General features: G+C 42.4%; 1 protein-coding gene and 1 pseudogene across 1 annotated transcript; one reads left to right on the top strand and one right to left on the bottom strand.

Annotated features, from left to right (window-relative positions):
- Positions 1–38508: 38508 nt before the first annotated feature.
- LOC139826329 (endogenous retrovirus group V member 2 Env polyprotein-like) lies at positions 38509–48066 on the bottom strand (annotated as a pseudogene).
- Positions 48067–48320: 254 nt separating this feature from the next.
- Positions 48321–67369, top strand: LOC136115712 (3-hydroxy-3-methylglutaryl-coenzyme A reductase-like). The gene is made up of 6 exons (XM_071801628.1): positions 48321–48384; positions 64324–64432; positions 65207–65318; positions 65805–65956; positions 66808–67052; positions 67194–67369. Exons 1-6 carry the CDS (start codon positions 48321–48323, stop codon positions 67367–67369), a joined length of 858 nt encoding a protein of 285 aa, XP_071657729.1.
- Positions 67370–72089: the final 4720 nt, after the last annotated feature.

The following is a 72089-nucleotide window of genomic DNA, read 5'->3' as shown; positions in this document are numbered from 1 at the left end:
CATAACTTCGCATTTCATTGCTATGTTTATCAAAACATGTATCTGGTTTTCCAGGAAAATGCAGCTAATATGAAGGCTTTAGCTGACAGGCAAATTCACTAAAAGAGAAACTTGTTTTTTAACAAAACCAGGACACAGCTACATGACATAAATCAACAGATTTCAGATTATTCATTATAATAACAGTAATAATAACAAAATAATAACAAAAGTGATGTACAATGCAATTGCTCACCACCTACCGACCGATATCTAGCCAGTTCCCAAGCAGCAGTGTACCCTTGTCTAACTTTTCCCTAGTTTATATACTGAGCATGATGTCATGAGCAGCAAAATCTCACCATAAAGAGGCAGTCCAGATGGGATTACACTGCCAGTTGGTCTGCTTCCATTGCTGCAACCACCCATGCAGGGCATTTGCCACCATCCATGAAGCAGTATAAAGTACTGGCCATTTCTCTTGTTCAGCATTATCTAAAGTCAGATGAATGACTTTCACCTCTGCAAACTGATTCTATTCACCTTGTCCTTCAGCAGCTTCTGCGAGTTGTCGCATCTGACTCCATACAACAGTCTTCTGCTTCCCAATACTTTCCTACAATGAGACAAGACCTGTCAGTGTACAGGGCATATTGTTTCCTGTTTTCTTGTAGTTTATTATACAGTGGACCTCTTCAGCACACATCACCTCCTCCTCTGGTGATATTCAAAAATCTTTGCTTTCTGGTCAGTCTATAATCACTTCCAAGATTCCTGGGTAACTGGGGTTTCCTATTCGAGCCCATTCTATGATTAGTGTGACCCACTTACTCCATTGGACTTCATCTGAATCTTTGGATAACTGCTTGTTGTTCAGGTCACCATAAATCACCTCCACCATGGCTAATTCCCTCAGGTACTGGATATCTCTCTCCATAGTGGTCCACTTGCCTAGCTGACATACAGCACCTTCCTTGAAGAGGTACCTTTCCTTCACACCTCACAGGAGTCACCTCCAGAGGCTGAGGGTTTCTGCCCCTTTTCCAATTGCTTTGTCAATGCCCCCTTCCCTATAAAGGGATCACAGCTGCTTGGCTTCCCTACCCTCTAATTCCAGGCTACTGGCCCTGTTAACCCAGTATTGGAGCAGCCAGGTGACAATGTGTTTGCCTGGACAACAGCTGAAATCTTCTCGGGTATCTCACAGCTCACTCAGGGATAGGGATTGGGTGGTTATCGCCTCGTTTATGAGTTCTGCCTCTTCCTCCTCCTGTTCTCATGATGGCCCTGCTTCAGAGTAGTCTGCCTCGGCCACTTCTTCCCTTAGCTGACTTTAGCTTCCAAGATTTCTTCTTGTGTATAGGGGCAACTGATACCGTGGCGTCATTACCACTTAAAAGAATGAATCCTGTCTGCAATTGCTAACCTAAAGATATGTAAATCCTTTCAGTTTTAGGTCAGTACACTTATCTAACAAAGATAAGAGTGACTTGCAAAACACCTAATCAGAGAGACTGACCTTGCAGACATTTTGAAGCCTGTGTAATTGGTTGAGTCTTGCTTTAACACAGATCTCGAGACTGTTGGATAAAATGTCCTTTAGCTGAATGTTGCTCATTATATGCTAAAATGAATATGTAACCAATATGAAAATGTGTAACCAATTGGCTCTTTAGGGTGTGAATGTATTGATAAGATTTTGTATATAATGGCTGTTACTTTTCTTTCTGGTATGCTGTCTTTATTCCAGCATCCAGGCTTGTGCAACTCTGTAATAAACAATATCTCATCTCTGTGTGCTACAATTTGGTTTTTTTTTGCGCACCGAGTAACAGTACATTGTTTTTGGGACAACAGTTGTGGCACCCCAGATGGGACCAGCCTTGCTTGGTCCAGCTTACTGAAAACAGTGGGGAGCAGGACTGACTGGACTCCAGTGTGCACTGACCTGTTGATCAGGGATTCCACTGGTTCCTCTCCCTGGCTGAGTGATAAGCGGCTCAGAAGTGCAATGCTAAAATCGAGATATTGCCTAGAATAAGCGTAATTGTGATTGGTTTGCATATTTGAACTTGGTATTTGGCCATATTTGAACTCAGTATTTGGTTTGCATATCTGAGCTCAGTATTTGGTTTGCATATTTGAACTTGTTTGCATGCTTGAACTTGGTATTTGGAATAAATCTCCATGTAAGTTGGCTCCCTTGAGGATGGCATTAGGAGTGACCTACTACATGTAGATGCAAAGGAGTTGACGATCTCCAGCTGAGTGTATGCAGGCTTGGTATTTGTTTGCATATTTGTATTTGGTAGCAAAAGAAATTCATTTGGGGAGATAATTATAAAATGGGAACTGGTTCTTCTACTGAAATACCACCTTGCTCCCCCTTAGGATGCATCCTTACACATTAAATTTGGGGGGATCCTCCTCTGATAAAAGAAAGTTTGAAACTATATCATATTCAATTGTGGCCTCTGTATAAATTAGATAATGAGGAAAAAAGGCCTGAATATGGGATTCTAAGTTATAGTACTATATTGCAATTAATGTTGTTCTGCAGAAGTTTGGAAAAATGGGGTGAAGTACAGTACTCTATGTTAATTTGTTCTTATTGTTATGTAATAATTTTGAGATCAGAAAATAATGTAAATTGTTAAACTCTGATTCGCATGGAATTTATGCAGTAAATGCTGTGATGGATGTGAAATTGGGAGAAGTTGTATTAAAAAGCTGATAGAACATGGACTGATTTGGATCCAGAAAATGAAAATAAGAGAATGATGATTAATATGTTGTTTATTGACATCCATAAGAAATTGCAGAAAGTAGATGGGGCTGAAGGAATGACTATGGGCGTATGCTGGCTTGAACACCCCAAGGATATTCCAAATTCTCAAGAGCTATTCTAACTAACCTGAAGGAGAAGGGGAAAGTGAAGGAGTGGGGGAAAGTGCCCCCATCCCCATTTCCCACACAGATTAGTTCTTTGAGAAAAGGTAAAGAATGTAATTATTAATAGTTTCCAGTAGATGGCTCCCAAAGTATGGACATGACGGCAATGCCAAGGACAAATACCAGATTAGTCTCACAACCAATAATTTTATTATATCAAAAGCCAGTGTTACACAGTACAACAAAACCGTAACCTTGATCCATCTCTCAGAGCACCTGGCCTGCTGGAGACAAATGGGATGCACCTGTCTTAAAGGGAGAAAAGGATCCTTGAACAGGAGTTAGAAGAGATTACTGAAAGAGCTTTAAACTAGATTTGAAGGGGGAAGGAGAGAAAAGCAGACACAGCAGAGACAAACCCAAGGGTGGCATGCCATCATTTGAGTGATTGGATGCTAGCGAGACCCTTTGGTTTGCTGTCTCAGTGGAGGTAGGGGATAAAGAGCCGTGAGGTAGCAAAGACACAAGAGTTATATGTTAGAAACCATGGAAACAACTGAGAAAGGTCACAAAGGAACTAGGGCTTCTCACTGCAAAAAGGTGGCAGGATCAATAGCCCAGCTGAAGTGCATCTGGATGACATTGTGCAGCAGAAAAACTATGATACAGTTGCCATCACAGAAACATGGTAGGATGACTCCCACAACTGTAGTGCTCCATTGGATGGCTATAAAACCTTCAGAAGGGATAGGCAAGGAAGGAAAGGAGGTAGGGTAGCCCTGTATGTTAGGGAGTGTTTTGATTGTCTAGAACATGATGAGAGTGATGATAGGGTTGAATGTTTATGGGTAAGAATCAAGGGGAAGGCCAACAAGGAGGATATCCTGGTGGGAGTCTGTCACAGACCACCCAACCAGGATGAAGAGGCAGATGAAATATTCTGCAGGCAACTGGAAGAAGTCTCATGATTGCCAGCCCTTGTTCTAATGGGGGAATTCAACTTACCAGATGTCTGCTGGAAATACAATACAGCAGAGAGGAAACAGTCTAGGAGACTCCTGGAGTGTATGGAAGACAACTTCCTGACACAGCTGGTCAGTGAGCCAACTAGGGAAGGTGCCCCACTAGACCTGTCGTTTGTGAACAGAGAAGGGCTCATGGGTAATGTCTCAATTGGAGGTTGCCTTGGGCGTAGCAATTATGAAATGATTGTGTTTTCTATTCTTGGAGAAATAAGGCTGGTGGTCAGCAGAACTGCTACCTTGGAATTCTGGAAGTCAGACTTTGACCTGTTTAGGAGGCTGCTTGTCAGAGTCCCTTGGGAGGCAGTCCTGAAGGACAAAGGTGTCCAGGAAGGCTGGTTGCTCTTCAGGAAGGAAATCTTAGAGGCCCAGAAGCAGACTGTCCCCGTGTGCCGAAAGATGAGCTGTCGGGGAAGAAGACTGGCCTGGCCGAACAGAGAGCTTCATCTGGAACTCAGGAATAAAAGGAGAATTTATAACCTTTGGAAGAAGGGGCAGACCACTCAAGAGGAATACAAGGATGCTGTGAAGTTAAGCAGGGAGGAAATTAGAAGGGTCAAACCCCAACTAGAGTTGGACCTGGTTACTGCTGTAAAAGTCAACAAGAAATGCTTCTATAAATACATTAGCAACAAAAGGAGGGCTAAGGAGAATCTCCACCCTTTGGTGGATGTGGGGGGAAACATAGTGACAGAGGATGAGGAAAAGGCTGATGTACTAAATGCCTTCTTTGCCTCAGTCTTTAATAGTAAGACCAGTTCTCCAGGTACACAGCCCCCTGAGCTGGAAGGCAGGGATGGGGAGCAGAATAAAGCCCCAATAATCCAAGGGGTAATGGTTAGTGACCTGCTACACCACTTAGACATGCACAAGTCTATGGGGCCAGATGGCATCCATCCAAGGGTACTGAGGGAGCTGGTGGAGGTGCTCACAAAGCCACTTTCAATAATTTATCAGCAGTCTTGGTGTCATGGTTTAACCCGAGTTAGCAATATAACCACAATAGCCACTTGTTCACTCCTTCCTCCCCAAATAAGGGAGAGAATCGAAAGGGAAAGGAGAAACACAGTTTAATAAAATAACAAAATCCTAATACACTACTAGTAAATATATATAATAGAAAAAGAATAAAAAATAAAAGATACTCTGTGTAATTCCTCACAAACTCTATATGCACTGAGCAGTCAGTCCCAGGAAGCATGTCAAGGTTTAAGGCAAGGCGGCAATAAACCGTGGCAGACACTCCCTGTTATCCCCTTTATCTCCCACCACCCCTTCCTTTAAATCAGAAAGATGATAAGAAAGATAAGGGGAAAGGAAGAGAGACTTCAAGTTGGAGAGTTTTAAAGGGTTTTATTAATGCTGCTAATAAATAGAGAATATATACAAAATCTACAAAACCAATCTTGAGTCCTTGATGTGGAGTTGGCGTCACTCCAGCAGCGGGAGCTGGGTGTGTGGAGCTGGCGGTTCTAGCAGGTGCAGCTCAGGCCCCCAGAAGTCATGGGCAGGACTTCACAGCAAACCGGAAACTGGTGACAGGGATGCAGGGCCTGAGGCCTATAGATCACAGGCAGACAGACAGGGTCCTCTCTAGATGCCGATCATGGTCGAAGAGAGTTTGACCCTCGTGATCACCCTCTTATATAGGGAGTATGACGATTATGGGATGGAATACTTCTGTTGGTCAGTTCTAGTCACCTGTTCCATCCACCCCTCCTTAAACACGCCCCACTCACAACGGGACGTGGGAAAACTTATCAGTCTTTCTTAGGTACCATAGCAATAAATCTAAACACGAGCTTCTTCAGCAATCCGTTGGTCTTCTTATCAGCACCAAGTACAGCATCCTAGGAAAAATATGCAGGCTAAAACTCAGAAAAGTACAGCCACCTAGAAGAACTTAGCTGAAAGAAAAATCACTAAAAGAGAACTGGTCTTGTTTTTAACAAAACCAGGACAAAGCACTACTCTGGTCCTGAACAGCTGTTCCCAGAGAGAGAAAAGAGAAAAAAAGGCAGAAAGGCCCAGAGGCCTCTGCAAAACAGCAGGATGGCAAAAAGCCGAACTAAAGAAAGTCCCAAACAGAACTCCCCTGAACACGTCTCTGTCCTGGCTCTGACAAAGAGAAAAAGAAAAAAAACTCAGAAGATCCCGACTCACCTTAAATATGAGGTATGACTCTAATGGGATGGAATACTCTTATTGATCAGTCTGGATGTCAATCAAGATCTGTCCCATCTATACCCCCCCTTACTAGCTGCCTCACACCTGTGGGCACCCAGAACATCCTCGGCTCTCAGACCAAAGCAAGTAAAAACATTAGCTCTGTCCTGGGGCGTTCTCTCTTGTTCTCAAACTAAATTCAAACAATGACTGTGCTAGCTACGAAAAAGAAAAGTTTCTAACTGCATGAAGAAAATTAACTCATTTTCAGTCAAACCAGCACACCTGGCTAACCAGGGAGGTCCTAGTTGACTGGAAGTTGGCAAATGTGATGCCCAACTACAGGAAGGGTCAGAAGGAGGATCTGGGGAATTACAGGCCTGTCGGTCTCAGGGAAGGTCATGGAACAACCAAGTGATCAGGCCCAGTCAGCATGGGTTTATGAAAGGCAGGTCCTGCTTGACCAACCTGATCTCCTATGACAAGGTGACCTGCTTAGTGGATGAGGGAAAGGCTGTGGATGTTGTCTACCTAGACTTCAGCAAAGCCTTTGACACTGTTTTTCCCACAGCATTCTCCTGAATAAACTGGCTGCTCATGGCTTGGACTGGCATACTCTTCGTTGGGTAAAGAACTGGCTGGATGGTCAAGCCCAAAGAGTTGTGGTGAATGGAGTCAAATTCAGTTGGCAACTGGTCACAAGTGATGTTCTCCAGGGCTCAGTATTGGGACCAGTTCTGTTTAATCTCTTTATCAATGATCTGGATGAGGGGATCGAGCGCACCCCTGGTACGTTTGCAGATGACACCAAGTTGGGTGAGAGTGTTGATCTGCTGGAGGGTGGAAAGGCTCTACAGAGAGATCGGCTGGATCGATGGGTTGAGGTCAATTGAACAGGGTTCAACCAGGCCAAGTCCCGGGTCCTACACTTGGGTCCCGACAATGCCATGCAATGCTACAGGTTTGGGGAAGAGTGGCTGGAAAGCTGCCTGGAGGAAAAGGACCTGAGGGTGTTGATCAACAGCCAGCTGAACATGAGCCAGTAGTATGCTCAGGTGGCCAAAAGTGCCAACAGCATCCTGGAGTGCATCTAGAATGGTGTGGCCAGTAGGACTAGGGAAGTGATCATCCCCCTGTATTGGCACTGGTGAGGCCCCACCTCAAATACTGTGTTTAGTTTTGGACCCCTCACTACAGAAAAGACATTGAGGTGCTGGAGAGAGTTCAGAGAAGGGCAACGAGGCTGGTGAGGGGTCTGGAGAACAAGTCTTATGAGGAGTGGCTGAGAGAAGGAGGCTGAGGGGAGACCTTATCGCTCTCTACAACTGCCTGAAAGGAGGTTATAACATGGAGAGTGTTGGTCTCTTTTCCCAAGTAACAAGTGATAGGACAAGAGGAAATGGCCTCAAGTTGCACCAGAGTAGGTTCACATTGGATATTAGGAAAAACTTCTTCACGGAAAGGGTTGTGAAGCACTGGAACAGACTGCCCAGGGAAGTGGTTGAGTCGCCATCCCTGGAGGTGTTTAAAAGATGCGTATATTAGGTTCTTAGGGACATGGTTTAGTGCTAGAGTTAGGTTATGGTTGGACTTGATGATCTTGAGGGTCTCTTCCAAGGTAAATGATTCTATGATTCTAAATCAGCCAAGCAGTTCAGGAGGGATTAAACCAGAGACATACACAGAACAAGGTGCAGTTTTATGTTACACTTATCCCAATTTAGCTTCAAGAGGACCTATTTACTGTCACTTCTACCTTGTCTTCCCTACTGCTTTCCTCGTGTCTGACCTCGTGCAAAACAAGTGATGCTTGCTGATCCAAAATGAAACTTTTTGTCAGGCTGTTTTTCAGTGAATTGTCAAACTAAGATGACTCTAGGACTCCACTGCTAGGTCTGATGCAAAATGGAAGTAAACCAACCTCTATGGGCAGTGCAACTCTTTCTGCAAAAATCATGCTAAAAAAACTAACAGCTTGTTTTTTGAGTGAAAACTAGTAGTCAATTTGAAATAGCTGAACAGTTAGTCATACAACTTTAAATCTCATAAAAATGGTGCTTCCACTGGGAATAATGAAAATCCTGCAAGAGAGAAGGGTTGTTGATTGGTGGTAGAATTATTCATATTTTATAAGATCTATAATGTAGCTGTTACAGTTCAAATACTTCCAGACTTTTAAGACCCCAGTCTTAAACGTGCTGGAGTGAACACATAAGTGAGGAAATTCTGTATTCTACACACATTTTTTCTGTGAGTCAAAGAATTTCTCTGCATGCATCTTCAAAGGATAAAAAATAGCTATCTTTCTTTCTGACAAAGTATGTTGCAAGGAAAAATACTTCAAAGAGTGCTCTGTGACTGTGGTAGTGAAGGACCTATAATCCTATATTTAAAACAGTCAGGATAACAACAGTGGGCATTTAAAATAAACTGCTTTGTATAATTTGGTTCTTGGGGATGGCATTGCTTTCAGAATGATGTTGCACACAGAATACTAGATTACAGAATCAGGATCTACATTTTCACTCTGCATGAAAACATTTTTCTTCTTCTTTTCAGAATACACCATAAATTTTTCATATATAGCACTGTGATAAAAATTGCATCCTGAAAAAAATTTCATGATTCTTAATCACTTTATGCAAACAAGTCAACTGTTAGGTGGTTAATATGTAGATTTAAACAAATAAGGGAATTAATAATTTTAATTATTAAAATGAATGTTTACACCATCTTTTTAAAATAAATCCATGACACAATATATTGGAAAGTTTATTAATATTTTAGTCAGTATAGTTGTTCAAACGAAAAAATAATACATATGATAAACATCAGAGAATATCTTACTCTTTTTTGATTCTTTTGCTCCTCCTTTTCCGCTCAACTTTTCTATCCTCATTAAGAGTTATTTCTTGGCATATGTTGGTTTCTAGATCCTGCTTGTCTTTAGAAGCAGATTTCTGAATTTTTCTGACAAGAGATTTGCTTAGAATCAAGAAAAATATTCTCTTCTCTATATAAATCAGTGTTTATAGTAGAGCTAAGAATGTGAATATATTTGATTTTAAAAGGAAGTTTGTAATAGCATTCAAGTATATACACTAACTTAAGTAGTACTGAATAAAGAGTAAAACAGGAGAGAAAATGACTTCCAGATCTTTAAATAAAAGGTAAAACCTTTACCTTTTTGATCATTTAAAATCATTAACATGAAGAATAAGTAATCTGTATGCATCATATTTATTACATTAATTTAAAAAATTAAGAACATTATGCATTTGGTAACAGATCCATTTCAGTTTCCTATGGACATGAGCTGCTGTCCTAAAAAATAAAGTGATGTTTAAGATTATGTCCTAAGCTAGCCTATATTATTCCACTCTTGCATAAGTCTAGAAATGTGCACAAGATCAGAAACCATGTTTCACCTGAGGTTCAGTAACTCCTAGCTGAGAAGTTATTTCTCAAGACATGCCATCCCTGAGCTACAGCCACCATAGATGATATTCAGTTACCTTTAGCCTTCTAAAAGCCAGGAATCTAGATGATGCTAGGCATCCTGGTTCCCCCTACCATTGGTGAAAAGGAAGAGTAAAGGAGAGAAATCCATTCCTAAGGATATGTTATCTCATGGCAGTTAATTTGAGTTAGTCGAGTTTATTCTCTGTTTTAGTAGATTGTGACATGCTGCTGACTATCACTCAAGTTGCTGAAACACCCTGGGTACTCGTTAGCTTATTACACACGAGCAATGCTGAAAGTTCTTAGGGCACACCCTCAGCGCACATGCATATGAATTATTTCACAGCGATGTGAGAGAATTTGTTAGTCCTTTCTTGGGACACAGATGGAAATGGAGAATTAAGTGATTTCTTTTTTTTTAACTGACATATTCAACAGAGAGGCTACTGAAAAATTACACTCCTAGAAATGCTCCCTCCCATTCAAGAGATGATACATGTAAATGAGCTGGCAGGGGAGAAGACTTGTGCAGCAATGAGGAACGACACACACAGGGACACAGACAGACGTAGACAGAGACGCAGACACAGAGTTCTTGTTAGCAGCGAGAGCAGAGCCAGGCTGAGCAGAGCAGAGCTGAGCCAGGCTGAGACCCTCTTTATTAACCATTCACAATTTATAGGTTTACAGATACGATCCTGGACTAAGAGGTTAGACAGGATGTTTTTTCAATAATTGTTATTCCAAACACACAACACTCATGTTGTGACTGTTTTCAGTCACATTCCTACTCATTCACAGCCCAGGACCAACATTCACGTCACATATTTGGGGGCAGTTTTCCGGCCTGAGATACCATTCTCAAGAGCCTGGGCTATCACTCCTTACAACTATGAAAAACATACTTCTGTACAAACTGTCCAAGGCCCTTTACATTTTGACTAATTGCTGTGATTTAATTGTGTTAGTATTCTTTTTTCTTTGACCATCCGGATGGTCGTGTTAGTATTGATCTTCCTTTATTATCAGTGTGGCTGGAGCCGTATGTCCTGCCATTCCCACATCTTCCCCTTTTTTGTTTTTGAACACTGGGTTCACAGTAAGCACAGCAAGGACTCTGGCTTTATTGTTTACATTCTGCATCATTCTCCAGATGATTTGGATGATTGCAAGAAAAAATATTACACAAGCACATCCAATTCCCACAAAAACCCATATATGCAGATTGAGGCCTGAAAACCATGGTTTTGGGTTCAATCACTTTATACTATTAGAAATGTCATCCATTATGTGTTTGTGTGTTAATTCTTGTAAATCATGCAATTGTTTTTGCAGGGCACTGGCTAAATCCTGAACCAGCCCTTGCACATTAGCTGAAAATGTTCCCTGGAGATGTTGTTTCACTTGATTCCACTCATAAACACTATCATTCCATTTTAATGGTGTTACACATAAATCCTTTTCAGTATGTTCCCAATCACAATGCAGTTTTATCCTGGCAGCGAAAGTGTTCTGTCCATCTCCTATCCACTACAGGGCTGCTTCACATATATTTATTGAAGAGATGTGAAGAGTTGTCAAGTTTTATTCTTCCCCTTAGATGACTGCTCTCCAGTCCCAGCAGAAGTTGTCTTTATAGAAAGAAGTTTGACTCCTCCTTTATCTGACTGGTCTGTTCAGTGCCATTCTCTTGTCTCTCTGGAGTTTTCTTCTGGCACATTCTGTACAGAACCACCAGCGAGAAGACAGCGAGGGTAATGACTATCAAGGTGATGACAATTAGCATAAACAGGGTTAATTAAATTTACCACATCGATATAATTTTCCATTGATACCTTTACAGCAGCAGCAGCTGCCAGCACATAAAAGTGTGAAATACAAATCATAACTGTATCATTATGCCAGTGAGTGACCTGTAATGTGTATTGATTTTGGCTTTTTCCATAATTTTCATGAGCCACATGCCTCATAAAAAAAGGCAAGCATAAATGCCTGGTTTTCAAATGAAATGGACTAAGGCTATCATTTACTTGCACCTGCAAAACCAGTCCTTCTCGTTGCTTACGTGTGATAAATTAACAGGCTTAGACAAATTTGAAATCAAATGTCTTCTGTGTCCCCAGTTCCAATAATATAAATCTGTACCATTCTGACATGCTGGTGCCTCTAATTTACAGGGGGCCCAGTAAAAACTCAAAATAGCTCCTGTGGTTATTTTAGATACCTTGCATGTTGGAATGTCAGCAGGGGGTTCAAAGTAGAATTCTGACTTACATCTCGGTGTTCAAGATCCAGAATGGAAATAAATGTTAAATTGCCTTGAACTATCCCTCCATTCTCTCATTGTTGATAAAACAAGTGAAGCTTCTCTGACATCATTAGACAATTGTTAATTGGTTTGTTAGAAACACATGCAGGAGGACTCTCAACAAAATACTGTTGCATTTGATTAAACTTAATCCAATCCTTGTTTTCCAGCAACTGAGCTGGTGGTGGTATCCACGCACCACCTACCCAGTGCGTCTCATTGTTGGAGAGAGGAACTTCAGGATCCCACCATGTTATAGGTCTATGCTCTCCCTCTACAGTTGGAATCATGCCAAAACTGATCATCACAAAACAAAACCTTACTGCACTGTTGCAGGAGATGATAGCCAAATAGGCTAAGGTGTTAATTGGAGCGAGGGGGTGCCTGCAGCTGCCATAATAGTACTTGCATTTTTTTGTAACTTCTTCAGCTGCCCCCAGGTAATATCACTGGCCTCTTCCTTCAGTCTCCCGTTTCCTCATCACCCTCGGCTGCAGGGACAGATGCTGCATCTCTGGCATTGGGTTCTGCGCTGTGTTTCTCCAACTCATAGTAAGGTTTAATGTATTTCACAAGAATCCACCTCGGTCCTGTTGGAAGAAGAACACACGCATATCCCCTTCCCCAGGTGATTAACTCTACAGATCCTTGCCATTGACTGTTGTGCAGGAGATCCTGATAAAAACCTTTGGTCTCTGAGACAGTGAATCTGGAACACAGAAGTGTTTTTCCACTGCTGTAATAGAGGAAGGGAGTCATAGTACAATTCAAAAAGTTTAAAGTATATGTTGCATGGTCTAATTGCTCCTGGGGCATCATATTCCCCCTTTTTTGCTTTAATAACATTTGTTTCAGTGTGGAATGCACCCATTCAATAGTAGCCTGTCCAGTAGGAGAATGTGGAATACTCGTGGCATGCGAAACACCTCATTACTAAAAAAATATTGCGCAGATCTGGCAGTGTAGCCAGGACTGTTGTCAGTTTTAATCTGTTGTGGAACACCCAGCATAGCAAAACAGTGGGTCCAGTGGCAATGAACATCCTTGCTTTTCTCACTAGTATAAGTAGATGCACAAAGTATACCTGAAAAAAGTATCTATAGAAACATGTACATATTTCAAATGACCAAAATATGAGACATATGTAACATCAGTCTGCTAAATGGCATTAGCTGTGAGCCCGTGAGGGTTAACTCCAATGGAGGGTGAAATTGTAATAAGGCCTTGACATTCCAGGCAAGAGCAAACTATGTCTTTTGCTTGTTAGTGTGAGATCAAACATCTTTTTTAAAGCAGCAGCATTCTGATGGAAGAAAACATGTGATGCCCTGGCAGGCTGGAAACAGACTGTAGCTACAGTATAAGAGTCCACAACTACATTTCCTTCTGTTATGGGACCTGGTAAAGTCATATGAGAGTGTATATGAGTAATAAACAGTGGGTGTCTGCAACACTGTAATGCGGTTTGCAATGATACAATCATTTCAAAGAACTGCTGTTGCAAGATTTCATTTAAGCAAGGTGGAGGGGATGTGCTATAGGACCCTGACTACATACACAAAATCACAAATCAAATTTAGAGGTTCCTCCTTAAAAATCTCTAAGGAATGTAAAGCTGCACCAAGTTCTACTAATTGGGTTGAGCCATCAATAATTTTAACAGAATGATGCCAATTATTATCTTCATGCAAGACCATTAAAGCTTCATGAGATTTCCCTGATCTATCAACAAAAACTGTGTGAGCATGTGGGATCAGACCAAATAAAAGTATGGTCTGTGGCCTGATGTCAAAGACTTGCAGATTCTGCAGCAATTTACATTTAGGCATGCCAAAATCTATACTGTTAAGAAAATCAGCTAGTGCAATTTGCAAGGACATCAATTGTAAACAAAAAACAATCAAAATCAGAAATGGTACATATATGACAGATGGGTCATGGCCTATTAAGACCCAAATCCGCTCCCTGCCTTGATCAGCGTAACAAGCAATTCTAGAGGCTGAAAGAGTTGGGCAAAAAAATCCATTCCAAGTATATCTGTCTCTTTGCTTTCTCATCATATTGTCCTGCAATAGCCACAGGTTGTTTCTGTTGTTGTAGCTATAAATAGACAAATCTGCAAGTGTAATAGAATGCAGTCAGCCTGTAAGGTTGTCATAAACTTGTTCATCAGAGTCTCTAACCTCATTTTGGCTTTCATGTTCATTGGACATTGTTTTTCCTTACAGGATCGAAGTCCTGTTTCAGTTCTGTCTCAGTGTAGTGTTGACTTTACCAGATACTTCAGCTGCCAACACTAGTGGAAATACAGCATCCAAAATTTCCTTGGAGATTTCTCACTTGCAGCAAGCAGATCTGCACCTTCCAAACATCTTCTTTGGCATTCCACTGGTTTCAAAAAATGACCTTTCTTTCTTTCTTTCTTTCTTTCTTTCTTTCTTTCTTTCTTTCTTTCTTTCTTTCTTTCTCATGACCTCAAGAACTAGCATGGTCAATGTACTAAGAAGTCTCTTACAACTAGTTACCGCAGAATAACTCTATTAAAATTTTTTTTATTTAATGTGGGGGACTACAGTGGGTCCATGGATTCCCTGACGGAGGGCATGAGAACAGAGATTGGCCTTCAAGATATTAAGGTGTACCCGTGAGAAAGAAGGGAGTAAAAGAGTGACACTGATGATAGCAAAATTAACCAATGATATGTTACTATTGCAGCCTGTAACCAATAGCAAAAATGCACTTGAGCTGGTAAAGACTATATAAAAAAGCATTTGAGGCAATAAATGGAGACTGCTGTTTGTACATAAGAAGAACTTTGTCTGTGTGGTGTGTCCGTCTCAACCGTGACAATTTAATTTCCCATCTTCATTGGAACTATGAATCTACTGGGGATGCCTTTAAATTTCATCCTCAGACTTCTTCATGCATTATTAGAGTTCTCCAGCAGCAGTATTGCTGTGGTGGGGGGAGGGAGAAAGTCCCCCTTTTGCCACTTTAGCAGCAGGCAGCCAGGTTTTTTCGATTGTTTGTTTGTTTTTCCTTTATCATCTTCTTCCTGCCATTCCCACAGACTGGCCTGGCTGAACAGAGAGCTTTGGCTGGAACTCAGACAAAAAATAGTTTTTGACTTCTGGAAGAAGGGACAGGCAACTCAGGAGGACTACAGGGATGTCACGAGGTTATGCAGGAAGAAAATTAGAAGGGCCAAAACTCAACGAGAAATTAATCTGGCTACTGCTGTAAAAGGCAACAAAAATGTTTCTATAAATCCATGAGCTACAAAAGGGGGGCTAAGGAGAATATCTATCCTTTACTGGATGTGGGGGGAAACATAGTGAAAAAGGATGAGGAAAAGGCTGAGGTAATTAATGCCTTCTTTGCCTCAGTTGTTCTCAGGGTACCCATTCCCCTGAGCTGGAAGACATGGATGGGGAGCAGAATGAAGCCCTCAGAAGCGAAGGGGAAGTGGTTAGCGACCTGCTACACCACTTAGACACACACAAGTCTATGGGATCAGATGAGATACACCCAAGTGAACTGGCAGAAGTACTCATGAAGACACTTTCCATCATTTATCAGCAGTCAGTCACAGAATCGCAGAATGGTTAGGGTTGGAAGGGACCTCAGGAGATCATCTGGTCCAATCCACCTGCTAAAGCAGGTACACCTAGAGTAGATTGCACAGGAATGTATCCAGGTGGGTTTTGAATGTCTCCAGAGAAGGAGACTCCAAAACCTCTCTGGGTAGCCTTTTCCAGTGCTCTGTCACCTTCAAAGTAAAGAAGCTTTTCCTCATATTCAGATGGAATCTCCTATGCTTCAGTCTGTGCCCGTTGCCCCTCATCCTATCATTGGGCACCACTGAAAAGAGTCTGATCCCATCCTCTTGACATCCACCCTTGAGATATTTATAAACATTTATAAGATCCCCTCTCAGCCTTCTCTTTTCCAGGCTGAACAGACCCAGCTCTCTCAGTCTCTCCTCATAAGAAAGATGCACTAAGTCCCTAATCATCTTCGTAGCCCACCACTGGACTCCCTCCAGTAATTCCTTGTCCTTCTTAAACTGGGGAGCCCAGAACTAGATGCAGTACTCCAGATGCGGCCTCACCAGGGCAGAGTAGAGGGGGAGGATAACCTCCCTCGACCTGCTGGTCACACTTTTCCTAATGCACCACAGGATACCATTGGCCTTCTTGGCCACAAGGGCACATTGTTGTCCACCAGGACTCCCAAGTCCTCCTCTGCAGCATTGCTTTCCAGCAGGTCCGCCCCTAACCTGTACTGATGCCTGGGGTTATTCCTCCACAGGTGCAGGACCCTACACTTGCCCTTGTTGAACGTCATTAGATTCTTCTCTGACCAGTGCTCCAGCCTGTCCAGGTCTCACTGAATGGCAGCACAGCCTTCTGGTGCGTCAACCCTTCCTCCCAGTTTGGTATCATCAGCAAACTTGCTGAGGGTGTACTCAGTCTCTCCATCCAGGTCATTGATGAACAGGTCGAACAGGACTGGACCTAATACTGACCCCTGGGAAACACCACTAACTACAGGCCTCCAACCAGACTCTGCAACCAGGGGTGTCCCAGTTGGCTGGAAGTTAGCAAAAGTGATGCCCATCTACAAGAAGTGACAGAAGGAGGATCTGGGAAACTACAGGTCTATCAGTCTGACCTCAGTTCCAGGGAACATTATGAAGCAGATCATCATCATAGAACCAAAGAATCATAAAATGTTTTGAGTTGGAAGAGACCTGCAAGGAACATCGAGTCCAACTTCTGTCCCTGCATAGGACAACCCCAAGGTTCACACCATGCATCTGAGGGCATTGTCCAAATGTTTCTTGAATAACTGTCAGGTTTGGGGCCATGACCTGGAGAGTGTGTTCCAGTGCTCCACCACCCTCTGGATGAAGAACCTTTCCCTAATGTCCAACCTAAACCTCTCCTGGCACATCTTTCTGCCATTCCCTTGGGTCCTATCATTGGTCACCATAGAGATCATCACCTGCCCCTCCTCCTCCCCTTGTGAGGAAGCTGTAGACAGCGGTGAGGTCTCCCCTCAGTCTCCTCTTCTCCAGGCTGAATAAACCAAGTGACGTTAGCTGCTCCTCATATGGCTTTCCCTTAAACCCTTCATCAGCTTCATAGCTCTCCTCTGGACACTCTCCAGTAGCTTTATATCCTTTTTGTACTGTGGCACCCAGAACTGTACACAGTACTCAAGGTGAGGCCGCACCAGTGCAGAGTAGAGTGGGACAATCACCTCCCTCAACTGGTTGGCAATGCTGTGCTTGAGGCATCCCAGGGTACAGTTGGCCCTCTTGGCTGCCAGGACACACTGTTGGCTCACGCTCAACTTCCTGTTGACCAGAACCCCCAGATCCCTCTCTGCAGAGCTGTTCTCCAGACTCTCATTCCCCAGTCTTTATGTACAGCCAAGGTTGCCATGTCCCAGGTTTAAATTCAGCACTTGTCCTTGTTAAACTTCATGAGGTTAGTGATTGCCCAGTTCTTCAATTTGTCCAGATCCCTCTGCAGGGCCTCTCTGCCCTTGATAGTGTCAACAGCTCCTCCCAGTTTTGTGTCATTGGCAAACTTAGTATTCCATCAAATCCTGCATCTTAGTCATTTATGAAGATATTAAAGAGTATTTGCCCTAAGATGGATCCCTCTGGGACCCTGCTAGTGACTTGTCTCCAGCCTGACATAACCCCATTTACTATAACTGTTTGATCCCGAATCATCAGCCAATTCCTCACCCCCTGCATTATGTGTTTATCCAGCTGTATGCTGGACATCTTGTCCAGGAGGATACTGTGAGAGACAGTATCAAAGGCTTTACTGAAGTCCAAAAAGATCACATCGACAGGCTTCCCTTGGTCAACTAGGTGGCTAACCTTGTTGTAGAAAGAAATTAAGTTGGTAAAGCAGGAATTTTCCCCTCATGAACCCGTGCTGGCTGGGACAAATGACTGTGTTGTCATTCAGCTGTTTTTCAATAATTCCCAGAATAATCTTCTCCATAATTTTGCCAGGCACAGAAGTCAGATTGACAGGCCTGTAGTTGGCAGGACCATCCCTGTTGCCCTTCTTGTAGATTGGGACAATGTTTGCCAGCTTCCAGTCAATTGGGGCCTCTCCAGATTCCCAGGAGTGTTGAAAAATCATGGAGAGAGGTCTCACTATGATATCAGCCGGCTCTTTAAGTACCCTCGTATGAATCCCATCAGGTTCCACTGACTTATAGGGATCTAGCTGGAACAGCACATCTCACACAAGTTTGGGGTTGTTTGGGAGTTTATCATTCTCATAGTCATGGTTCTCTAGTCCAGGGCCCTCTGAGTCCCAGAATCCATCATTGGTGTTGAAGATCAAGGCGAAGAAAGCATTAAACGTCTCTGCTTTGTCTGTGTCCCTGTTTTTGAGGTGACCATGCTCATCAAGTAACAGGTCAAAGTTGTTTCTGGCTTGCCTTTTGCTATTAACGTATTTTATAAAGCCTTTTAAATTGTCTCTCACAGTACTGGCCAGCTTCAGTTCTAATTGAGCTTTCACTGCACGAATTTCCTCCCTACAGTGGTGAGCAGCATCTCTGTAGTTCTCCCATCTCTGTAGTCCTCTCATGATGCCTGACCTTGCTTCCACTGACCATATACTTTCTTTTTTCACCATAGTTCAAGAAAAAGATCCCTGGTCAGCCAAGTCAGCCTTTTGCCTCACCTACTTGACTTGCGACATTTTGGTATAGCCTGCTTCTGTGCTTTTAGGAGGTGGCACTTAAAAAATGACCAGTATTGATGGACCCCAGCACCTTCAAAAGCTATTTGCCAGGAGACCTTACTAAGTAGTTCCTTGAGTGCCACCACACAGCACATATAGGACAACAAAGTGATCAGGCCCAGTCAGCATGGGTTTATGAAAGGCAGGTCCTGCTTCACTAACATGATCTCCTTCTATGATAAGGTGACCCACTTAGTGGACAAGGGAAAGGCTGTGGATGTTGTTTATTTAGACTTCAGTAAAGCCTTTGACACAGTATCCCACAGCATTCTCCTGAAGAAACTGGCTGCTCATGGCTTGGATGGGCATACTCTTTGCTGGGTAAAAAACTGGCTGGATGGCCAGGTCCGAAGTGCTGTGGTGAATGGAGTCAAATCCAGTTGGCAGGCGGTCACAAGTGGTGTTCCCCAGGGCTCAGTATTTGGGCCAGTTCTCTTTAATATCTTTATCAATGATCCGGATTGGGAAATCAAGTGCACCCTCAGTAAGTTTGCAGATGACACCAAGTTGGGTGAGAGTGTTGATCTGCTGGAGGGTAGGAAGGCTCTACAGAGGGATCTGGATGCACTGGATCAATGGGTTGAGGCCAGTTGTACAAGATTAAACAAGGCCAAGAGCCGGGTCCTTCATTTGGGTCACAACAAACCCATGCAATGCTACAGGCTTGGGGAAGAGTGGCTGGAAATCTGCTTGCTGTAACAGGACCTGGGGATGTTGGTCAACAGCTGTCTGAATATGAGCAAGCAGTGTGCCCAGATGGCCAGGAAGGTCAAGAGCATCCTGTCTTGTATCAGAAATAATGTAGCCAGCAGGACTAGGGAAGTGATCGTCCCCTCGTATTTTGCACTGGTGAAGCCACACTGCGGCGATTAGGAACGATGCATACCAGGATGCAGACAGAAATTCATGCAGAGGCAGAGATCTTGTTCAGGAAGGAGTGCAGAGCCTGGCCAAGCAGAGAGCTGACCTAGGCCTAGGCTGCCTTCTTTATTCACCATTGACAATTTATAGGATTTACAGGTACAGGCCCGGACTAAGATGTTTACAAAAAGGTGCTTTTCCACCAATTGTTATTAAGAACACACTAAACTCATGTGATGTTTGTCTCCCTTGTTTTTCCACTCATTCACAGATCAGGCCCAAGGACATTCACACATCCCATGCACTTGGGGGCGGTTATCCGGCCCGAGATACCATTCTCACGAGTCTGGGCTATAACTTTTTACAATTATGAGAAACGTACTTCAAAGTAATCTGTCCAAGGCTCTTTATATATTATTATGTTAGTATTATGTCTTTGACTGTCCAGATGGTCACGTTAGTATTGATCTTCCTTTATCATCCAGGTGGCTGGAACCACACATCTTGCTTTCCCACATTTTATTTTCCAACACCGCACCTCGAATACTGTGTTTAGTTTTGGGCCCCTCACTACAGGAGATACTGAGGTGCTAGAGCATGTCTAAAGAAGAACAATATACTGGCAAAGAGTCTAGAGTAGGGGTGGCAAACTCATTCAAATGCTGTTCTCCTGCTCCTGCAGCACAACGCATGTTACACGTGCTGCACACGTGTCTAGCGTGCTGGCAGGAGACTGGGGACAAGGAGCTTGGAAACAAAGTGCCAGGCTGGATAAAACAAGGCCAGATTTGGCCACAATTTGACACCTGTGGTCCAGCGAACAAGACTCACGAGGAGCAGCTGAGGGAACTGAGGTTGTTTAGCCTGGAGGAAAGAAGACTGAGGGGAGACCTTATCGCTGTCTACAACTGCCTGAAAGGAGGTTGTAGCAAGGTGGGTGTTGGTCTCTTTTCCCAAATAGCAAGTGATAGGACAAGAGGAAATGACCTGAAGTTGCACCAGGGGAGGATTAGACTGGATATTAGGGAAACTTTCTTTACTGAAAGTGTTGTCAGGCATTGGAACAGGCTGCCCAGGGAAGTGGTTGAATCACCATCCCTGAAGGTATTTAAAAGACATGTAGATGTAGCACTTCAGGACATGGTTTAGTGGTGGAGTTGGCATTGCTAAGTTAATGGTTGGACTCTATGATCTTAAGGGTCTTTTCCACCTTAAACGATTCTATGATTCTGTGGCAGTAGGGGGAAACCAAATATTTCAGTTTACAAAACTGTCAGTGCAGTACTTTTCATGGCATTACATCTGCTATAAGAAAGAGAAGAAAAAATTTCAAAAAGGAAAAAATTTCAAAAAGGAAAAAAAGCCACTTGCTTTGTAAGGCATCATATATTAAAATTAATGGGCTACCTAGCATCCTGTTTATGTCAAAAGGACAGACTCTCCTCTTTTCGGTAATTTTTTTACAACAACAAGAAACAAGGATGAGAAAACATCAAGGTGAACAACATACTGTTAGAACATGACAGTTACTAAAAAATTAACCACGATTTTTTCCTCATTAAATTGCCTCCTTTCTGCCTTCAAGAACAGCAGATGGAGGTACACAGCACCTTGAAATTAGTTACCTTTGCAGAGTATTTTATTACATATTCAGTTATTGCTACTAGCAAAAGATGTGAAATCTGGGAAGTCTCATAAAGCTGTAGTGGTCTGGCGTGAAGATAACAATTTGCATCATTCTGTAAAAATTATTGAAGGTTCAACCCAATTGGCAGAACTTGGCGCAGCTTTACATTACTTAGAGTTTTTTAAGGAGGAACCTCTAAATTTGATCTGTGATTCTGAGTACGTAGTTAAGGTCCAACGCACGTATCTGATTCTGAACTGTTTTTTGTTTTTTTAAAAAAAAAAACAAAAAGGGGGAAGTGACTGCACTACTACACATGACAGACTGAGCAAAGCATTATATGTTTTGAACTTTTTACGCCTCCTCCAAGGGTTCGATATTCCACCTATGATTCGCCATGAAACAAGTTTAAAAGGCCATCTGACAGGCCTTAGAGAAAATCATTGTCAGGTCAAAGTGCGCAATGGTGTTACAGGTGAATGGGAAGGTCCTTTCCAGTTAATAACTTCGGGAAAAGGTTATGCTTGTGTCATTACAGGCCAAGGATCGAAATGGATTCCCGCAAAATGGGTCAAACCATGGCTGAATAATTATGACAAAGATTCAGTTGATGCAGATGGACAGGAGGGAGATAAGTTGTGAGGACTGTTTCAGATGTAAATCGTGGATCCTAATTCAGTGTTATAGATGCTCACAGACCTGGTGGTCTAGAAGCCCATTAGCAAGCAGGTGGTGTACCTTCTGTGGAGAATGGTAATTTGAGCAAACAGCAGGAGAGCCAAAAGGGCAATATTACACTTAGATAATCAATGCAAAGATGAGGTAAAATTAGGAGATATTCCTACCATAGTATCTACTGCACTCTTTCTCCCTGATCTAGCAGCTGGTAAAGCTTTAGGAGACATATCAAAGCTGTTGGTCTCTTAAATAGGTTAATCTAACTTCTGAGATGCTAAACTCAATTAATAGTAGATGTTGATGGTATTAGGCATGCTACTCCACAAAATCGCACAGTTATAGATCTTTTACACTAGGTCATGGTTGTGAAGTATTCAAGAGAATGTGTTGTACTGACTTGTCTGATCATTCTGAATCTATTCATAGTACTTCAGACAAACTAAAACAGCACATTAATAAGATTGCCGTGGTAGAATAAGGGTTTGACAAATGGCTTAAAAGCTTGGGAATAGGTGAGTAGTTGTTTGATCTTACTAAGTAAGGCTTAACTGCATTATATGTAAATGTAATTATGTTGTTAATCACGTATTGTATGTTGCAGTGTATTTCAAAGATGATTCAGTATGCTGTAAATAAGGACTGGCTTGTGGAGGGGTTTGGTTAGATGGAGATATGTTGTTGAATTAGTCAGGCCCAAAGGAATCTCAAGGCCACTTGGAGAAGCTGAAAACAGAATCTTCTGTGAGAAAGAGGAGCGTTTCTTCATTAACAGGGCCTCAGCATGGCGTGAGTCGTCGGACCTATCATTGGTGGGGCTCCAGCGTGTGAACTACCCATGATATTCATTTAGCAAATCCATGCTTGGAGCGTGGACGCGTGATTAGAGAATAGTTGCGTATATAAGGAGGTTTGTTTCTGTAATAAATGGCTTTGCGTGATTCACATTGAATCGGAATGCTGAGTCCTTTATCACTCCAACAAATGGTGACCCCGACGTGATATTCCGAACGGCGTCTCACTAAGATCGGGGAAAAGCCTGGAACGGCCCAGTCGGAGGTGGATCAGCTGGACTGAGAACCGGGCGGAGGCGTACGGACGTTCCACAGATAAATTTTGTTGAAGAAGTCCCCGAAAAAGGTGAGCGGCTGGGAGCAGGAGGAGGGAAGAGTGAAGTTATGGGGCAAAATATATCCTCAGAGGAAGAAGTCATAGTTAAACTCCTCCTGCATATTCTCTCTATGAGAGGACTTAAATATGAAGAAAGTAACATACGTAGACTGTTGGTTTGGTGTAGAACTAACGGCTACCCGACAGAAGCTGAGAAAGTTTTTAAAATTGAACTTTGAGACGATATAGGGCAGAAATTATGGGATAAGGTTAGCAATGGAGATAAAGAAGCTAAATCATTAGCGACTACATGGAAGCTTATAATTTCCACCTTAAAAGAATTTAAAGCTGAACGGGCTGCAGTTACCGGAATTTTTGCAGCGTTGCAGCCTGATAAGAACTCTAAAAATAACTGTGAGGCTTAACCAGTTTGTGTTTTCAATACCCTCCCTACTCCATCCCCTGTTGTGCCTTCGGCGCCCCCGATGATACAGCAGTCTGGGGCGGAGGGAGGAAGATTACTGAGTGGATGGCCTCCTGTACCATCACACGATCCTAGAGAGACCAAGAAGTCCAAAGAACTGGAGTCAGATAATTTGTCAAAAGGACTGGTGAAAGTTGAGAACGCTAAAGTCTTAAATAAGTGTAATATCAATTCTTTTACTGATTCGTGTCCGCCTTCACCACCTTCTACCCTTCTAACTCCTACAAGAGAACAGAAGGAGTCGCCGGATAAGAACTGGGCAAAAGAACTGTGTGAAAGATCAGATCAGCTATTAGCGAGTGAATCCAACAGTCAGCAATATCAAGCTATGAGAGAGGTGCCTGAAACCAACAAAACAGCCAAATCATTTGCAACTATTAATCAGGGTCCCAATGAGAATTACATGCAATTTATTGACCACCTTCAAGAGACCATCAATAAGCAGGTTGAAAACTTAGAAGTTAAGGAAGCACTGGTGTTGAAATTAGCAGTAGAGAATGCTAATGTTTGCTATCAGCATGTTATTTGCGAGTTTTACAGTACATATTATGTGCTCCTGTGTACTGTCTCTCTGAAAATCAAGCAGCTTGTCAGGAATGTGAGTTAATTTTTTTACTAGTTGTTTTTAAATGTGCCATAAAACCTTCTCCCTGCTCTTCCCACTCAGGCTGCAAGCAGCCCTGTGCTTCCCGCTCCCCCCCCTCCCCCATCCCTCTCTCTTCTCAAGGTTTTTACTTGCAAGATGTGGTCAGGAATGATTGTTTTCAGTTGTGTTCCTAAAAAATCGGCATTGGGAGGTGTTTTAAAACATAAGAAAGCACTCGGACAAGAAATCATTAAATCATTTCAGACAGTTTTACAGGCGGGGTGATTTGAACTTCAACAAACTGAGAGAGACTTAACTGATAACACACAGGTCAGAAAACTTGTTAAAGTCTGCAAGATGCTTTCCTTATTAACCTGTTTTCTTTGTGGGTATCTGTTTAAGCATGTTGCAATTTTGGTAGGTCTTTGTTATATGGTACGATAAGTTCACAGTCTGTTAAATCATGAGAATCCATGGACTCAAAATGTGCATTTTGTGATGATACAGAAGATCGTGAGTAACTTAGCTCTTTACTGCGTGAATGTGATGGTAAAATTTTGTGTGTAGTAGCTGTTATTTTTCTTTCTAGCACGCTAGCTTTTTTTCGGTATCCAGACTTGCGCAACTCTGTGATAGGCAGTGTCTTATCTCGATGTGCTGGATTTGGCTCTTTTTGCACATGAAGTAAAGAATCCTGGTTTTGGAATAACAGTTGCAGAGCATCAGATGAGACGCTAATAAAAGCCTTGCCCGGTCCAGCTTGCTGCGGTGGGGCGGGTGCCGGTTGGGCTCCAGCGCGCACTGACCTGTTTTGTCAGGGAGACCCGGCGGCACCGCTACCTGGCTGGGCAGTAAGCAGTTCAAAGGAGCAATGCAAAAATTGAGAGATTGTCTTAAATTAGTGTAACTGTGATCTATCTGCATATTTGAACTTGGTATTTGGTTTTCATATCTGAGCTCAGTATTTTAATTTGCATATTTGTATTTGGTACCAAAACAATTTTGTTTGGGGAAATAATTACAAAATGGGAACCGGTTCCACTGCTAAAATTTCACTGCTAAAATTCCACCTTGCTCCCTCTTATGATGCATCCTTGCGCATTAGAGTAATTGCTTATATTGTTAGCTAGTAATTTTGAGACCAGAAAAGAATTTAAATTGTTAAACTCTGCTTTACATTGAAAAGAAAAAAAAAAATGGAATAATGGATTGGTGTTTAATATACTATATTTTGACATCTGTAAATTGTGAAAGGTAAATGGGGCTGAGAAATGTAACAGTTGTTGAGCTAAATGGAATGGTGTATAAAACTCAGCTCATTGTAACCGAGGAGTTTGCCAGAGCCTCCCACTTTGTACCAGCCATTATGCCAGCTGGGTGGCCTTGGCTACATCTGAACTGCAGCATGAAGAGAAAGAAGAAAAAAAAAGTGGAAAAACCTGTTTGCCTGCTGCTAAGCGGAGAAGGGGGAGCTTTACTCCCCCCCCCCGCTCTGTCTTTTTTTTGTTCCTGGAGTATTGTCATCCATCCTTATTGTGGCACTGTGTTGCTTCTTGGCTTTGAATCAGGGGTTGTTGGTGATGTTTCTTTTTGCTTCTGTCTTGTTTCCTAGGTTTTGGCACATCTGGGGAAAGAGCTCATCATTTTACCTCCTTGCTGAGGTTGGTCTTTTCACACTGGTCAGCTTTGGGAGGTCAGAGTGCTCAGTGCTTCTCTGGGTCAGACTGGTACTGATTTGGGTGTGGAGTGCAGCCAGGTTGGTTTGATGTGGAGTTTGAACTGATTTGTTTTCATGCTGGGCTGGAGATCCTGCCATCCCAGATGGGGGTGAGAGGGAGGTTTTATTCCCCCCCCAGCAATGTTACTGCTAGAGAACTGTAATACTGCATGAAGGAGTCTGAGGGTTGAAATTTAAAGGCATTGCCAGTGGGTCCATAGTTCTAATGAAGCTGGGAAATTAAACAAAAATTTTTTTTTTTAATAGACTTATTCTATGGTAAATGGTTGTAAGAGACTTCTTAGTAAATTCACCGTGCTAGTTTTTGAGGTCATGGGAGAGAATGAAAGAAAGGCCGTTTTTTGAGACCAATAGAATGCCAAATTTGGAACAAAGTTTTAATACATGAATTCTTGTAGTTGCCAGAAAGTCCTATACCTCTCTTGGGTCAAGATTTGTTAAGTAAATTGTAAGCTCAAATAACATTTTCTGAGAATTCTGTTTAGTTGCATGTCCTACAAGAAGCTGCTTGGATGGTGCAGATCTGCTTGCTGCAAGTGAGAAATCTCCAAGGAAATTTCGAATGCTGTATTTCCACTAGTATTAACAGCCAATGTTTCGATAAAGCAAATACTACACTGATAGATCTGAAACAGGACTTTGATCTGGTAAGGGAAAACAATATCCGATAAATACGACAGCCAAAATGGAGTTAGAAACTTTGAGGAATAAATTTATGAAAACCTTACAGGCTGACGGCATTCAGCCCGACTTGCAGATTTGTCTATTTATAGCTACAACATAGAAACAACCTGTGGCTATTGTGGGACAGTATGATGAGAATGCTCACAGACTGATATACCAATTGTCAATCTGATCAAGAAAATGTAGGGAATGAATTTAAGTCTTAATAGGCCATGATCCTTTTGTCATATATGTACCAGTTGTGAAATTTAATTCTGATTTTTTTTTTTTTTGGTAATCAATGTCTTTGTAAATTGCACTAGCTGGTTTTCTTAACAGTACAGCTTTTGGCATGCCTAAATGTAAATTGCTGCAGAACCTGCAAGTCTTTAATATCAGGTCATAAGCCATACTTGTATTTGACCTGATCCTACATACTTGCACAGTTTTTGTTGATGGTTCTGGGAAGTCTCATAAAGCTGTAGTGGTCTGGCGTGAAGATAACAATTGGCATCATTCTGTAAAAATTATTGAAGGTTCAACCCAATTAGCAGAACTTGGCGCAGCTTTAAATTACTTAGAGCTTTTTAAGGAGGAACCTCTAAATTTGATTTGTGATTTTGAGTACGTAGTCAAGATCCAACGCACGTATCTGATTCCAAACTTTCTTTGTTTGTTTTTTTTTTTTTTTTAAAAGGGGGTGAAGTAGGGGAAACACCACAAAACCAATTGTCAAAAGCATTGTATGTGATGAAATACTTTGCAAGTATGACCTAAAACCATGCTAAATCAGAAAGAACCTACATTAGTTATGGTCAAATCACTAGTCAATGGAAAAGGCCACATCAATTGATAACCTGGGGAAAAGGTTATGTTTGTGTCATTACAGGCCAAGGATTGAAGTGGATTCCCACGAAATGGGTCAAGCCATGGCTGAATAAAGACAACACAGATTCAATGGATGCAGATGGACAGGAGAGAAATAAGTTGTGAGGACTGTTTCAGATGTAAACCATGGATCTTAATTCAGTGTTATAGATGTTCACAGACCTGGTGGTCTAGAAGCCTATTAGCAAGCAGGTGGTATACCTTCTGTGGAGAATGGCAATTTGAATAATCAGCAGGAGAGCCAAAAGGGTGATATTACACATAGATAGTCAATGCAAAAATGAGGTAAAATTATGAGACATTCCTACAAAATCTACAAAATCACGCAGTTATAAATGTTCTACTTTTAACATTAGGATTATGGTTGTGTTGTATTAACTTGTTTGATTATTCTGAATCTATTAATAAGTGCTTTAGGCAAACTAGAACAGTACATTAATAAGATTGCCATAGTAAAGTTAAGGTTTGACATATAGCTTATAAGTTTTGGAATAAGTGGGTAGTTGTTTGATCTTAATTACATTATATGTAATTGTAATTATGTTGTTAATCACGTGTTCTATGTTGCAGTGTATTTCAAAGACGATTCAGCATGCTGTTTAAGGGGCCTGACTAATTCAAGAACAAACAGGGGGAATTGTGGAGGGGTTTGGTTAGATGGAGATATGTTGTTGAATTAGTCAGGCCCAAAAGAATCTCAAGGCCACTTGGAGAAGTTGAGAACAGAATCTTCTGTGAGAAAGAGAGGCGTTTCTTCATTAACAGGGCCTCAGCATGGCGTGAGTCGTCGGACCTATCATTGGTGGGGCTCCAGCGTGTGAACTGCCCATGATATTCATTTAGCGAATCCACGCTTGGAGCGTGGACGTATGATTAGAGAATAGTTGCGTATATATGGAGGCTTGTTTCTGTAATAAATGACTTTGCATGATTCACATTGAATCGGAATGCTGAGTCCTTTATCGCTCCAACACTGGCTGGTTCAAGAACAAAAAGGGGAAATTGTGGATGGGTTTCTATTAGATGGAGATTTGTTACTGAACTAGCCATGCACAAAGGAATTTCAAGGCCACCTCGGAAAGCTGAAAACAGGACCTGCTGTGGGAGTAAAACAGTTCTGCAATAACAAGGCAGCAACATGATGTTAATCAACAGACCTATCAGCAGTGAGACTCAGGCATGTGGACAGCTTGTGAACATAGATGCTATCCAATCAGTTAATGCATGCTTGGAGCGTGGACACTGATCGGGAAATAACTGCATATATAAGGAGGCTTGTTTCTGTAATAAATGGCTTTGCTTGATTCACATTGAATCGGAATGCTGAGTCCTTTATTCGCTCCAACACTCACCCAAACGAGGAGGCGAGGTGCTTTCAATCCTGGGAAGTCTCCTTAGACAGTGTTTCTGTCTAAGGAAAGGACTCCAGTTCACAGACCCAGTGCTCCAAGAAGAACACTCCAAGGGGGGGCCATCAGCAGGTACCCCATTTTATAGCCTGGTCAGGTCTGGCTGTGGGCACTACAACATAGTCCAGAAGCTTTGCAGCTACTCTGGGAACCTCCTTTGTTAACGACTCTATCAACTGAACGAGGGTCCCACCCTTCCTGCCCCATCAGCTGGTGGAGGTGAAGTCACCCTGCCCTGGGGTAGGGGAGGATGTGACTATTGGCATCTTGGTACTACCCTAGGTGTGTGGGTGGGTACAGGCACAGTGGGGCACAAAAGGTGCTAAAAGAGACATCAACTGCCTCATTGAAGGCTCCAGATCTCAGGGGGATGTGCAACTGCCATACCCCTGCCCTCTCTAATTATTGTATAACTAGAAAATATAGCTAATACAATCCAATAATTTACTGCCGCTGAAAAGGGCTGGTGCCACACCCCCTTCTCCCATCACCCTGTTTAGACATTAATGGAACTCCCTGGGAAACTGATTTGATGCACAGCTTAATGAAAGCTAACCAGAAATAAAGTGAATGGGTTTCTATTGGGTTAGCAAAAATTTGCTCAAACAGGGAGCCAGCAAAACAGATAGGGCAGTCCTGCAGTGCTGGAAGCACAGAGGAACAGAAGTTCAGCTCAAGTAGCAGCAGGTGACAGATCTCACAGAATCACAGAATCACAGAATGTTAGGGACTGGAAGGGACCTTAAAAGATCATCTAGTCCAATCCCCCTGCCGGAGCAGGAACACTTAGATGAGGCTGCACAGGACCGTGTCCAGGCGGGATTTGAATGTCTCCAGAGAAGGAGATTCCACAACCTCCCTGGGCAGCCTGTTCCAGTGTTCTGTCACCCTCACTGAGAAGAAGTTTCTTCTCATATTTAAGTGGAACCTCCTGTGTTCCAGTTTGTACCCATTGCCCCTTGTCCTACCATTGGTTGTCACCGAGAAGAGCCTGGCTCCATCCTCCTGACACTCACCCTTGACATATTTGTAAACATCAATAAGGTCACCCCTCAGTCTCCTCTTCTCCAAGCTAAAAATACCCAGCTCCCTCAGCCTTTCCTCTTAAGGGAGATGTTCCACTCCCTTAATCATCTTTGTGGCTCTGCGCTGGACTCTCTCCAGCAGTTCCCTGTCCTTCTTGAACTGAGGGGCCCAGAACTGGACACAATATTCCAGGTGTGGTCTCACCAGGGCAGAGTAGAGGGGAAGGAGAACCTCTCTGGACCTACTAACCACCCCCCTTCTAATACACCCCAGGATGCCATTGGCCTTCCTGGCCACAAGAGCACAGTGCTGGCTCATGGTCATCCTGTTGTCCACCAGGATCCCCAGGTCCCTTTCCCCTACACTGCTCTCTAATCATTCCCCAACTTATACTGGAACCTGGGGTTGTTCCTACCCACATGCAATACTCTGCACTTGCCCTTGTTATATTTCATTAAATTTTTCCCCACCCAACTCTCCAGCCTGTCCAGGTCTCGCTGGATGGCAGTACAGCCTTCTGGCGTGTCAGCCACTCCTCCCAGTTTTGTGTTATCAGCAAACTTGCTGACAGTGCACTCTATTCTCTCATCCAAGTCGTTGATGAATATACTGAATAGTACTGGTCCCAGTACTCACCCTTGAGGCACTCCACTAGATACAGGCCTCTAACTAGACTCCGCCTCATTGACCACGACTCTCTGGCTTCTTCCCTTCAGCCAGTTCGCAGATCTGGGGAAGGACCAGTAGCATTTTTTCTTCTCCTTTCTTAGAGACATCTTTGATTTTTGGATTTGTTAGAAAGAAGCATGTAGGAACCCTCAATGACTTTTACATCTATGCTTACCTTATGCATCTATATGGCACCATGTGGCCTGTAACTTTCATCAGAAAATTCCACAGGAACGAAATAATTTTAAGCTGGAAATATACCACTGGCTTGAGAAAACAGCTATTTCTTCAAACAATCCTAAAGAATACTTAGAAAAAACATACCTTGTACTCCAAGACAACTATGAAAACTAAACATCTGTTATAAAGGCCACATATAGTCAGATTCTAAATAAAGCTATATAGATACTAATCTTCAGCTTCTCAAATGATTTTGTCATAGCTAGAGCAACTTTCAGTTTTGTACAAAATACAACATACCTAGATAACTATTTTGCTGTCCCTCTATACTGCAGCATTTAGTGAAAAAACAGGCTTAGAAATATTTTCAGTAAGTGATAGACAGTTCATCCAACCCCTAGGGTTTAATAATACAATAAAAAATTCTTATTCAGAAAGAATAGTAATCTGCTTATCTTAAGAAAAATTCTAAAGTAGTTTAAATTTATTTATGCAGTTTTCTACTTATTTGTGGAAACAACTACAGATATTTTAGAGGCATACTTCTCTGATTTACAAGGATACACAGTAACTAGGACTTCCAGATTTCATAAATTGAGCTAGCTATGTTTGTACATTCGTTTTCTAAGTAATAAAAAATAGGAAGGGGCATTTTTTATTTCTCTATTTCTCTTATAAATCCATCTTTTACTTAAATCCTTCCATAGTTTCTAAGAACAAAAGGTCTAATAATTAATTACAATTTTTTGTTTACTTGTCTAATGGTTTTCCCTGAGTAGTTTACTGTCATTCCTGTTGCTTATGTCCTTATACCAGTAAACACAATGCCAGCAATAAAAATAAATACAGGTACAGTTTGACCCATATTGAACACACAATTACCTCTGACATAAATAGACATCCTTCACTAAGCAAACAAGAAAACTGCTTCACAGCAGAACACTGGGAATAAAATAACATAGAAATTGAGGTATAAAGGAATTGTTTAATTACAGTATGCCTGACTGAAATTCCTGCGTGTGATGTATTCCACTCACTGCAGTAGAGACTGAGACTGCCCAGATGCATATGTCTCTTGAGGTATCTGAATGGAAAAAAAAAAGTAAACAAAGTACTTCATTATTTATTTTCTCAGCATTACTACGTGCTTATCTTATTTCTTCTGTAATCGAGTTGGGAAATTAAATTTCTAGATCAGATCTTTACATACTTTACTAATACAATACAAAAGCCATTCCACTTAAATATTTTTTTTTATTTGCAGTATTTGAAAAAAAAAAAACAAAAGTTGAAAAATAAATCAAAATTAGGAAAGACAAAAATCACCCAGAAGGCAAACATACCTATGCAAATAAGATGTGATTGCTTTAAACTTCAGGTGTTTTATACATCAAAAGATGAAAACACAAGGTATTTTTATTTCAAGTCCCAGTTTTAATATTTTTTTGCAACAATTCCCTCTTTTAATTAAACATCACCGGGTGCTACACCAGGGACTGTAGAGTTTAGTACATACCTCCACAACTATCAATAACCCTGGAAAAGGAAGAATCAAGGAACTTCTCAGCTGCAGCAAGCTCTAAATGACATGACAAGTCAGGGTCACTGCATGGGAAAGGACACGTGGGTAAAGAGAGAGCTAATATCAGAGCAGGAGCCAAATTCAAGCTCTTTAGTAAAAGGAGCTTGTATTTGCTTTATATGCCTCTATACTTTGAGGAAAGGGAGAGATTCTGGAAAAAAAGAGCCTTTATGCAAAGTCTAAGGCAACCTAGGAATGATTAAGATAGGCAAGTGAACTGCAGAACAGTTCCAGATGAGCTGACACCTGGAGATTACTAGTGGACTATCAGCATACTGGCTGCAATTTCAGACAAATAATTGACACAGTGGAGAACATGCATAGCACTTTGAAAACACTGGGAAAGAGCATCTTGGTGTGGACACAGAATGATGACCTACTTGGTGTGCACAAGGTATTAGCTACACAATAAGAACAACCATTTTAGGAATGACCTGAAGAGCAACAGGTGGAGATTGCCCACTAGGAAGGACTGCTTAAAGAGTCCCTGGAACAGAACAGACTATTTAGAGACAGTTTGTGCAACAATTACTGACTGATCTGGTTCCAAAATATGGCAATGGGATAGTTGGCAGAAAGTTTTGGCTTTGCTAAATACACCCTTTGAACAAATCAGCCTGGGTATTTACACAGAACATTATCCAAAGACCAAGCAAGGTCAGGAGGACAGCAGAACAACTACTAAATCTCTTTGCTTGGGTAACATTGGTCAGAGAGATGTTTAAAGCTCAATGAACTGACTTCATATCTCAGAAGAAGGAAAAGCTATGTACCCTGATAAAAAATTAGGTTCTAGGCAAAATCAGAGTATTGCTCATACCAACAGACTGGTTGAGGAGTTTTCTCAAATCAGAAAAGTTACACAAATAGTATTTGTGGTCAGTGAATGCAAGTACTCAGAACAGCCTTTTGTCCTGCTCTCTTGCTTTTGGTAAGGAAATTCAAAACTCAACTGATTTTCCCCTTTGAGCACTTATTTATACAGTCACCTATCTAAGGGTATTCTGAATGTGTTCCAAAAAAAGACTAACATTTAAAAGCACTAATAAGAACTTTAGGTGCACTTCACCAAATTAGGCAAAAAAAAAAGCCCAAGCACAACTCATGACCATGAGGCATGCCTGAACAAACCATGGAATAGGGTGTTAACAGATAATAGAAATGACTTGCCAGTTGGAAAGGACCTAAAGGCTACAAAATCTGTTACCTGTATACCTACTGCATCTCTGATGGAAGAAAAATCTTACTGACAATTTCTTACATGGTAGAATCAAAGATAGGACTCCATAACCCAAAAGCCCCCCAACCCACCTGAAGCACAAGGCACAGCACAGAGCCACGAAGATGATTAAGGGAGTGGAGCATCTCCCTTATGAGGAAAGGCTGAGGGAGCTGGGTCTCTTTAGTTTGGAGGAGACTGAGGGGTGACTTCCTTAATGTTTATAAATATATCAAGGGTGGGTGTCACAAGGATGGAGCCAGGTTCTTCTTGGTGACAACCAATGATAGGACAAGGGGCAATGGGTACAAACTGGAACACAGGAGGTTCCACTTAAATATGAGAAGAAACTTCTTCTCAGTGAGGGTGACAGAACACTGGAACAGGCTGCCCAGGGAGGTTGTAGAATCTCCTTCTCTGGAGACATTCAAAACCCACCTGGACACAGTCCTGTGTAGTCTCATCTAGGTGTTCCTGCTCCGGCAGGGGGATTGGACTAGATGATCTTTTGAGGTCCCTTCCAATCCCTAACATTCTGTGATTCTGTGAAGCCAAGACTCCTTGGCACAACTGGAACAGATGTTACATTTCCTGAAAAAATTCACAGCCACTCTGGGCTGCACAATCCTCATATTACATCGCATCAAGTTGTCGTATTCACATAAGATCATTTCTGAGGATGCAGTAAAAGGAAAAGCTTCTGTGTAATTGTATTCCATGTTGGCTCTCAGAGTGGTTGAAGAGCCACACTGATGCAATCTACATATGCAAGTATCAAGGATGACAGGCCAATATTGTTCTTTACAGCCTTCAATAAAGATCTAAATTTCATTCTGTTTCCGTGCAGTGGGTGACAAAGCTGCCAGTGGTATACTCTATAGGTCAAAAAAAAAAAAAAAAGTGAGAGTTACACAAACTATTTTGTGAAAAGTACTAGGGGGTTCTTTGCTTTTTTGTCTCTTCCATTTGGGAACAGAAGGTTTGTCCTTAGACTTGGAAGTATCCCTCACTGGGATTGCAGACTGGCTACTCTGGTGAGAACCACAAAGCCAAAGACTTAAGTCAGGCAGCAGATAGTCAGATCAGCTCCCAGAGTAGAAAGGGAGAGAGTAAATGGGCATTCTTCTCCTTCCCTCTGTCCTTAGAAAACTAAGATAAACTTAAATCAAGAGAACCCTGGGACATGCAAACAGTAGATGAAATTTATGGAAAAAAAGCCTTTGAAATAACAGAATCTTTTTGATTTTGTTCAGTTTCCTGCACTGTCAGTTGAGACAAATTTATTTGAAATTCTGTGACCCTCTATAAAAACATACACTTCGGTAGACAGAATGTCTTTTTTCAATGTAGTTTTTGTCATTTAGGAAGCAGTTTAATTCTTTAATAAAAACAAAAATAACTTCTTATACTGGAATCAGGATACATACATCGTGGTCTTTGAACTGGTGAATTCATTGTGCTATAGACAGTACAACAGTCATAGGGTTTTAAACTATCTCAGTTAAAGAGTGGGAACTGTGACAGCCTTGAAGTCCTCCCCCCATCCTTTACAAAACAAAGGACTCATTAACAGTATATGACATGCCTAAACCAGCTGTTTTTTGCAACTTTGGACAGGAATAGATACCCTGTTTCCCTGAAAATAAGACCTACCCTAAAAATAAGCCCTAGCATGATTTTTTCAGATGCTCAAAGTCTAAGCCCTACTTCAAAAATAAGCTCTAGTTACAGTTCATAAAAAAGTCAATTTAAATAGTGTCCAGGCAGCTATACATGTAAAAAAGTAATAAGTTTTGGAGAAAAAATTAATATAAGGCCCTGTCTTATTTTCAGGGAAACAGGGTAGGTGCTGCGAATGATACCTAAAATCAGCAATTAGTAATAAAATAAGTCTATATGAATAAGGGTCATAGATTTTAGACATTTACTAAGTTAATAAGACTCAGGTTCACAGATGTTAGGCACTGGAGTTAAATCACAAGAATGGTATTTGTTAAGATAAGCAGGATAAGGGTAGGAGACAATGCCCTTGCTCTCAGAAGATAAGGTGGCATCACCAGCATAAGCAGGTTACAAGCCAAATAACAAAGGGAATGTAATGCATATGCAAAGGATTTATTGGAAATGTAATGAATATGTATGATCTGGATAGATATAACCTGTTCCTGGAGTTTTTTCTGCCCCCCACTAGGAGGATGGATCCCCTAGGGTTGGTGGCGCACCAATAAAGGATGCTTGCTTTTAAAACTGCAAATTTTTGTTTTAGAAGGTTTGTTTTAATTGGTTGATTTACGGTATCACGAAGGCAGACACCCTCTTTTCCCTCAAGGTCTCTGCAAAATGGATGCATAATTTTTTGAGATAGACAATTAACTGTGTTTCTTCCATGAGACCTACCAAGGTCTCAGTCCTCATTCCTGGTTAATTGGGCTGGAACCCAGATGGGTCATCTAGCGAACAGTCAACCACTAGGAGAAATCATGAATAATCACCACCTACGCCTAGCAGGCAAAACAACTCACTTCTGGCCAGCACTGCGACTATTCCTCTGTTTTTCTGACCACTGACTCATTTCTGGAATAATCTTCTTAATTAGCATGAAGAGGGAGCAGAGAAGCCACCCTTCTCCTATCTCACATGCAAATGGACTGGGTTATAAAACTTGCTTGCTCAGGACACTTGTGTGTGTGCTACGCAGCATGAATGAAGTTTTGAACACATCCATTCCTCTCCAGAGAACACCACTGGACAGACCTGTGGAGCAGTGATGCCTTACTTTTGTTCTGATATCTTAATCTACCTTTTTTTCTTTTCCTCTCTTTTTAACTTTATTCTGGGCACATAAGAGAAATATTGTTGCAAGTTCTGTAGTTGAAGTCCTGCTAAGTTTTATGATATAGTTACAAATTTTTGCCAAGTCACTATTTGCTGTAATTCCAGAGTGCTTTTTAGTCAGTTTGTGATTTAATTGAATCTTCTCAGCTGCACAGCTGTCCCACTCAGTGAGATGAGGGCAGAGTTACCTTTTGAATACTCTGTGCAGTAACCAGGAGTAATGACAATTACTTGAGAGGTTCAATTAAATCAGGAATTTACTTAAAACTCAGTGAAATTACAGCAAATAATGGCTTGGCAAAAGTTTGTAACTACATCATGAAACTTAACAAGACTTCAACAACAAAACACACCCTTTTGTGCCCAGAATAAAGTTAGAGAGGATAAGAGAGAAAAGAGAGATAGATTAAGATACCAGAAGAAAGATAAGACTTCACCACTCCAAGGGTCCAGCAACAATCTCTGTAGCTCTATTGGTAGTAAGCACAATGAAACTTCACCACTGGTGTACCGAGAAGTTTTTTATACTTTAGTTAATTTGCATGCAAGATAGGAGAGGGTAGCTTATCTCCTCCTTCTGCTTACTCCTCATGCTAATTAAGGATGTAAGGAACGTTTGACAAATAAATGTTGTTTTTACATAACTGAGGACCTGGCGCCTGACCCCAGCAGGGGGGAAGGACCAAGCGACATCGGACTATGAATCCTTAATGTAAAACACAGTCTCTTCCCAGAATATACACTGATACCTGTATACATACTGATACCTGTATTTACAAGTTAATTTAGGGGGAAGTATAGCCAAAGTACGAGGAATCCATATCTTAAATAGATTGATAAGGGGAAGGGTATTGTATGTGTCAGGGTAGTCTATAAACCCTGAAGTACCCAACCGATGGGGAACAGGGGAGGGAAATTGCAGCCGGGATTTTGGGGGGATATAAGCAGGGGTTTTTTGCCCTATTAGGTGTGCTCACCTTTAGGTAGAACACCCGGTCTTGCAAAATCGTTATTAAAATATACTTTTCTGAGAGATCCTGCCTGGGCCTATTATATGGGCAAAATAATTGTTTCCTACAGAATTGGGGGCTCGTCTGGGAGAGACGTCGTCATCTCGGGGGTCCCTATCGCCGAAGGACAGGAAGGCGCACCCCGTTGATTTCAGCGGTCCTGTGGATCATCGGTGAGGACTCCAGGACAGACTGACAGAAATACTGAGGCTATACTGAAAAAGGCGAATCCCTGCAAACCACAGGGGAAAGGGGAAAGGAAAAAGTGTCAGGCACAATACAAGCGACCAGGCAACTCTGTGCACGGACCAAGGTAAGAAAACAGACTGTTAAGTACTACCTTGGTGGTCAGGGGCATTCTGAGAGGAGGGATGAGGTGGAAGGAGAAGCCTCAGGAATCAGAATGGGAAATGTAAAGGAAAAATGATAACATTCCTCCATACAGTCCTTTAGGGAGGATGTTTAGGTGTTGGGGAAACGTGTGATGTACAAAAAGGAAGTATAAATAGAAAATTATAAAGTACTGTGTTTTTGTCTGAACAAAAGAGCCAATAATAGAGCGGAAGGTATTTCGGCCAAAATACGGATCTGATGATGATTGGCTATGCCAAGATCTAAATTGGTACATAAAAAAAAAAATGTAGTGACGAGCAGAAACAACTTTACAACCGATGAAGTCATAAAACTTTACAACTCACAAGGTTATAAAGCAGATATGTTTATTTGACGTCGGGTGCAAGGGGAATCGTTCCACCATTCGTGCACAACTTCTAACAATATGAGGTGTGTTTAAATACAGCAAGGTGTTACATATTCATAATAACCGCAGGAACGCCTATACATATTCATAACCTTTCCCCGCTTCTTATTAAAATGAGTCCCAGGTAATCATTTCCATAGTCTCCTCCTTGACTCCTCCCTGTTGCGCCTGTGCATTGCCATCTGGTGGTCTTGAGAAGGGGTCTTTGGGGGTCTTTGGATGAAGGCTCCTTCAGCTTCGTCACAGTGAACTTTTTACCTTTGGCTCATTATGTTGAATTGACTGGAACCCAAGCTGCCAAGTCAAGTGAAACCAGACTGATTCCCCCCCTTTTGCTGTAAATCTTCGTTATCTCGTCTCCTCAAGTTTACATCTAGGTGCTGTAAAACTTCTTATCTTGGCATTCGATGAGGTTCTGTTTTTTCTTAACATAATTGTTAACATAAAGCTCTAAACTAAGCATTTATTGTGTGGCTAACCCTTAAAGTGTTAGTTCGTTAGTAGACACCCATTATGTGGTTGGTTAACCCTTAAAATGTTAGTTCCCTCCATCAATTCCCCCCTTTTCAAGAGGGTTAGTAAATTCTTTTACTATAATATAATGATTCCCTGTTTAACTTTTTCTCAAAGTATTTGTTAGATTCTAATTTTTGCCTTAATTGATTCCTTTTCCAGTTGCTATAGGTGTCCCCAGTACTTTGGCAACACCACAAGAAACACTTCATCATTATGCAGATCAGTATTCCCAAAACTAATATCCCTACTAAGGCTGCAAATAGGGAACGTAACCAAGTCAGATTCAGAAGCCAAGAAGTAAGCTTTTCCCATAATTCAGAAAATCCCCACGATGTTTCGTCTAAAGTAATCAGATGGAGGATCTGAGATTGTTTCTATATCTTTTGGATGTCTGTTTCTACCTGTTTCTCCTGGTTAATATATGAACAACAACTCTGATTTATCACTACACGTACACCTCCTTCTTTTGCAGTCAGGAGATCTAGAACCATGCAATTTTGTTGGACTGTTTTACTTAATGATGATATCTCTTCCTGGAGCCCTTGAAGAGCATTCACAGTGGCATTTTCAATCCTCTCTATTGTGGCTGATATATTTACAACAGCCTTTTCTAACTCACCCCTAGCCAAGAAAGAAACCATCTGGCAAAACTATGAAATCCAGAGAGTCTCTGTATGAGAAGGTTATTCGATACTGAACGTGTTTTTTTCCATAATGTCCTAACAATGCCTGAGGGTGGATATGAATGGTTCAACACCTGTTCTTGAGGTAATATGTATCCACCAGTACACTGGCCTTGCCAATTATCAGGTAGACTTTTCCTGGCTCATCTGTCTCCACAAAGCCACCACCACCCAGGAGCTAGGCTACATTTTTTTTCCCATATTGGAAGGGAAGTTATGTTTTCCGATGTTTTTTACATTGTAATTAAACCCTAGGTCTTTCAGCTTGGTTACATTGAAAGTTCCTACATTCTGCGACTGACTACATTCACTGCAATTCGGAAACTTTTGCCAACTAATGATTTTATCTGTGCAGTTCATACATCTGGAATAAATTATAATTTCAGTTTGATTCCAAGGCACCAATCTGAAATTTCCTCCTGTAGTTTTATTCAGATCCTCCCCATAAGGACAAGTTTGACTCCGGTGTGCATCCCACTTTCCCCATCCACCCCCTTGTCTTCTCCAATCTGGATGGGGAACACCGAACAACGGTAATTCCGTTCCTCTTGGGAGGACCGTACATATCCAACAGTCTGAAAGAATCAAATTGTTCCCCATCTTTTGGGTTAACTTCACATGCCAGTTTTCATCCCAACCATATCCTAAGGCTATGATCGTGAGAAATACAATTTTCCAGATTGGACCTGGATTACCATCCATGGTGCTTTGCAGGCTTTCTTCACTCTAGAATGATGAATCCAGGCGTTCTGTTCTCTAATCTTGATAGCGGTGAAGGATGTCAGAAGGACTTGAAATGGACCTTCCCACTGTGATTCCAAAGTTTTCTCTGCAAAAGACTTTACATAAACATAATTTCCCAGTTGGATGTTATGTATTGGCCCACCCAAACCTCTACCCCGAGTCCCAAACACATGCTTCCCAATTCTGTTCAGTTGTTTACCTAATGCCACCATGTAAGAAGTCATAACTTCATCTCCTACCTGTGCAGACATCCCCTTCTGTACACTATAGGGCCTCCCATACAGGATTTAAAAAGGGCTCAATCCTTCTCTTGCTCTTGGCCTTGTTCGTATACGCAAAAGAGCCAAAGGTAAGGACTGAGGCCAAGCCAGGTTAGCTTCCTGCCCAAATTTTACAATTGGTTGTTTAATCAAGTGATTCGTTTTCTCTACCTGGCCACTGGATTGAGGGGGATAAGGAGTATGTAGTTGCCAGTCTATTCCCAAGTGTCAACTGACTTGCTGTGTCACTTCTGAAATAAAATGTGGCCCTCTGTCAGAGGATATAATAGCTGGAACTCCAAACCTTGATATTATTTCCTGTATTAATGTTCTAGTCACTTCCCGAGCCTTTGCTGTCCTGGTAGGGAATGCTTCTGGCCAACCTGAAAAAGTATCAGTTAATACCAACAAATATCGGTACCCCCCTTTTCTTGGGAGTTCTGAAAAATCAATTTGCCCAGGCCCATTTCCTTTCCCAATTCAACCCATTTCTAGCTTGAGCGTATTTTTGGGATTAGCCTGGAGGCAAAGATCACACTGCTGTGTCACCCGTCTTACAGTGGTATACAAATTTCTAGCTCTTATTTCCCTGATCAAATGTTTATATAGTGTCTCTGCTCCCCAATGTCCTTTCCTATGTTCTTCCCTTAGAACATAAGTATTCCCCGTGGGGTGTAAGCCCACCCTTCCTAATTATATGATCCCTCGAAATCTGCAATGAGTTTCCGGTCTTCCTTAGTATACTCTGACTTACCTTCTAAAGAGACTTGCCCATCGGGGACTAAGGCACTTTCTGTTTTTACCTTTTGCTTAGCCACTCGTTTTGCCTCTCTGTCCGCCAGTTCATTTCCTTTCTCCAATTCCAAACTCACTTTCTGGTGTGCCTTAATATGCATGATTGCCACCTTAGGAAGCTGAACTGCTTCCACTAGTTTCAATATCTCCTCCGCATGCTTGATATGTTTGCCTTGAGAGTTCAAAAGTCCCCTTTCTTTCCAAATTGCTCCGTGCGCATGCACAGCCCCAAAAGCATATTTGGAGTCAGTACAGATGTTAACAGTTTTACCTTGAGCTAATTCCAAAGCACGAGTAAGGGCGATTCGAGGAAGGGAGCCAGAAGGCCTGCATGGTTGAATAGGGATCTGTTGGGTATGCTCAAGCAGAAGAGGCGAGTTTACAGGTCATGGAAGCAGGGACTGGCCACTTGGGAGGAATATAAGGCTGCTGTTAGAGGATGCAGGAAGGCAGCTAGGGTAGCCAAGGCCTCCTTAGAATTACAGCTGGCGAGAGGGGTCAAGGACAGCAAGAAGAACTTCTTCAAATACATAGCAGATAAAACTAATACCAGAGGCAATGTAGGCCCACTGATGAATGAGGTGGGTGCCCTGGTGGCAGAAGACACAGAGAAGGCAGAATTGCTGAATGCCTTCTTTGTCTCTGTCTACTCCGCTGGAGGCTGTCCTGGGGAACCCTGTACCCCTGAGACCCCGGATGAAGCCAGGTTAATGGAGGAGTTTGCTTTAGTCGATGAGGACTGGGTTAGGGAACAATTAAATAGTCTGGACATCCATAAATCCATGGGTCCAGATGGGATGCATCCGCAGGTGCTGAGGGAGCTGGCTGAAGTCATTGCTAGACCGCTCTCCATCATTTTTGCCAAGTCTTGGGAAACGGGAGAGGTGCCCGAGGATTGGAGGAAAGCAAATGTCACTCCAGTCTTCAAAAAGGGCAAGAAGGAGGACCCGGGTAATTATAGACCGGTCAGCCTCACCTCTGTCCCTGGGAAAGTAATGGAACAGCTTATCCTTGGTGTCATCTCAAGGCACATCAGGGATAAGAGGGTCATTAGGGGCAGTCAGCATGGCTTCACCAAGGGGAAGTCATGCTTGACCAACCTCATAGCCTTTTATGAGAATGTAACAAGGTGGACGGATGATGGCAGAGCGGTGGATGTGGTCTACCTTGACTTCAGTACAGCCTTTGACACAGTCCCTCAGAGCATCCTCACAGCTAAATTGAGGAGGTGTGGTCTAGTGTGAAGGGGTTTCGTTAGAAGGAGATATGTTGTTGAATTAGTCAGGCCCAAAGGAATCTCAAGGCCACTTTGAGAAGCTGAGAACAGAATCTGCTGTGAGAAAGAGGGGCGTTTCTTCATTAACAGGGCCTCAGCATGGCGTGAGTCGTCGGACCTATCATCAGTGGGGCTCCAGCATGTGGACTGCCCATGATACTCATTTAGCGAATCCATGCTTGGAGCGTGGATTCGTGATTAGAGAATAGTTGCGTATATAAGGAGACATGTTTCTGTAATAAATGGCTTTGGCGTGATTCACATTGAATCGGAGTGCTGAGTCCTTTATCGTTCCAACAGTCTAGACAATAGAGTAGTGAGGTGGGTTGCAAACTGGCTTAAAGAGAGAAGCCAGAGAGTGGTGGTCAATGGTGCGGAGTCCAGTTGGAGGCCAGTATCTAGTGGAGTGCCTCAGGGGTCAGTACTGGGGCCAATATTATTCAATATATTCATTAATGATTTAGACGAGGGAATTGAGTGTACCATCAGCAAGTTTGCTGATGACACTAAGCTGGGAGGAGTGGCTGACACGCCAGAAGGCTGTGCTGCCATCCAGCGGGACCTGGACAGGCTGGAGAGTTGGGCGGGGGATAACCTGATGGAATTTAACAAGGGAAAGTGTAGAGTCCTGCATCTGGGCAGGAACAATCCCAAGTTCCAGTATAGGTTGGGGAATGACCTATTAGAGAGCAGTGTAGGGGAAAGGGACATGGGGGTCCTGGTGGACAACAGGATGACCATGAGCCAGCACTGTGCCCTTGTGGCCAGGAAGGCCAATGGCATCCTTGGGTGTATTACAAGGGGGGTGGTCAGTAGATCGAGAGAGGTCCTCCTTCCCCTCTACTCCGCCCTGGTGAGACCCCATCTGGAATATTGTGTCCAGTTCTGGGCCCCTCAGTTCAAGAAGGACAGGGAACTGCTGGAGAGGGTCCAGCATAGGGCAACAAAGATGATTAAGGGAGTGGAGCATCTCCCTTATGAAGAAAGACTGAGGGAGCTGGGCTCTTTAGTTTGGAGAAGAGGAGACTGAGGGGTGACCTTATTAATGTTTATAAATATATAAAGGGTGAGTGCCATGAGGATGGAGTCAGGCTCTTCTCAGTGGCAAACAATGATAGGACAAGGGGCAATGGGATCAAGCTGGAACACAAAAGGTTCCACTTAAATTTGAGAAAGAACTTCTTCTCAGTGAGGGTAACAGAGCACTGGAACAGGTTACCCAGGGAGGTTGTGGAGTCTCCTTCCCTGGAGACATTCAAAGCCCTCCTGGACACATTCCTGTGCGACCTCACCTAGGCGTTCCTGCTCCAGCAGGGGGATTGGACTAGATGATCTTTTGAGGTCCCTTCCAATCCCAAACATACTGTGATACTGTAATACTGTGATACTGTGATTATTTCTGCCTTTTGTGCAGAAGTAGTTTTAGACAAAGGTCCAGATTCTATCACTTTGCAGCTAGTGGTTATGGCACAACCAGCATGCCTTTCACCGTTCAGGACATAACTGTTTCTATCCGTAAACCAATTTTCAGCGTTTTCCACAGGATTGTCTTTTAGATCTGGTCGACTGGAGTAGGTTGCTTCGATGGTCTCCAGGCAATCATGATGAACTGGTTCTCCAGTGTTGCCACTGAGGAAAGAAGCTGGATTGACAACGTTAGTGACGATAATTTCTACATCATCCTGTTCCACCATGATAGCCTGCTACTTGAGAAACCTTTGTGGGGAAAGTCAATGTCCCCCTTTTGCTTCTAGAACCATAGACACTGTGTGGGACACTAACACAGTCACTTTCTGACCCATGGTAAATTTCCAGGCTTCCTGTATATTCAGTACCACTGCTGCAACTGCTCGCAAGCATCCAGGCCACCCCTTTGCCATTGCATCTAATTGTTGGGAGAAATAGGCCACTGCTTGTTGGTACAGGCCAAGATCCTGTGCCAGTATACCCAAGGGTGCTGCCTGTTTCTTGTGAGAGAATAGGAAAAATTGTTTACTCACATATGGGAGTCCAAGAGCAGGGGCTAACATCAATGCCTTCTTAAGTTCTTTAAAGGCTCGTGTAGCTTCTTTATTCCATTGCAGGTGTTTCTGGTCTGTAGCTGCTAGTGCGTACAATGGCTTGGCAAGCAGTCCATAATTATAAATCCACAACTGGCACCACCCTGTCATGCCCCAAAAGGGTCTGTAATTCTTTTACAGTTTGAGGCTTTGGAGTTTGGCATATAGCCTCCTTTTGAGCCTGTCCCAGAGTCCTCTGCCCTGCACTAATTTCATAACCCAGATAAGTCAGCTGTTGCTGCACCATCTGGGCTTTCTTCTGTGATACCTGGTATCCTTGGAGCCCCAAAAAGTTTAATAAACTTACAGTCCAAGTCATGCACGTCTCTTTGGTTCTAGTAGCAATTAAAATGTCATCCACATATTGTAGCATCTGCCCCTCATCAGGCGGGGCTTCCCAGGATTCAAGATCTTTAGCAAGCTGATTTCCAAATATTGTCGGGCTGTTCTTAAATCCTTGTGGCAACACCGTCCATGTGAGCTGGGTTTTACGTCCAGTTTTAGGGTTCTCCCATTCAAATGCAAATATCGTCTGGCTGGCTTCATGGAGAGGGAGGCAAAAGAAGGCATCTTTTAAATCTAGAACAGTAAACCAAGTCAAATTAGGCGTTAATACTGTCAGAAAGGTGTATGGATTTGCCACCACTGGGTAGAGATCTTCAGTTATTTTGTTTATAGCTCGTAAGTCCTGGACCACCTGATATGAACTGTCCGGCTTGCAGATAGGCAATATAGGGGTATTATAACTGGACTCACATTCCTTTAATAACCCTATTTGCAGGAATTTCTCTATTACTGGCCAAATTCTTTCCCCGTCCTCTTTTTTCAAAGGGTATTGTTTAATCCTTACCAGCTGCTGTCTTTCTTTGATTTTTACCTCGACCGGTGGGGCATTTTTGGCTCTTCCAGGCACATCAGTGGTCCATACTCCGGGATACACTTGGTTCACCACCTCTTCATTAATTTTGTCCTCTGTGGGAACAGTCACTAAAAGCAAGCTCATTATTTGCACATATTGCTGATCATTTACCTCCAGAGTAATTTCCCCTTTTTCGAATCTGATTAATGCGCCCATTTGTTCCAATAGGTCTCTCCCCAAAAGAGGTTTTGGGGAGTTAGGCATATATAGAAATTTGTGGATGCCTACCTGTTTACCCAATCTGTATTTCAAAGGTTCACAAAAATATGCTCTTTCACTTCGACCAGTGGCTCCCTTTACCACTATGTAGTTGCTACTTATTGGCATTAGTGCTTGATTGAGAACCGAAAATGTTGCTCCCATATCTACCAAGAATTCCACTTGTTTTTGTTCTTTCCCTAGCTTCATTACAGCCAGTGGATCGGCTAGGGTGGATTCCCCAGGTCCCCATCAGTCTCTTTCAACATTTGCTACTGTCTGATTCTCCCTTTGCCTACTTCCTCTGCACCTTTCTTGACATTCATTTTGCCAGTGTCCTTTTTTTCCACACCATGCACACTGATCCCTTTCTAAAGGCTTTCGGAACCTTCCAGCCCTTCCAATTCTCAGTTCCCTACTCTCTTGTAGTGCTGCTACTATCATACGCCTATCCTTCCGACGGTCTTCTTCTTCCCTGTTACTAAATACTCTCCAGGCTTCATCTAACAATGTTTCCAAATTCCGATTTTCTATTGCTTTCAGTTTCTTTAAGTTCCTCCAAATATCATTTGGTGACTGACCTATAAATAATGACACTAACTGCTGTATCCCTACTTCTGAACCTGGGTCAAGAGGGGTTTATCTCCTCGTAGTATCTCGCAACTTATCTAGAAATTCTGAGGGGGTTTCTTTTGACCCCTGATGAATAGTGTACAAAGCTGACCAATTAATTGTTCGTGGGATGGCTCACTCCCTCCCTTTCACAACCCAGTCTCTATATTGGTTTAATAAGTCCATTTGTCCGCTTCTGTTTGGATCCCAATGTGGATCCTGCAAGGGGAAGTAATCTTTCACGTCCCTCCTGTCATTGCTAATTTGATTGACAGTCAAATCTTGGGGCTGTTTTCAATATTAATTGTTTTTCAGTTTCTGTCATATGGTCTAATAATAGTTGTATATCATTCCAGTCGGGGTTATGTTGTTTAACCAGAAACTGAAAATGCCTAGTAACCCCCACAGAATCACTCCAATAATCTTTTGCTACCGTTTTCCATGTTTCAAGATCAAATGAAGAGAAGGGAATCTTTATTAAAACTGGACCTCCCTCTGGTCCTACTGCCTCTCTGAGGGGGGCTTGCACTATTTCCCTGTTTCGAGTACCGGAAGCCACTGGGTTGCCCTGAGGGGTGGCTGGATCAAATTCTCCGCTTCTGCTTTCCTCCTGCCCCCTCACTGCTCCACATTCCTGTTCCCTCGCAGCCCCGCCTCCCGCTGGCGGCTTGTAATACTCTGGCAGGTCCTCTGATCCTGAACAACATTTCTGGGGTTTACTCGTTTTTTTCTTTTTCCTTATTTTCCCTTTCTAGAGCTAATACCGTAGGGTCCCAGGGGGGCTCTAATCTACAGTCCCTCTGATACTCAGGATAGCTTCAGAGGGTGAAAAGCATGTCTACGTATGTAGCTTCATCCCATTTTCTTTCCCTCTTTAAAAATAACATTAGTTGCAACAGGGTGTCTAAATCTAATGTCCCATTGATGGGCCACCGTTCCTCATTCCCTAAGTTATAGAGTGGCCACCATTGATAACAATATTTGATAAGAGTCTTTTTACTTTCCGTGCCCCCTGTCCCAACAATTTCCTTCCAGTGAGCTAATACACAACTGAGGGGACTTTTCTTTAAAACTCCGCCTTGAAAGTTACCCATTGTGGAATTTATTTGCCTATTTTCTCTTATTTGGTTTCCATACAGATTGCCTTTAGCATTTATGGATAGTTTTCTTTAAAATCTGTCCAAAGAAAAATTATTTTGGTACCAAATATAAATGTGCAAATTAAAATACTGAGCTCAAACATGCAAATCAACAACCAAGTTCAAATATGCAAACAGATCACAATTACCCTTAATCAAGACAATATCTCGATTTTAGCATTGCACCTTTGAGCCGCTTACTGCTCAGCTGGGTAGAGCTACCGCTGGGTCTCCCTGACAAAATAGGTCAGTGCGCACTGGAGCCCAATCAGCACCCGCCCCCCTGCTGCCTTCAGAAAGCTGGACTGGGCAAGGCTTTTATTGGTGTCTCATCTGGACTATTACAATTGTGATCCCAAAACAGGATTCTTTTAGCTGGTGTGCACACAAAAGGCTAAATTTAGTACACCGAGATGAGAGACAGCCTACCTTACATGCACATAAGAGCTAAATTGCTCACCGTACAGATGGTTGTACTCTACAGATTATTACAATAGACATGAAATGCCTGGGCACTTACAAAGATAACACACATAATTATCAAACTAGCTATCAGTTCAACAAACACCTATCATTTGCTTCGTCTGTCTCTGGCCAGTCTCCTCGCGCAAAACACGGAACTGCGGATCGGGACTCTGCACTCGCTCCGCAGTCAGACTGTGTCTCAAGCACTCATTCACACCAAGCACTCATTCACACAAAACACAGTACCAGGCACAAAAACTTCTTAATCATACAACATGTAACTGTCACCATCAGTATTCCAGTTACAGCTACAGCAATATAAATTTCAATTCCCATGGGTTAAGATGTTATAAAGCTTCAATTGCCATGGGGACTCAAACCTCCAACAATTGTTAGTGGGACTTGAACCCACAACTGGAGACTGTTTACCCTTCTCCTGCTTCCATACAATCATTAGCGGGTCCATCCTGGCTCCCGTAATTGGGACACAACAGAAGTCTCGGGGTTACTCGATCTACTCCCAAGATCGCTAGCAGCTGATCCCCTTCTGGTCGAGTCAAGTCAGTAACCCCCTTAGGTACCCGTTTACACCAATATGGGGAATCTGGCCATGCGCAGGCATCCCTCACGAGTTACTGGCCCCCCATGTTACAGGCCCATGATACAGTGAAACAGAAACATACCTTATCCACTTAATGCAAAAGGTCATTGTTTGCCCCCATGGTGACCAGCCGGAGCGGAGCAAAGCCCCTCCGTAACAAAAGGTTTGGGAGAGATCTAGGAGGTCCGTTTCTCTCAGGCGGTCTGCACAACCGGGCAGAGTTTGTCCCTTCGTGGTCACCAAAACTGACGCGTGGAAACAACTTTACAACCTATAAAGTCATAAAACTTTACAACTCACAAGGTTATAAAGCAGATATGTTTATTTGACGTCGGGTGCAAGGGGAATCGTTCCACCATTCATGCACAACTTCTAACAATATGAGGTGTGTTTAAATACAGTAAGGTGTTACATATTCATAATAACCCCAAGAACACCTATACATATTCACAACCTTTCCCCGCTTCTTATTAAAATGAGTCCCAGGTAATCATTTCCATAGTCTCCTCCTTGACTCCTCCCTGTTGCGCCTGCGCATTGCCATCTGGTGGTCTTGAGAAGGGGTCTTTGGGGGTCTTTGGATGAAGGCTCCTTCAGCTTCGTCACAGTGAACTTTTTACCTTTGGCTCATTATGTTGAATTGACTGGAACCCAAGCTGCCAAGTCAAGTGAAACCAGACTGATCCCCCCCCTTTTGCTGTAAATCTTCGTTATCTCGTCTCCTCAAGTTTACATCTAGGTGCTGTAAAACTTCTTATCTTGGCATTCGATGAGGTTCTGTTTTTTCTTAACATAATTGTTAACGTAAAACTCTGAACTAAGCACTTACTGTGTGGCTAACCCTTAAAGTGTTAGTTCGTTAGTAGGCACTCATTATGTGGTTGGTTAACCCTTAAAATGTTAGTTCCCTCTATCAAAGGTTCCCTAACAATTTGAGTAGACGCTTGTCAGATCCTTAACTGTGGGGATGTACAGAGCTCAAGAGAACTGAGTTATGAAAACAAACACGTGTCCAAGGGGACTGAGTCTAAGGATGATTTAAATAAGTGTATAGTTTTTGTTGCTATCTCTCATTGCCCCTCCTGGTACAGTGTTATGTGGACCACAGAGTTTAGGGGATGGACAATGAGCAATGAACGGTTATAGAGTTGAAAAGAAAAATTACCCTATATAAAAGACAATCTCTCCTGGGATGCGAGTCTACAGTGCAACCCTTTGCTAATTACAATACAGGGAACAGATGATTCAATAAGTGGGGTTTATGGATCATGACTAGACATCAGTGGAAAAGATGCCCTGGGAAGGTTCAAAATATAAGTGTTAAATATCAGATTTAAGAGAAACCTTTGAAGTAGAAACAGGATATGGAGATACAAATGCCTGGGTAGAATGGATCAAATATATGGTGCAAAGCCTAAACAAGAGCAATTGCTATGCCTGTGTGTTAGCAATCAGGACACATAACCACAGGCGTAGTTATATGTGGTGCTTTATTTCAGCGCTGGGAAACCAGGGGTTCGCACCCAAAGCTGGCTTCAGCGGTCAGTTTAAGTTACACAGTATTTATGCAGTCCATTCACATACATATTCATATATTCATTAGGATCGTTAGAATATGTAATAGTTGCTCAACATTTATTGCAACATCGATTGCAACACCTTGGAACTACTTTGATCATGCGCAGTGTCCTCTGGTGGTCTTTCAGGGGGTCTTCAGGATGAAGTAAGTAGTCTTCATCGCTTCTGTCCTTTTCACCTTTTGATGCTGCACATGCGCACTACTCTATAATTGCACAACTGCTGACTAGCTTAATTTTCAGAGATGCTGTATATATTTCTCCTCATTCTAAGCATATTTGGGCTAAGATAAACGCTAGGTTGATAAGATAAAAGTATGCTCAAATCCCTTATTAGGTAAAACACGGTATGCCGAGGTTGAATCAGTCTTATACCCGTCCCAGAAGAGAACATCTTGTAAAATTGATCCTGTTAGTCTCCTGTTAAAATTGACTGTATTGATTGTATTAGTATAGTCCCCTATAAAATTGATTCTATTTCTAACATGTGCACCAGGAAGGCCTGTGACCCAAGTGGTACCCTTCCCTCTGAGATAGCACGAAGATTGACAGTGTATGGAGTGCATCTTAGCCTTATACCAAGACTCTATGGCATGGGGAAATAAGTCGTGTCATACTCTCTCCCTACTATTTCCAGTCTTGCAGGGAAAAATATCAAAATTCCCCCGGCATTTTCAGGAATAATTGGAAATCATACTGCCTGTCTTTCACGATGGGGCAGGAATGATACCAAGTTCCTAGGAACATGAGTAGGTGTGTAGAGACACGGGAAGTTGATCCTCATACATCCTCTAATGTTTCTTGAGTGGATCTTTGTTGGTACTGTGGGAAGATGACACTTCATTCCATTTTACCCCCCCCTACTCCCCCCCCCCCCCCCGGCTGGGAAGGTACCTGTGACATTGTTCAATTGGAAATTCCTTTTATCCTGGCATTTGAACTCTGTGATTCATCAGGCAACAGAAAAAGGAGAGATAGTTCTATCAAAGCAAATGCCTTTAGGGCCACTGCCATACTCATAAAATGATGCTGCTAAAAGAACAAGAAGAAAGAAGGAACAGCGAATGCATAACTCCAGAAGAAAAATGTGAAATCATGTTGTCTAGGCTTGAAGCCACCTATAGAACTGTATCATAAAAAAATGCAAAAACAACAGAAGTATAAAATAAGAAGAGAAGGAAAATTGTAAGGAATATTTTCACGGAGGCACCCCGAAGTTAGTTTAGATGGATAACAGGATCCAAAACAAACTTTTACTTGTTAAAGAAGGTGCAGCAGATTAACCGGTGGAAGACGGGGTTTTAGCCCTCCAATAGTGACATAAATACAGATTCGAGTATCAGTCAAGGTAATTATTAAAGGTGCAGCAAATAATAACAATGGAGATCCACAGTGTGCATACACATGGCTCACCAAAAACAATGTCAAAGCCGTCCCTGACTCTGGGAAAAGTATACACTTGCCTGAATCTGGCAAGGAATTATTAAAGAAAATACACGTGCTTATATTTAAGCATGGAATAAGCACCCGCGATCCTGTGAGGAATTATTAAAGAAAATTTTATTACTCACCCATGTGACTCGGTGGGGGAATCCCGGTCGCAGGAGATTGCCTTAGGCAGCCATCCTGCCTAAGGGGGAGGGCTCTCGGCTGCAGCCTTTGGCCCGCGCTCCAAGAAGTCCGCACAACCGGCCAAAATCTTGGTAGGAGGGGTCCCGTTTTTAAAACCTTGTCAGATCTGACTGTGGGCATTCCAGAAGCTTCTCTGGCCTCCACTCTGGCTGTGGGGTGCCCTGAAGCTTCTAAGCACCCCCACTCTGGCTGTGATTGCCCAGCGGCTCCTTGGTGCCTCTGCACCCCCACCCCTTCTCTCTCTTAACGACTTTGATCAACGGGTTCTGGGGTCAAAACAAAAGAAACTGTTAGCCCCACTGCAGGAGAGGAGGGCGGGGAGATGTGTCTGCACCTTCCATATGGAAGGAAGGGAGAGAGGGGGGTGTGCATCTGCCAAAACGTTTGATGAAGAACTGTTGTTTTTACATAACTGAGGACCTGGTGCCTGACCCCAGCAGGGGGGGAGGACCAAGAGACATTGGACTATGAATCCTTAATGTAAAACACAGTCTCTTCCCAGAATATATACTGATACCTGTATACATACTGATACCTCTAACTGTGCCCTTGTGGCCAGGAAGTCTAATGGCACCCTTGGGTGTATTACAAGGGGGGTGGTCAGTAGATCGAGAGAGAGGTCCTCCTTCCCCTCTACTCCGCCCTGGTGAGACCCCATCTGGAATATTGTGTCCAGTTCTGGGCCCCTCAGTTCAAGAAGGACAGGGAACTGCTGGAGAGGGTCCAGCGTAGGGCAACAAAGATGATTAAGGGAGTGGAGCACCTCCCTTATGAGGAAAGGCTGAAGGAGCTGGGGCTCTTTAGTTTGGAGAAGAGGAGACTGAGGGGTGACCTTATTAATGTTTATAAATATATAAAGGGTGAGTGCCACGAGGATGGAGTCAGGCTCTTCTCAGTGGCAAACAATGATAGGACAAGGGGCAATGGGATCAAGCTGGAACACAAGAGGTTCCACTTAAATTTGAGAAAGAACTTCTTCTCAGTGAGGGTAACAGAGCACTGGAACAGGCTACCCAGGGAGGCTGTGGAGTCTCCTTCCCTGGAGACATTCAAAGCCCTCCTGGACACATTCCTGTGCGACCTCACCTAGGCGTTCCTGCTCCAGCAGGGGGATTGGACTAGATGATCTTTTGAGGTCCCTTCCAATCCCAAACATACTGTGATACTGTGATACTGTGATACTGTGAAGTGTAGCCAAAGTACGAGGAATCCATATCTTAAATAGATTGATAAGGGGAAGGGTATTGTATGTGTCAGGGTAGTCTGTAAACCCTGAAGTACCCAACCGATGGGGAACAGGGGAGGGAAATTGCAGCCGGGATTTTGGGGGGATATAAGCAGGGTTTTTTTGCCCTATTAGGTGTGCTCACCTTTAGGTAGAACACCCGGTCTTGCAAAATCGTTATTAAAATATGCTTTGCTGAGAGATCCAGCCTGGGCCTATTATATTTGCAAAATAGTTGTTTCCTACAAGGAGATGATTCCAGAAATGAGTCAGTGGTCTCAGAAATAGGTTGGTGGCCTCAGAAGTGCCCTTAAGTGTGCTGGTTGGTCCTGTAGGGGTAGCTGGTGATTTGTTATTTCCCCTAGCTGGTCAGTGTTCACTGAATGACCCTGCCTTTGCTCCAGCCCAATTAATGAGAACTCAAGGAAGAGATACTGTTAATGAGGCCTTTGTTCTGCAAAGAATAGGGAGGCCTCTAGGAAGAGAAATCATTAATGCCCTTATCTCAAAGACTGATGCCTTCATTTTACAAATAATAGGTAGGCCTCAAGGAAGACATAAGTCCTGTCTCCACAGCTGTGGTAGTTTAGCCCCACCCCCCAGCCAGCAGCTAAAACCACGTGCCACTCGCTCACCCCTGTCCCCAGGACATAGGGAGGAGAATCAGAAAACAAAGGCAAAACTCCCTGGTTGGGATAAGAACAGTTTAATGGAACAACAAGGAAAAAACAAACAAATAACCACAAAAATACACAAACGAATAAGCAGTAACAACAGCAATAATAAAAGAACCTTCAAAAGCAATGGACACACAGCACAACCCAATCCGCATGGCAGTCCCCCCATATGGCAGCCCTGCAGTGGCAGCCCTGCCACCCTCCCCCGCAGCGGTGAGCAGGCTACCAACACAGCTCATGCTCTCCTGTAGCCTTGGCCACAGCTCACGCTGAAACCGCTCCCCCTCCCTGAACCACATATCAAACCCAAAATACAAAAGCACCAAACTGCATGGTCAAGAAGGAGCCAACCCAGACCACCAGCAACAAAAAAAACCACACCCCTGACTTCTCACCCTTATACCCGAGCATGACCTTATATGGTATAGAATACCGGGATATACTGGCAGTGCAGAGATTAACCCCATCTTGACTGACCCAGCACAACAGCACTTATCTATTTCTCACTGCTTGAAGTTGTAAAAACCAGCTGTTTAAGGCATCATGAGGTGCATCCCATGTCCATCACAATTAATAGATTAGGGAATGTGGAATTATCCATAGAATAGAATAACTATCTCATCATCACACACATACATTTTATTCTGCATTTCAGATTATCTCTTTCTTTTTTAAATAAACAATTGTCCAATCATTGGATCACAGATAATCTCATAATGAGGGTGTATTCTGGTATGGTTAACCCAGATGGTTATCTTTCAGCTCCTGAAGGGGGCATACTAAAAAGTTTGTGCTCCACGACTTCTTCATCTTTGTCATGGGCTTGTTCCTCAAATTTGAAAGGTTATACTCTCATGAAAGACCAGGGAATACAGGAATACATTCCTGGAGAGAATGTGCTACACATGTGAGAACTGTCTTGCCATAAAATTAATTTCAGCTTCAAACCACCAGGTTCTTTTGCACATAAAGAAGGGAAGGCCCAAGGAGTTTATTAATAATTAATTGCTAGATATGTGTAGCAGGAGACATATCATTTCTGTACCTCCTGGATTTATATGTTTTTCTTTCAGACAGTACATGTGATCATAAAATTTCTGTATAAAAGAGATTTCTGGAGAGGGAGCTCTTAGAAAGAAAAAAAGAAGAAGAAAAAAGTAGTAATTAAAGGTAGTTTTAATTACCTTAATTTCTACAAAACTTTCCATAACTCCATAAGTTTCCACATAAATGTGTATATAACTCAGTAACTGAGGTATACGTATCAAAGCTTCTGATTTGCAATGGACTAATGGACTTAAATGATTAATCAGTCTAACTACATTTTGAAACTACAATATAGGAGATGTCAGAAATCAATAAAACCAGCTCTGGAAAACAAACAAACAAACAAACAAACACACACAGCCACAAAAAACATGAACAAACAAACAAACAAAGACAAACAAAAAAACAAACAAACAAAAAAACAAAAAAAAAAAACAAAAAAAAAAAAAACAAAAACCCCAAAACAAAACAAAAAAGACCCCTTAAGGTTGGACTCTTAAGCTTCAAAACTAAAACATTGGTATTGACATTAATAAAATACCTATCAAATTAATCTTTATGGTATGAACCTCATCACCAAATTGCTACTATACAGATATGCACAAATACCTGAATAATGAAATACTAATTCTGAATTAGTTGATATAAAATATCACAGGTAGAATGCTAAAAATAACATAATCTATTACATTTACAGAAACAAAAACGATCTCAGGTGAGACGTTGAATCATTCCCATCATTCCTAGTAACATCTTAAAGCAACTACTAAAATTTTCTCTTGGGCATTCTTAAAAATGAATTACACTTTCAGTACATACACACCTATTTCGTATTCTTGCAAAAACTAGTGTTTTTAAAAATTACTCCAGGTGAAGGAAAGTTATTGTAGTTCAATTAAAATTAACAAATGTTGCTGCATTCCCCCCCAGTCTTTTGATCTTCATCAGTTTTATGTACAGTAACAGTTCTCTTTCCTTAAAGAGAACAATTAAGTGTAATAAACAAAGGATTTGAAATTTTTTTCTAAAATAAATTGCAGTTCCATAGTGTGCATGGTTGGCTGAGAAAAGGTTAATTTCCACAGGAAGCTGACTGGACAACACAGCCAGGACAACTGACCCAAAACTAGACAAAGAGATATTTGATACCGTATAAGGTCATGCTCAGTTTAAAACTGGGGGTTGGCTGGGTGTAGAAGCCCTCTCTTGCTACTGGGGGGCATGGCAGTCCGGGACACTCTTTTGTTCTCTGGGACTGTGGGGTTTGGTGCTATTGTTTTTCTGGGACTTTTGGGGGAGAATGAGGGAGGTAGAGAGGTTTCTGCATGAGCTTAGGTCTGGAGTTTCGGATCACTGCTCAGTAGGATTGTTACTCGAAAACAGACTGCACATCAGTGTTGCCACTTGGTGAGAGATTGCATTGTGTATCACTTGCTTTGTATATTCTTTCATTATTATTATTGTGTCCTGGTTTTGTTAAAAAACAAGTTTCTCGTTTAGTGAATTTGCCTGTCAGCTAAAGCTTTCATATTAGCTACGTTTTCCAGGAAAACCAGATACATGTTTTGGTAAACATAGCAATGGAATGCAAAGTTATGATAACAATTGATGCACATCTCGTGAGGGGGTAACGAGAAACAGGTGACCAAGGAACTGACGAACATCCCATTCACGTGAATACTTCATATAAAAGTGGGAGATCACAAGGATCTCGTCCCTTTCCTTCTTTTCCTTTGGCTTATGGCTGACATTAGGAGAGGATCTTGCTAGTTGTCCCTGAGAACTGAAGCCTAGTGACAGACTGAATCCAGCTCCAGTTGGCTGCAGAGCCCAATCCAGGATTTTGGGTGCCGGCTCTGCAGTTGCTGAGACTTTCGAGATTGGTTTTGTATATTTTGTATTATTTTCTCTATTCTTATTAGTAGCATTAGTAAAACATTTTTAATTTTTCCAACTCTCTTCTCTCCATCCTTCTTTCCCTCCCGATCGCCTGTCCTTAGTTGGAAGGGGGGAGAGGGAGGAGCTGAAGGGGGAAGTGGGGGGAGAGGAGGTTAACAATACATCTGCCACGGTTTAATTGTCACCCTGCAATCAAAACCCTCAACATATTGTTATTGTTTATTTGTTTTTCTTTTTGTTGTTCCGTTAAACTGTTCTTATCCCAACCCATTAATTTTACCTTTTGTTTCCTGATTGTCCACCCCATCCCAACGGGGGTGGGGGAGGGGTGAGCCAGCAGCAGATGGTTGAGTTGCCAGCTGGGGAGGGGGGCTGGAGCTAAACCAAGACACATAGTAAGTACTGAACTGGTGTTTTTTGTTTGTTTGGCTGTTTGGTTTTTTTGTTTGTTTTTTTGTCTTTTGTTTATTTTTTTCATACTGTCTTGCATATCTGTCTTGGTTTTGTTAAAAAACAAGTTTCTCTTTTAGTGAATATTTGCCTGTCAGCTAAAGCCTTCATATTAGCTGCATTTTCCTGGAGAACCAGACACATGTTTTGGTTAAACCTAGCAATGGAATGCAAACTTATTGATAAGCACGGATGGACATCTCGCGAGAGGGGCAACGAGAAACTGATGATCGAGAGACTGACCAACGGTGTATAACATTCCATTCACGTGAATACTTCATATAAAAGTGGGAGATCACGAGGATCTCGGCCCTTTTTTTTCCCTTTTCCTTTTTTTTTCTCTCATGGCTGACATTAGGAGAGGACCTTGCTGGTCGTCCCTGTGAACCGAGGCCTAATGAGAGACTGAATCCAGCTCCGGTTGGCTACAGAGTCTAATCCAGGACTTTGGGTGCTGGCTCTGCAGTTGCTGAGACTTTCAAGATTGGTTTTGTATATTTTGTATTATTTTCTCTATTCTTATTAGTAGCATTAGTAAAACATCTTTAATTTTTCCAACTCTCTTCTCTGTCCTCCTTTCCCTCCCGATCACCTGTCCTGAGTGGGAAGGGGGGAGAGGGAGGGGCAAAAGGGGGAAGTGGGGGGGAGAGGAGGTTAACAATACATCTGCCAGGGTTTGATTGTCACCCCACAATCTTAACCCTCGACAGAGAATTGGCGCCCAACGTGGGGCAAAAGAAAGGGGTAAATTTGGAGATTTTCAGCTTTTCTACTGCTCTGACGTACCTTTCAATTTTCTTGGCACGGTGCCAACTCATAGAGTTGTGATACTCGCGCGCCTGTTTGCTTCGGATATTATTTAGTGGTATTAAGGCAAAGTGAATTACATTGACTTAAAGATGTTATGGCAAAAGTTGTATCAGTTATTTTCTACATTGTGCTCGCTGATCCCATATCTGTGTTGGTGTTTCTTTCTGAATCGAAGTATTCATTATATAACAACAAGAAACTGGACAGCGGTTATGATGATTCTGTGTGGTATGGCACTGGTTTATTTCATTATACTGCAGCCGCTAATGAATTTCTACTCGCTTCTGCTTTACCTTGAAAAACCTCCAGAAGAGATTAAAGAGCAGAATGGCTCTATATTTGCTAATTGGTCAAGCGAATCTTTAGAAAGGTTGACTAACAATACTTTTGTGTTTTCGCTAGGACAGTTTGCAAATGTTTTAGAGAACTTTGAATATCCTTGGAGCTTTGATAGAACTGTGATGGTGTTATCTGGTTTGCTGAATGTGTGTCAGTTTGTGTTACTGTTAAGAGAAATAAGGTTCAATAGGAGGTTTGCGTCTCTTTTTAGTCCTGAGATTTGCAGTGCGTCTTCGGAAGCTTTAGCAAAAAGTACTCCCAGCCGCTCGAGAAAAGGCAAAACAGCAAAAGCTGCTGCTGCAGCCACTGCCCCCCCAACCGCGGCTTCACAGGCTGAAGCTACAGCTCCTCCGCAGAGCTCCTCTGCCAAGGTCGCTGCAGATAACGTTACTTCTCCAGCCTCAAAGGCTAACAAGGCAGCCCCCCCGTCTTCACACACTGGGCACTGTTGCTGCTGTAACCACAGCAATCACTGTGACAGTCATTCAGACTCTGAAAATGAATCAAATGATGGTGAACCCATATCAGCATCAGTTGCTGGTTGTAAGAAAGTCACTAGAAAGACCACCCGTGCAGCAGGTGATGGCACAGGGCCAACATCAACCCAAGACGCATCATCAGGACAGGGTGGAGATGAAGTGACCACCACTCGGTCCTTTTCTCCAGGTGAGCTGAGAGATCTGCGAAAAGACTTTAGTCGTCGTGAAGGCGAGAATATTTTAACCTGGCTACTGCGATGCTGGGACAACGGGGCAGAAACAATTGAATTAGAAGGTGGTGAAGCCAGGCAGCTGGGATCTCTGTCAAAAGATTCCACCATTGATAGGGCAATTTCAAGAGAGTCTAATGCCGCTGCTCTCTGGACCCGACTCCTGGCAGCTATGAAAGTCAGATTTCCCTACCAGGAAGATTGTATATCCACGTTAGGGAAATGGAATACTATGGAGAGAGGTATCCAGTTCCTGAGAGAATTAGCTGTGCGAGAGATCATCTATCTAGGACCAAACAGCCAAGAGGGGACAGACCCAGATAGAATCAATTGTACAAAATCTATGTGGCGCAGATTTGTACAAAGTGCACCACCTGCATATGCTAAGTCATTGGCAGGAATGGTCTGGTCGGCTAGAGGTATACAAGAAATTAATGAAGTGATTGAGCAGCTCCGGTACTTTGAGGACAGCCTTGCTGGTTCTCTACGGGCTTGTGTCTCTGCTGTGGAGAAACTGTGTGAAAAATCTGATGACCGGTTTGAAAAGCTGTTGCAAGAAATCAAAGAGCTCAGAGAAGACTCGTACCGTTCACGACCTGCACAAACCTGTTTCAGCTGTTAGGAGAAGGCGTTTCCAATCTCGAGAGAGAGGGCAGAGACAGCCCACAAAAAGAGGTTCACTGTGGTTCTTCCTACATGAGCAGGGAGAAAACATGAATAAGTGGCATGGAAGGCCTACCTCAGAACTTCAAGAACGAGTACGTGAGATAAAAGGAAAAACTCCTAGGAAGGTGGCTGCTCCAGTTTACAAAAGGAGCAGAAGAGATTCTGATGCTCTTGAAGGAACCTCTAATTCACACCCAGAGACTGTGCAAAACAGGAATTAGAGGTGCCCTGCCTCCAACCAGGTGGAGGAAAGGGATAACAGAGTCTATTGGACTGTACAAATACTATGGCCTGGTACAACACAACCCCAGGAGTACAAAGCTTTAGTGGACACTGGTGCTCAGTGCACAATAATTCCTTCTAATTATAAAGGAATGCAATCCATCAATATTGTTGGAGTGACTGGGGGATCCCAGGAACTGACTGTTGCAGAGGCTGAAATGAGCCTAACTGGAAAAAACTGGCAAAAGCATCCCATTGTGACTGGTCCAGATGCTCCGTGCATCCTTGGTGTAGACTACCTCAGGAGAGGGTATTTTAAGGACCCAAAAGGGTATAGGTGGGCATTTGGTATAGCAGCTGTGGACACTGAGAAAATTGAACAGCTGTCTGATTTGCCTGGTCTTTCAGATGACCCTTCTGTTGTAGGACTGCTGATGGTTGACGATCAGCAGGTGCCAATTGCTACCACGACGGTGCATCGCCGGCAATATCGCACCAATCGAGACTCTTTGATTCCTATCCAGAAGCTGATCCGTCAATTGGAAAGCCAGGGTGTGATCAGTAAGACTCGCTCACCTTTTAACAGCCCGATCTGGCCAGTGCGTAAGTCTAGTGACGAGTGGAGACTAAGTGTAGACTATCGTGGCCTGAATGAAGTTACACCACCACTGAGTGCTGCTGTGCCTGACATGCTGGAACTGCAATTTGAACTGGAGTCAAAGGCAGCCAAGTGGTATGCTACAATTGACATTGCTAATGCATTTTTCTCTATTCCTGTAGCAGCAGAGTGCAGGCCGCAGTTTGCTTTCACCTGGAGGGGCATCCAGTATACATGGAATCGCTTGCCCCAGGGGTGGAAACACAGTCCTACCATCTGCCATGGACTGATCCAGACCACGCTGGAGCAAGGTGAAGCTCCAGAACACTTGCAATATATTGATGACATCATCGTATGGGGCGACACAGCGAAAGAAGTCTTCGAGAAAGGTGAGAGAATAATTCAGATTCTTTTGGATGCTGGTTTTGCCATAAAACGAAGCAAGGTCAAGGGACCTGCACGAGAGATCCAGTTTTTAGGAATAAAATGGCAAGATGGCCGTCGTCAGATCCCAATGGAGGTGATCAACAAAATTGCAGCAATGTCTCCACCTACTAATAAAAAGGAGACACAGACTTTCTTGGGCGTTGTAGGTTTTTGGAGAATGCATATTCCTGACTACAGCCACATTGTGAGCCCTCTCTATCGAGTGACTCGTAAAAAGAACCAATTTGAGTGGGGCCCTGAACAATGACAAGCCTTTGAACAAATTAAGCGTGAGATAACTCATGTGGTGGCCCTTGGACCAGTCCGAACTGGACTAGATGTTAAAAATGTGCTCTACACCGCAGCCGGAGATAATGGACTTACCTGGAGCCTCTGGCAGAAAGCACCAGGAGAAACCCGAGGTCGACCCTTAGGTTTTTGGAGTCGAGGATACAAAGGATCTGAGGCCAACTATACTCCAACTGAAAAGGAGATACTAGCAGCATATGAAGGAGTTCGAGCTGCTTCAGAAGTGATCGGCACTGAAGTACAGCTCCTCCTGGCACCTCGACTGCCGGTGCTGAGCTGGATGTTCAAAGGGACGGTTCCCTCTCCACACCATGCAACCGAAGTTACTGGAGTAAATGGATTGCATTGATCACGCAACGAGCTCGAATTGGAAGTCCCAACCGTCCAGGGATATTAGAAGTTATTACAGACTGGCCAGAAAGCAAAGACTTTGGGATGTCTCCAGATGAGGAGGAAGTTAAACGTGCTGAAGAAGCACCACCATATAATACGCTTTCAGAGACTGATAAGCAGTATGCACTGTTCACAGATGGATCCTGTCATCTTGTAGGAAAACATCGAAGGTGGAAAGCTGCTGTGTGGAGTCCCACACGACAAGTTACAGAAGCCACTGAAGGACAAGGTGAATCCAGTCAGTTTGCAGAAGTGAAAGCCATCCAGCTGGCTTTGGACATTGCTGAACGAGAGAAGTGGCCAATACTTTACCTCTATACTGACTCATGGATGGTAGCAAATTCCTTGTGGGGGTGGCTACAGCAATGGAAGAAAAGCAACTGGCAGCGCAGAGGTAAACCCATTTGGGCTGCCACACTGTGGCAAGACATTGCTGCTCGGCTAGAGAGCCTGCCTGTGAAAGTTCGTCATGTAGATGCTCATGTGCCTAAAAGTCGAGCCACCGAGGAACATCTGAACAACCAACAAGCGGATCAAGCTGCTAAGATTAAAGTAGCTGAGGTGGACTTGGACTGGCAACATAAAGGTGAACTTTTCCTAGGTCGGTGGGCCCATGATGCTTCAGGGCATCAAGGTAGAGATGCAACATACAAATGGGCTCGTGATCGAGGGGTGGATTTAACTATGGACACTATTTCACAGGTTATTCATGAATGTGAAACTTGCGCCGAAATCAAACAAGCAAAACGGTTAAAACCTGTATGGTATGGGGGGCGATGGTTAAAGTATAAGTATGGAGAAGCTTGGCAGATTGATTATATTACACTTCCACAAACACGTCAAGGTAAGCGTTATGTACTTACAATGGTGGAAGCAACCACTGGATGGTTGGAAACATATGCCGTACCTCATGCTACAGCCCGAAATACTATCTTGGGCCTTGAGAAGCAAGTCCTCTGGCGGCACGGTACGCCAGAAAGAATTGAATCAGACAATGGTACTCATTTCAAAAACAGTATTATAGACAATTGGGCCAAAGAACATGGTATTGAGTGGGTATATCATATTCCATATCATGCACCAGCCTCTGGGAAAATTGAAAGGTACAATGGTTTGTTAAAAACTACACTAAAGGCACTTGGTGGCGGAACCTTTAAAAACTGGGATTCACATTTAGCAAAAGCCACTTGGTTGGTCAACACTAGGGGATCAACCAATCGAGCCGGGCCTGCCCAATCAGAAATTCTACGGACTGTAGAAGGAGATAAAGTCCCTGTAGTACACATGAAAAATATGTTAGGAAAGGCAGTCTGGGTTACTCCTGCCTCAGGCAAAGGCAAACCTATTCGTGGGATTGTTTTTGCCCAGGGACCTGGCAGCACCTGGTGGGTGATGCTTAAGGATGGAGAAGTTCGGTGTGTACCTCAAGGGGATTTGATTTTAGGTGAAAATATGCAATGCTGAACTGTATGATGTGAATTGCCGCACTAACAATGTTTAATAAGTGTCTTTCAGATCAAGACAACGGTGATGAAACTACAGCTAGCTTCTTCGAGTGGCGCCCGACACCTTCTTCGAAGTTGGTGTCCTTAACCCACAAACAGTGGTCATGAGATGCACTTGTACCATTTTTCCTGCCCTGGGAGACTGTTGTGACAAAATGAACTTAATGAACTTTTCAAAGGATGGTCCACTGATTAATTACTCCTGTGTATATATGTACATATGTGTATATATATATATATAGTAGTAGTGATTAATTAGATTGTATTGATAGATTGTATTGATAAGGTTTAAGTATTCAGTGAATGTCATATTATGAGGGGTGGAATGTCTTGGTTTTGTTAAAAAACAAGTTTCTCTTTTAGTGAATTTTTGCCTGTCAGCTAAAGCCTTCATATTAGCTGCATTTTCCTGGAGAACCAGACACATGTTTTGGTTAAACCTAGCAATGGAATGCAAACTTATTGATAAGCACGGATGGACATCTCGCGAGAGGGGCAACGAGAAACTGGTGATCGAGAGACTGACCAACGGTGTATGACATTCCATTCACGTGAATACTTCATATAAAAGTGGGAGATCACGAGGATCTCGGCCCTTTTTTTTCCCTTTTCCTTTTTTTTTCTCTCATGGCTGACATTTAGGAGAGGACCTTGCTGGTCGTCCCTGCGAACCGAGGCCTAGTGAGAGACTGAATCCAGCTCCGGTTGGCTACAGAGTCTAATCCAGGACTTTGGGTGCTGGCTCTGCAGTTGCTGAGACTTTCAAGATTGGTTTTGTATATTTTGTATTATTTTCTCTATTCTTATTAGTAGCATTAGTAAAACATCTTTAATTTTTCCAACTCTCTTCTCTGTCCTTCTTTCCCTCCCGATCGCTTGTCCTGAGTGGGAAGGGGGGAGAGGGAGGGGCAAAAGGGGGAAGTGGGGGGGAGAGGAGGTTAACAATACATCTGCCAGGGTTTGATTGTCACCCCGCAATCAACCCTCGACAATATCTCAAAGGCATCTTTCAAAGCATTTGCTTTTTAAATTCTTTTGTACTTCTTTTTGAGGGGGAAATGTCTCTTAATGAGCTGTTTGCCTGTTTACATCTAGGGGAAAAGAACTTGGTTTGGTGTAGCATGTAGTTGATTTTTTTTTTAATGATTTATGCTGTTAGCTCATTCATATTTATTAAGGGGATTTTGTAATGCATGTGTTACGTGGCATATTGACTTTTTCTGGATACCAGACTTGTGAAAGAGTAGGTGGGATATATACTGTTTAATTCCATGAACACTTAATTGGCCATCTTTCACAAGGGATTTCAATACATAATGTTGGCTAATTGTTCTTTGCTTAGATAAGGGAGGAGTTTCAAGCTTTCACTGTGAAGCTTTAAAATCTTTATTTAGATTTACACTTAAAAAAAAAATCTGTATGCCATGCCATAAATACATATTGTGCTTGGAATAAAGTAATACAAAATTACTAGGGTTTAACATGCTTGTTTTTCATTAATCTAAACAGTTCCCTCAATAGTCTGCAGTGTCAGTTTAATGGTTTCTTTCTTTCTGCAACACTTTATCAAATATATAGAAAACCTGATGCATATTCAGATTTTTTTTTTTTGATTTTTTTTTTTTTTTTTTTACGTAGATGTATTACAACTTGAAATTATGTGCTGCTTTGGCCATATGTCTGTTCTTGCCAACTACTTTGTTTTTATGACCTTTCCAGCTTGTGTGTCCTTGGTATTAGAGGTAAGACCAACTTCAAGATAACATCACGCCTAGTATTCAGACCCTGTGTGTCGTGGTTGAGACGGACAAACGACATGGACCAAGTTCTTCCAGGATGAAAGTAGTAGATGCCATTTATTGCCACAAGTGCATTTTTATACAGTTTTACCAATTCATGTGTCTCTTCACTATTGGTTACAAGTTACAGCAGTAACATCTCATTGGCTAATTTTGCTATCATCAGTGTTACTCTTCTACTCCCTTCTCTCTCACGGGTACATCCTTAATATCTCCGGATACTCCTTTACTCCCATCTTTCTCATGGGTAGGCCTTCATATCTTCAAGGCTAATTTCTGTTCCCATGCCCTCCGTCAGGGAATCCACGGACCCACCGTAGTTCCCCCACACCTGTGCTTCTTGTAGGCTATGCATTTCTTCACTGAGGTATACACTAGCATGTTTGTCTTCCTTTCAAGTTGAACAGAGGGAATGCACAGAAAGAGTTATGGTGGCTCAGCTGATGGACAATAACTTGTTAATGCCGCTGTAAATGAGTTGCGCTCAATAGTATGAGTTCTGATCTAAAGCAGAGTAAATAAATTCTATTTTAAATTAATGACTGTCCAAAGTTTTTCACTATTTAAAGTCTAACATAAACTAAACAGTAGACTGTAGGCTAACTCTTTTTTTGGTAATTTCTTAATGATTAAATAAAAATACAGTGTTGAAGCTCACTTGTTGTTTCTTCTAATATGTACTAAATAGGACCTATTTTTAAATTTTGTTATTTTTGCAGCTTTCAAGAGAGTCGTGAAGGGTGTCCTATATGGCAGCTTAGCCATTTCACTCGTGTTCTGGAAGAAGAAGAAAATAAATCAAATCCTATAACACAGAGAGTCAAAATGATTATGGTTTGTGGCTTTTTTTTTTTTCCACCTGTAGTTATGCAATCAGTAAGATGTCCTGGTGCAACAAATAAAGCTTTTGTTTTCTATAGACTTGTGTTTTGTGTCCCATTAGTCTAGTTTACTCCGGTAATTTTAAAAAAAGTCCTCTGTGTCTACACCTAAAGTCTTCCAGTGTATGCCATTTCTGTGCAAAACACTCATGGCTTTTTCATGTGTACTAATTCATTCCCTCTTATCCCTATGGTGCTCTCAACTTCCTCTGCATATTACTTGAGCCAAGAAGAAGGATGTGATGAGACAGGTTCAAAGCTATGATTGTTATGATAGACCAAAAATGGTGTTGATGAGAGGTATGGAAAATCAACCTTTAGCTTTAGACTTTTGAGGCATGGGAAACAAAAAAACAAAACCTCAAAAAGTGTAATTTTAATAGGTTAGATACCTAGTTCCAGTTCAAAAATTAATATTTGTTTTGTGTTTTTAATAGAGTTGCTGGGTTTGGTTCTTGTTCATGCCCACAGTTGCTGGATAGTGGAACCAGCTGCTCAAAACAGTACTGTAGAAAATGTAGTGGGATTGGATGAAAATGCACCAAAGATAATTGAACCTAATGTTTTGTTATGGCAGTTCTACCTTTCTCAGTAGGTGACTTCACAGAAGAGAAGTGTATTTCCTTGATTAGAGTCTATTCTCCAGTGCTGCCAAGCTATGGTCCTAGGGTACAACACTTGTAAACTTGCAGAATTGACAACTGAAGGATTTCTTGGAACCAGAGATGTCATTTCATAAGAAATATTTCAATATTATGCTGTTTGTTCAATCTTCTTGAAGTAATAAGAACATTATCAGGAGCCAGCTGTCCTATATGCGTCATAATGCTATCTTTTCCCACTAGCACTGTCATCTTTCAGAGCACACTGGAAATTTTCTGACTGCACTAGAGAAATTATTTATGCAGAGCTTCTGAACATTCGCATACAAGCACAAAAGCTATGGTATTATTGCTTTGCCTTCAGCTCAACTGAAGTTAGTGGCAGCTGTGGTTCCATGTTACTTCTGAAAAATCAGAACTGTCTCTTAGGGTTTTCCCCCTCCTAGCAGCTCAACCTGCATCAGTAGTAGTCATTATTGGCAGAAGATGATAAATGAAACTTTCAACTTTGTTGTTGGGAGACGGGTGTTAAATCAATTTGATGTAACTGTTAAACAGTGAATATTTTCCAGTCATTTCTCTTACTGAGACTACTTTTTAACTAAGATTTAGAAAATAGTTAATGCAATCTAAAAATTCTTAATATAAATAATTATTTATTTACCCTACCCTAACCTAGCATGCTTGAATGTCCTGCTAGAAATGTCTTTTGACAGGAATTTCAGTAACTGTATAAATGATGATCAAACTATTACCCTTTCTAAAGCAAAGGGATGTCAGAATGTTGTTATAAACAAATTGTATATACCATGTATTTACTTCTTGTTTTGTCTTTTTTAGAATGACCGGTATGGATATTGAACAAGTAATCACTCTTGGATTAGCCCTTCTCCTTGCTGTGAAATATATTTTCTTGGAGCAAGCAGAGATCGAATCCACACACTCACTGAAGAATCCCATAACATCTCCAGTGATGGTCCAGGAAAAGGTCCCTGAGAACTGTTGCAGGAAGCGATCTGGACTTCTGAAAAACAATCAGATATCTAACACTGTAGAAGAAGATTTAGTTCCCAAAGATGGAAATGGTAATTTTTGGCATTTTAAAGTTTGAAGCTATTCCTGAATATTTGGAAAAAAATAGAGAAATCCATGTTAGCATGTTGTATTTAGAATCAAAATTTAAGATATTTTGTAACCCCAAGTTCATTTTAATTGTCTTTATGCAGCTGAAGTCATAAAACCTGTATTAGCAGGGTTGTCAGCCAAGGCTGCATTTGTAGTTGGCAGTTGCAACCCTGTGGAGACTTCTTTACTTCTTAATAGAAAAGAGGAAGAAGCTGAGTTGCCTAAAGAAGCACGTTCTATTGTGGAATGTGTTCGTATACTTGGAAATGCCAAGTAACGGAACACTGGAACAGGCTGCCGAGGGGGTTGTGGAGTCTCCTACTCTGGAGACATTCAAGATCCGCCTGGACGCATTCCTGTGTAGCCTCATATAGGTGTTCCTGCTCCGGCAGGGGGATTGGACTAGATGATCTTTCGAGGTCCCTTCCAATCCCTAACATTCTGTGATTCTGTATCTAGTGGAGTCCCTCAAGGGTCGATACTGGGACCAGTACTATTCAGTATATTCATCAACGACTTGGATGAGAGAATAGAGTGCACTGTCAGCAAGTTTGCTGATAACACAAAACTGGGAGGAGTGGCTGACACGCCAGAAGGCTGTGCTGCAATCCAGCGAGACCTGGACAGGCTGGACAGTTGGGTGGGGAAAAATTTAATGAAATATAACAAGGGCAAGTGTAGAGTCTTGCATGTGGGCAGGAACAACTCCAGGTACCAGTATAAGTTGGAGAGCAGTGTAGGGGAAAGGGACCTGGGGGTCCTGGTGGTCAGCAGGATGACCATGAGCCAGCACTGTGCCCTTGTGGTCAAGAAGGCCAATGGCATCCTGGGGTGTATTAGAAGGGGGGTGGTTAGTAGGTCCAGAGAGGTTCTCCTTCCCCTCTACTATGCCCTGGTGAGACCACATCTGGAATATTGTGTCCATTTCTGGGCCCTTCAGTTCAAGAAGGACAGGGAACTACTTGAAAGAGTCCAGTGCAGGGCAACAAAGATGATTAAGAGAGTGGAGCATCTCCTTTATGAGGAAAGGCTGAGGGAGCTGGATCTTTTTAGCTTGGAGGAGACTGAGGAGTGACCTCCTTAATGTTCATAAATATATAAAGGGTGAGTGTCATGAGGATGGAGCCAGGCTCTTCTCGGTGACAACCAATGATAAGACAAGGGGCAACAGGTAGAAACTGGAACACAAGAGGTTCCACTTAAATATGAGAAGAAACTTCTTCACAGTGAAGGTGACAGAACACTGGAACAGGCTGCCCAGGGGGGTTGTGGAGTCTCCTTCTCTGGAGACATTCAAAACCCGCCTGGACACGGTCCTGTGTAGCCTCATCTAGGTGTTCCTGCTCCGGTGCGGGGATTGGACTAGAGGATCTTTTGAGGTCCCTTCCAATCCCTAACATTCTGTGATTCTGTGAATGCAGATTTCTGCTCATACTGAACCAGAGTTCAGCTGAATGAAAATAGTACCTTGAGCTCATGTTAAAATGGAAGTTTATTTAAAAATAATTTAACAGTATTAAATTAACTTTATTTAATAGACCGGTGAGAAACAGGGTTTTAGCACTCCAAAAGTGACTTAAATACAGGTTCGGATATCAGTTGAGGAAAATTATTAAGACAGACATCCTGGTGGGGGTCTGTTACAGACCACCCAACCGGGATGAAGAGACAGATGATCTTGAGTAACATTACACAGCACATACAAGAGAACCATATGATCAGACCCAGTCAACATGGGTTTATGAAAGGCAGGTCCTGCTTGACCAACCTGATCTCCTTCTGTGACAAGGTGACCCACCTGGTAGATGAGGGAAAGGCTGTGGATGTTGTGTACTTAGACTTCAGTAAGGCCTTTGACACCGTATCCCACAGCATTCTCCTGGAGAAGCTGGCAGCTCATGGCCTGGATGGGTGTACTCTTCAATGGATAAAGAACTAGCTAGAGTGCCAGGTCCAAAGAGTTATGGTGAACAGAGCCAAATCCAGTTGGCAACCGATCATGAGTGGTGTTCCCCAGGGCTCAGTATTGGGACCAGTTCTGTTTAATCTCTTTATCAATGATCTGGATGAAGGGATTGAGTGCACCCTCAGTAAGTTGCCAGATGACACCAAATTGGTTTGGAGTGTTGACCTGCTGGCGGGTAGGAAGGCCATACAGAGGGCCTGGAGCACAAGTCTTATGAGGAGTGGTTGAGGGAGCTGAGGTTGTTTAGTCCGGAGAAAAGGAGGCTGAGGGGAGACCTTATCACTGTCTACAACTATCTGAAAGGAGGTTGTAGCATAGAGGCTGTTGGTCTCATCTCCCAGGTAGTAACTGATAGGATAAGAGGAAATGGCCTCAAGTTGTGCCAGGAGAGGTTTAGATTGGATACCAAGAAAAAATTCTTCATGGAAAGGGTTGTCAGGCATTGGAAAAGGCTGCCCAGGGAACTGGTAGAGTCACCATCCCTGGAGGTGTTTAAAAGGCGTTTAGACGAGGTTCTTAGGCACATGGTTTAGTGCTAGACTTAGGTTAGGTTATGGTTGGACTCGATGATCTTGAGGGTCTCTTCCAACTGAAATGATTCTATGATTCGATGATTCTATGAAAGATGTCTTTTTCTATATACCATCACATTCAGAGGTCCAGAAGCTGTTCAACTTTGAATGGGAAAAACCTACCACTTGAAGAAAGATGCAACTTGCTGGACTGTTTGCCAAAAGTACATAAGAACAATCCTGCTTTGCCTGGTAATGTACTGGTGGAAACACAGTTTGGCCAGTATCTGTGATTGTATTGTGCCTGTGACTGTTTTGTTGATTCAAGAGGCAAGGAAACTAACTTTGAGACAGCAAATTACTGTATTTGTGCCACATGCTGTGGCCTCAGTGCTGGAACAACAAGGACACCATTGACTGTCACCTAGCAGAGTGGTACAGTACCAAGCAGCATTATTGGAACAGGATGATGTGAGTTTGAAAACAACATATTTGAATCCTGCTGCTTTATTGCCTGTATCTAGTGATGAAAATTTGGAGCATAATTGTATGCTAACTATTGAACAAGTCTTTTCTAGCGGACCAGATTTAAAGGATTCTCCACTGGAAGATCCGGAGTGGACTGTCTATGCAGATGGGAGTACTTTTACTCTGAGTGGAGAACGACCATCTGGATACACTGTGTTAACTTTAGAGAACATAACTGAAATGCAACCATTGTCATCAAATACCTCAGCATGGAAAGCTGAACTTATTGTTTTGACTAGAGCCTAAGTCACAAGATAAGCAAGTTAATACATACAGACTCTAAATATGTTTTTGGAATTGTACAGGCACATGGGACAATATTAAAAGAAAGAGGACTTCTGACTTTACGAGTGTCACCTATCAAACATGAGCAAGGAATGTTGAAGTTATTAGAAGCTGTTCTAACCTGAAGAGGTATCAGCAATGCACTGTAAAACTCACCAATTTGGTCAAATGTTAAAAGATATGCAAAGTTGTAAGACAGTGTTAAAGGCCCCATCTGGAGAGGTAAAAGAGAGGGAATTTTCTGCGATCATATTGATAAATTTGTCTTTCTGAATTTTCTAGATGGCCTGAAGCTTTCCCATGCCAGATCAACAAAGCTAGGGAAAGAGTAAAAAAATTATTCAATAAAATCATACCAAGGTTTGGTTGTTCCACATTTTATAGCAGAAATAATATGGACTATTTTTACTCTTCTGGGGGTAAGATGGGATCAATCTAGTGGAAAGGTTAAAAGAATGAACCAATCTAAAAAACGGAAAATTAGCTAAATCGTGTTAGGAAATTCATGTAAAATGGATAGATGGGTTGCTAATTATTTTACTGAAAATTTGCATTACTTAAAGAATAAGAGAAAAATAAACCATTTTGAAATATTGTATGGGAGACCCTATTCAGTAAACTTGACAGGAAAAACTAATCAAATGCGTATTTTGGGGAACCAAATGCTCATTGAATTTATGATGTCTTTGGGAAAAACTTTCTCATCATTACATAGGTATATCCAAGAGAAAGCACCTGTGTCATTGGATGTGCCTGTACCTTCCTTCTGACCTGGAGATCCAGTCTGTCCTTGGGCCTGAAAGGATAAACCTTGAAAGAGAGGTGTGGAGGACTCTGTACGGTACTGTTGGTAACTAACACTGCGAAACATAAAGGAGTCAGTTCCTGGATTCACCACACTAGATTAAAGAAAAGTACAGACACTGGGTAGAAATCAGAAAAGACCACTCCTTTAACTCTAAAACTTACAAAAATATAATGAACTTCACTTGGACTGAAATAGTATCTTATACAGAATTTCATTGTATTCAAGGAGATTTGTAATATTCATTGTAGCATTAACATTAGTGTGTTTTCTTTGTAGGTATTTGTTTAAACATGTATTACAGTTACATAACCCTTTGCCTGTTATAGGGTACAGCAAGTTCACTGTTAAATCAGGAGAATCCATGGACCCAACATGTACATTTTATGATGACCGGGAAAACCATGCAGATAGCTGACATGACCAGTTACTGAGTATGCACATATTGTCACAGAGGCACCCCAAGGTTAGTTTAAGGGACAACAGGGTCCAAAACAACTTTTATTAAACCGGTGAGAAACAGGGTTTTAGCACTCCAAAAGTGACTTAAATACAGGTTCGGATATCAGTTGAGGAAAATTATTAAGGGGCAGCAACTAATACAACAGGCGGTCCACAGAGTACGTGCACGTGGCTTCACCAAAACAATGCCAGAGCCGTCTCTGAGTCCGGGAAGAATACACAATTGTCTGTACACGGTCTGGGATTATTTTAAAGAGATACACGTACTCGTAGTGAGTACGGAAAGTGTACACTCGCAATCCTGCGAGGGTTAATACACGTGCAAATGTGCATGGAATATTACACGTGCTTACATGGAAGCGCAGGAGGAAAATACACTCATGATTGTGCGAGGAAATAATTTATACATGTGCTCGTATTGAGTACGGAAAGTACATGT

The sequence above is a fragment of the Patagioenas fasciata genome, chromosome W (genome assembly GCF_037038585.1).
Source record: "Patagioenas fasciata isolate bPatFas1 chromosome W, bPatFas1.hap1, whole genome shotgun sequence".
In the NCBI taxonomy this organism is placed as follows: domain Eukaryota; kingdom Metazoa; phylum Chordata; class Aves; order Columbiformes; family Columbidae; genus Patagioenas; species Patagioenas fasciata.
Note: the sequence above shows the minus strand (reverse complement) of the source record. Positions and strands in the feature narration are given on the sequence as shown.

What these genes read in the sequence shown, in the direction of transcription:
- LOC136115712 (XM_071801628.1), top strand. Translation starts at nt 48,321, where the DNA reads ATGGTGACCAGCCGGAGCGGAGCAAAGCCCCTCCGTAACAAAAGGTTT. An exon ending in GTTTGGGAGAGATCTAGGAG is followed by an intron (nt 48,385 to 64,323) that starts GTCCGTTTCTCT and finishes TTTTTTACGTAG; the next exon opens with ATGTATTACAACTTGAAATT. An exon ending in TGGCAGTTCTACCTTTCTCA is followed by an intron (nt 65,957 to 66,807) that starts GTAGGTGACTTC and finishes TGTCTTTTTTAG; the next exon opens with AATGACCGGTATGGATATTG.